General features: G+C 43.5%; 3 protein-coding genes and 1 long non-coding RNA gene across 6 annotated transcripts; 1 reads left to right on the top strand and 3 right to left on the bottom strand.

Moving 5' to 3' along the window:
• Positions 1-5,079: 5,079 nt before the first annotated feature.
• On the top strand, positions 5,080-15,522 carry LOC136531787 (uncharacterized). Of its 3 annotated transcripts, none has more exons than XR_010778096.1 (22): positions 5,080-5,492; positions 7,181-7,435; positions 7,533-7,657; positions 7,745-7,789; positions 8,025-8,106; positions 8,359-8,427; positions 8,541-8,711; positions 8,794-8,859; positions 9,611-9,679; positions 9,778-9,846; positions 10,096-10,151; positions 10,340-10,606; positions 11,108-11,241; positions 11,720-11,814; positions 11,917-11,961; positions 12,032-12,091; positions 13,903-14,004; positions 14,102-14,153; positions 14,229-14,281; positions 14,410-14,518; positions 14,767-14,818; positions 14,932-15,010. XR_010778096.1 is itself a non-coding variant. In XM_066524434.1 (22 exons), exons 1-22 carry the CDS (start codon positions 5,277-5,279, stop codon positions 15,007-15,009), a joined length of 2,217 nt encoding a protein of 738 aa, XP_066380531.1. In that variant the 5' UTR covers positions 5,080-5,276; the 3' UTR covers positions 15,010-15,522. The 3 variants fall into 3 exon arrangements, 2 of the variants coding, with proteins under 2 accessions (XP_066380531.1, XP_066380530.1); XM_066524434.1 differs by having other exon boundaries at positions 9,778-9,837; positions 14,410-14,474; positions 14,932-15,522; XM_066524433.1 differs by having other exon boundaries at positions 14,410-14,474; positions 14,932-15,522.
• A 1,642-nt stretch (positions 15,523-17,164) lies between these two features.
• Positions 17,165-20,118, bottom strand: LOC136531789 (DNA excision repair protein ERCC-1-like). Its single transcript, XM_066524436.1, has 9 exons — positions 19,790-20,118; positions 19,634-19,703; positions 19,419-19,522; positions 18,988-19,087; positions 18,807-18,883; positions 18,353-18,452; positions 17,988-18,063; positions 17,750-17,817; positions 17,165-17,623 (listed from the first exon to the last, which is right to left on the bottom strand). Exons 1-9 carry the CDS (start codon positions 20,059-20,061, stop codon positions 17,330-17,332), a joined length of 1,161 nt encoding a protein of 386 aa, XP_066380533.1. The 5' UTR covers positions 20,062-20,118; the 3' UTR covers positions 17,165-17,329.
• Positions 20,119-28,337: 8,219 nt separating this feature from the next.
• Positions 28,338-28,916, bottom strand: LOC136531786 (uncharacterized). Its single transcript, XR_010778095.1, has 3 exons — positions 28,612-28,916; positions 28,462-28,525; positions 28,338-28,376 (listed from the first exon to the last, which is right to left on the bottom strand). It is a non-coding gene; the product is annotated as an uncharacterized lncRNA (long non-coding RNA).
• A 27,792-nt stretch (positions 28,917-56,708) lies between these two features.
• On the bottom strand, positions 56,709-58,539 carry LOC136531788 (AAA-ATPase At2g46620-like). The gene has a single exon (XM_066524435.1). The coding sequence runs from the start codon at positions 58,364-58,366 to the stop codon at positions 56,795-56,797; it is 1,572 nt and encodes a 523-aa protein (XP_066380532.1). The 5' UTR covers positions 58,367-58,539; the 3' UTR covers positions 56,709-56,794.
• Positions 58,540-60,000: the final 1,461 nt, after the last annotated feature.

Below are 60,000 nucleotides of genomic sequence, written 5' to 3'. Positions count from 1 at the left end.
CCAGCAATGATACGAATCAGCCAACCGAATAGGCTAGGTTGGTAAAATTACACCGTAGGGTAGCTATAGCGGATATGATAGGTAAAATTATTTCTCTATTCGCTCTCCTAAATGAGTTGGGAGTTGATGAAGCTACACACATACACTTTTTTTTTTGTTTCATGGGCTCACAGTCTCAGGAGCTGTTGCTGCAATGGACAAAATGTGGAGAGACTTGTAGCAGTGGGAAGCTGTGCCAAAAAAGGTCTTATTTGGAGAATCCTTAAAACACGTGTTCTAATGCACGAATTGTTTGGCTTTTTTTCATTATATTCAAACTGACGGCTCAACCGTTTACGCGTACAGATCAAGTCATCAGGATATTTACTATGTGGTGCATATATAAATATTGTACCTGTATAATATGTGTCGATCTGCTGCTTTCTGCTGAATTCTTTTGGTGAAATTTCGGCGGTACCAAAAGAAGGAAATAAATTGCATGCGCGACGGGCCCACCACGCCCGCATGCGCTCCCCAGCGCGATGGACACCACGTGTGTGTGTGTGTTGGGGGGGGGGGGGAATCAAGCGCGGAGAAGTAGGAGCCGCGGCCAAGCACGAGCCGCAAACTTTGGGCGTGTTTGGCTGGGCTCCCGCCCGCGCAGGAGCTGGAGCCGGAGGAGGAAAAAAAAACAAACTTCTTTGGCTCCGGCGCTGTCAGTGAGAGAGTAAAGGATGAGAGAGAAAAACAGCTCTGATGAACGGTGTCACCACAGGAGATGAACAGGGAAGGAGTCAGAGGAGCCGGAGCCGCTCGAAACCCAGCCAAACGTGCTCTTTGTGTGGGCGTGTGCCTGATATAGCAATTCCTCCTTGAGCTTTTGGTGCTGTTTGGTTACGTAATCGCTACAGCAATGTAAATGGAATGTTTCCCCCGCCGGAATGGGAAGGAAATAGTTGATTAGTGATTTTGTTTGGTTCGACACCGGATCCTGTCTGGAGCGCCTACCACCCACTGAGCAGTGGTAACGATTACCTTTCGATTTGCATGGCCCCCGGACCCGGGCGATTACATTGCACCTGATTACACCCGAGCAAACCAAACAAATTCAATGGAATCAGATTGCCCTGTGAATGGATACCGTCGCAAAAGTACCGAACCAAACAGCACCTTTGATGTTGTTTCCTCGCCACGTGTCAAAGAACCAGGCTAGGGGCGCATGGCCAGTTCGGTGCGCCCATCGCCCATGCAATTTATTTCCCAAAAGAACGACCGTATATCTCTTGACGTCTGGTGAAATGTCCAGCTGGCTAACTTAAAAGCAAAATGATAGCATGTATTGTGGCGGAAGCGACGACATGTCCCACCGCCCGGTCATATATATCACGCAACGTACAAAACTTCCTTCAAGGATGTGCGTTCAAAGGAAAAGGAAAAGGAAAAGGAGCACGTACTCCATAGTTTGGTACAAAAGTTCTTATTATGTTGTGCAGAAGAACTTTCTGTGGTTATTAAGAAATATGTTGATAAACCGTAGTGCTCGTGTACTCATTTCACATTCCCTTCGCTTAAACGAAACGCATGCTGTGTGATCGATCTTGTTCCGATTTTCCCGGTACCTCCCGATTCCACATCTGCCGTTGGACGAAACGAAAGCCCCCACATCTGCGGGTCAATCCCACCAACCAGCCCACTGCCCACTGCCCACTGCCCACCGGCCGGCTGGCTCCCTTCCGCACACCCCACGTAGAGTAAAGGGATTTTGGATCCTGCTACTAAAATTAAATTTAGGAGATCCTGCTACTAAAATTAAATTTAGGAGGTGTGTCGAAAGTATATTATATTGGATATTCGGATATTAATAAAAAAATAAATTATATAATTCGTCAGAACTCCACGAGATGAATTTTTTAAGCCTAATTAATCCATTATTAGCATATGTTTACTGTAACAAAACATTGTCAAATCATGTATTAATTAGGCTCAAAAGATTCGTCTCTCAAATTAGTCACAAACTATGTAATTAATCTATATTTAATACTCTATATATGTGTCAAATATTCGATAGGACAGCGAGTAAAATTTAAGCCACGTTTGGTTCGGCCGAATTGGTGCCGCCAAATACACTTTAGCTATACTGTAGCTACACTGTTGTTTTATTTTTATTTGGTAATAATTGTCCAATCGTTAACTAATTAGGCTCAAAACGTTCGTCTCGCAAAGTACAACCAAATTGTGCAATTAGTTTTTAATTTCGTCAACATTTAGTACTACATACATGTACCGCAAGTTTGATATGACGAAGAAACATAGTGTTAAAGTCATAGAATTTGGTGAAACTAAACCGGCCCTTACGAGAGCCAGCCTACGCAATTATTCCCCGCACCCACGCAAAGGCCTCGGGCCTCGGGCCCCAGGCCCCCCTCCCCGCACATGGGCGCGCTCCCCTCCACGGGAACAGGTAGGGAGGGAGCCCATCGCCGTCGCCGCCCGGGGCGCGGCGCGAGCGGAGCGGCGACCCCACGCCACACGGGGGCCCCGTCCCGTCATCCCGGGCGCCACACCGCGACCGTCCGCGTGCACGCCCAGCGGCGCCGCACGGCGGTCACAGCAGCGCCGAAAGGCTCCTTTGGTTCCAGGGGCCCTGGGCCAGGGGAGCGGGCACGACCGCGGTTCGGCAGCGGGGGCACCGAGCCACGAGGGCGTCGCGTCGTGCGTGCGAGACCCGCCCGCCTCGGCTGGCTCCGTCCGCCTCGTGTTCGTACGCGCGTACGTCCTCGACCGTGGTACTGGTACCCGGCCGCCGCCCGCGGCTTTATCCTAGCAGTCTAGCCGCAGCCGCCCGTCCGCTTGGCAGGTTGCAGCGCGGGCCGAACAGAAACGCGCGCCCGCGGGGACCGGGACTGCTGCGCCTGCGCGTGCAGATTCTCTCTGCCAGATGGGTGAGCGTGAGCGTGAGCGTGAGCGCGGCCGTGTCTCTGTTGTCTGTTGACCCGGTGGAATGGTGGATGGATGGCTACATGTTGCCGTTGCAGCTGTACTTAAACAAACTGCTGGTCCTGTTAGGGTATTGTTTAGGTGAAGCGTCTAGTCTAGCGATCGTATGTGTGTAACTGGTTTTGTTTATTCTTTTTGATTAACAGAGTGCGTAGCTGTTTTATACAAGGCGTTCCTGTTTGTTCGATGAAGTTGCCAAGATATTCCATAAAAGAAGGACTTTTTAGAATATTTTTTAATAATAAAATATATTAAGCCATTTTAGGTTTGTCCGAAGTTAAGTTTCTCTAATTTTGACTAAGCTTGTGGAAAATATATCAACTTATACAATACTCCCTTCGTTCCTTAATATAAGCAATATAGTTTTTAGCACCAATATTAACGCACGGCTTGGGGAAGGATGTGAAACCGAGGAAAAAAAGAAAAATCAGGTCATCTTCTCTCTCCCAATCAGATTGCTCCATAAATCTAAGGGATTGGTTGGGGCATGTGCTATGTACGGTGGAAAGGTTTCCAAATTAATCGGCATGGGAGCTGATACGTACCTATATTTTAGAATTTTCTTTAGAAATCTATATGGCTTATATTAAGGAACGGATGGAGTACTAAATAAATGTCCCATCATGGTATTGCAAATTTGCATCTATTTACAGGAAATAGCACTTAGCATAAAGAAAGAGAATTGAAAAATCATTATCACCATTGATAGGACCATAGAACTTTGACAGTATTTTAGTTGTTTGTAAATGAAAATGTGAACTTTTGGGGTGTTGGGGGGGGGGGGGGGGGGGGGGGGGTTTCAAGCTATAAAAATTACCTACCTCCTCATCTCTAAAACATAGATCAAACTGTTTCAAGGTACTCCTTATCTGACTGTTTAATTCACAATCACTATTTAATGTACCATCAATTTTGTGATATCAAAGCACTGAGGAAATATATATTTTGCTTATTTAGGCCTTGTTTAGTTCCTCCCCAAAAGTTTACGCCCTATATCATTAAATGTTTGGACACATGCATGGAGTATTAAATATAGACTAAAAAATAATTAATTGCACAAATTACGACTACTTTATGAGACGGATCTTTTAAGCCTAATTAGTCCATGATTTGACAATAAATGCTACAGTACACACATGTGCTAATGATGGATTAATTAGGCTTAATAAATTCGTCTTACGTTTTACTGATGGATTCTATAATTTATTTTTTTATTAGTATCCAAACACCCCATGCGACACCCAATGTCAACCCCCCCCCCCCCCCCCCCAAAAAAAAAAAAACTTTCTAAACAAGGCCTCGTGGTGCTTAATACGGCATAGTGCTAAATACGGCAGGATTTAGGGGAGTCCATCTCAAGAACTACTTTTGCATTGTAGCATGAGCCGACGAAGCTTAAAAAGCTCTCTTTACTAGCGCACTTGACTCCAATTCATTTTACAAGGGATCGGAACCGCTAATAAGGAGGGCCATATTACCCCTTTATTCTGAATGGTAGCACTTTTGTTTCTCCTATGTTAAGCTTGTCTAACTTTGACCAAGTTTTAGATAAATATATTAACATCATAAGTTCAAATAAATACACTATCAACATATACATCATAGAAAATTTAATGAAAAGAATAATTAGATTAACTATATAATATATTCTTATAATATATCTATTTATGTGTTAATATATTCTTTTTATAAATCTAATTGAATCTATTTTTATTTAAAACTTAAATCTAAAGTTACATTTTTTTACGGAGGTAATATCTCGAAATTCTCGTTTATATACATAAAAACATTCGCTGACAAGTCGTACAACTCCTTTCCGCAGACAATCCCATGCTATGACCAGCATCGGGAGGCGGAGATCTACGGGGCAGTCGGCGTCTCGGCGACACGCGCCTCCCTTGAAGGCACCCGCCTTTTGCCCCACTGCTAACGGGACCCAGCAGTACGAGGGCCCACTTGTCATTGTGCCATACTCTCTGTACCAGCACATCGCCGCAGGTCGGTCCCGCACCGCACCTCTTCCCTCGCCCCCGCCACGTCACCGCCGAAATAATTAATTTCAGTCCCTTTACGACCTCGTTTCCCAAGCGTCCTTCCGTTCGCTATCTCCTCTTCTTCCTCCCTCCTCCCCTCCCCTCTCCCCCTCTCTCTTCTCTCTCTCTCGCCGTCCACGCGCGACAACGCGAGACACTGGTCAACGCCCGGGTGGCAGGCGGCTCCGGTGGGGGTGTGAGTCTAGCTCCGTCGGTTGCGCCGGAAGAACGCGGCGGGCTGCTGCCTTCGGCCCTCGGGTTCCCATCATGGGGAGGAACGGTAGCGTGAAGCGCGGGGCGTCTTCGGGCGCCGCGGGTGCTGCCGCGGGGCCGCCGTCCTTCTCTGTGAATCCCGCCGACTACCGGTTGATGGAGGAGGTGGGGTACGGTGCGCACGCCGTCGTGTACCGCGCGATCTTCCTGCCGACCAAGGGTGTTGTGGCGGTCAAGTGCCTGGATCTCGATCAGCTCAATAACAACATCGTGAGCTCCTGTGACACCTTCTCCCTCATGTAATTCGCTGGGTTTTCCTCGGTGCTCTGGCTGCGGGTGCCATCTGCTGTTTGATCTAGCGAGAGATCCGTTGGTCGATTGCAGTGGATTTACTCTTGATTTGGTGGCTTGGAAATCGGGGCTGAATTTTGATCCGTGTAACGCACTACCAGATCAATTCGGACTGTGCTTTGGCATCAAGTAGATACGACATCGCATTTAGGCCCAGTTCGGCTTACCTCGTATTTGGCTTGATCAGCATTTTTTTTTCCCGGCTAGAATAGTATTTTTCTCACACAACATTTTAGCTTTTTTTGGGGCAGTTATTATTTTGCATGGTATATTGTGGGCGTGGGCGCTTGAGATGGAGAGTTCAAATATTTTCTCGGGGGTCTTTTACTTAGTGTGACTGGAAGGTGCCGGGTTTGAGTCGCGGTCTCCTTGCATTGCACAGGCGATAATACCCTTTCCCAGACCCTGCATAGAGCGCGCATAGAGCGGGAGCTCTCTACACTGGTACGCCCTTTAGTCCTTTACTTAGTGTGCTTGTCACCTTGGGAGCTTTCAACTAAAAACTGCTGAAGAGTTCTATGCCAGTTTAGCAGTCCTATAGATAGACCACAGAGAACTTGCATTTTAAAAAAAAAATATTATAAATAATCATTATCTTTTTGCAGAGGTGATTCGCCGTTTGTTCTTTTATCATTCTACTAGATTGTTTCTTTAATTTCTGGTATTTTATATTGCACATGGCATCATTTTCTGCACTGCACAAATTTAAGATTGTATATTTGGACAGTGATTCTATTATCTTTTGACCGTGTACATTTTATTGATACGATGAGCTGTTGATGATAAGCTAGCATGATATTAGGCATAGATTGTTCTACTTGATATCTCAGATCAGTGCTCATTGTTGAGGCTGTGTCCCTACTCCCTAAGTACTAGTTTGATGCTTGTTTAAGCACAGACTTTCTAGTTTTGTTCCACCCAAGCTTTCATATTTTGGGTTGGTAGCAGATCGCATTGGTTCAACTCATCCTAAATAGTATGAGAGTACTGTACATTTGGGGCACAATAGACGTCTAGTAACATAATTTCAAAATCCAAAACTTGTAAAATGTCTGTCTAAAAGCACCTTTTTATGCTATCGCCTTCTATTTTTAGCTATTAGTTCACTGGAATATTAGATGGACTTGTTCCTTTTACTAATACTGACTGTGCTTTCTTCTCAACACTCCATTCACTGGTGAGCTGGCAGGCAATTGCTTCTTTGCCAATGGAAGCCAGTCACTTTATGGTCTCACGCAGATCATTATCTGCCAATAATGCGTCACAATTCTCCTTGTTATCCACCTTTTGTGGCTGTTGCTATTCTTATTCATCTCTAGCAACTTGCAGGTAGTTCATTTTTTGGCATTTTTGCATTTGTTTTTGAAACTTCCGCTATGGTATGTGGTAATATAATCGTAACATAGCTTTGAAGTGGCATCCTCCTCGCCCTCTAATCCACTGTAAAGCAGAAACACTATCAAGGTTTTGGAATGCCAAAGTTGTGCAAACTTTTCTAAGGCTGAATGAGTGGCATGTCTTCACTGCTTGGTGTCAATTGACACTTTATTTTTCCTTATGAAAGGCATAAATGAATTTTGTTCTTACCACTGTTACATTATTTGTAGGATGAAATACAAAGGGAGGCTCAAATAATGAGCTTGATAGATCATCCTAATGTCATCAGGGCTTACTGCTCTTTTGTTGTGGAGCACAGCCTTTGGGTGATAATGCCGTTCATGACAGAGGGTTCTTGTTTACACTTAATGAAGATCTCATACCAGGAAGGTTTTGATGAGCCGGTCATTGGCTCCATTTTAAAGGAAACTCTTAAGGCTTTGGATTACCTTCACCGGCAGGGTCAAATACATCGTGATGTCAAGGTTAGCATTAGTAGAATATTTTTGGGTAGAAAGTGTAGTCATTTGATGTATTTGTTAGTCATTGTTGTTTATTTTTGCTCAATTCGGCACTGTACAGGCTGGTAATATCCTTATCGATGGTGCTGGGGTAGTGAAGCTTGGAGACTTTGGTGTTTCTGCTTGTATGTTTGATAGAGGTGATAGGCAAAGATCTAGGAATACATTTGTAGGAACACCATGCTGGTAACTTCTTAACCAAATTTCTATAAATATATTTGTATAACTAGATCATATTTTTACATGTTTTTCTTTTTCGAATTTTCTATGTAGGATGGCTCCAGAAGTGCTCCAACCTGGCACTGGATATAATTTCAAGTATGTTAGCTGTGTATATATCTGTAATTTATTTCCACGTAAGACATGCCAGGATTTATCCTAGGAATTGACATTAATGCCTAAAGATTACCTTTCTCCGTGAATTGCTTTATATATGGCCTTCCTCTTGCATCTAAACAGATCTAGTGTTACTTTTTTCATGGCTGTTTGTTCGGCCTTTTGTATGTCAATCGGTAGACACTATTAATTCACACCCATTCTCATTTTTGCACAGAGCTGACATATGGTCATTTGGAATCACTGCTCTTGAACTAGCACATGGCCATGCTCCATTTTCGAAATACCCCCCTATGAAGGTAATGCTTTGGCCTGCGCATTTGGTTCTGATTTTTTATTGTTGTGCTAATAGATGTTGTAATGAATATTCCAAATACCCCGCGACATGTAGCAAATTGCAGTAAGTCTTCAATTATTACCACTTACCTGTTAACCCTGTATGACCCAGCCCATAATCTAACTGGTGGTAGATGGTCTCATGGGATCATCTAGTTATTCCCTACCTAACAACACAGGCACCCCTATATATTAAACTTGTACTTTGGTTGTAGGTTCTTCTCATGACCCTCCAGAATGCACCACCTGGTCTTGATTATGAACGTGACAGAAGATTCTCAAAGGTAGTACCTGTCCTTTCAGTTGATTATCTGTTATGAACCATTTATGTGGTTAGCTGCAGTAGGTTGTGTTCTATTGTTTACCTATCTAAGTAGGCATTTTCAGTTGTGACCAGTCATTTAAAGAGATGGTTGCAATGTGCTTGGTCAAAGATCAAACAAAGAGACCAACAGCTGAAAAGTTGCTAAAGCATTCATTTTTCAAAAATGCAAAGCCTCCAGAGTTGACTATTAAGAGTATCTTATCTGGTTTACCTCCTCTCTGGGACCGTGTAAAGGCTCTCCAGGTATGCTGCCTTATTTAATGTTATCATGAAATACCCCTCCCTGATCATGGAAAATGTAGCTGAATTTTCCGTGTACCTCCAGCTTAAAGATGCAGCACAATTGGCTTTGAAGAAAATGCCTTCTTCTGAACAGGAGGCCCTCTCCCTGGTTTGTGACATACCCTTCCTCATTTTTATATTCTGTTTGGTACTCTTCTTAATATTCCGAGTTCCTTTTCTATTTTTAATCATCATCATTACAGTACTGCTCTGGCTACATTAGAGTTACGAGTTGAAAGTTCACCTTTGTTTAGTGTGCATGTGTTCTTTTGGTAAACAGGATTCATCAGTTCTGCATTGTTAACATACCATGTGAAGTCAGATCTTGCATGAAGTTAATTGTATACATGGCACCTTTCGACTGTGATAGTTTTGGTTGAACATGTATTATGATTAATTGGTAATGTTTATGAAAAGTTATTAACTGTATGATAGACAGCAATAGTCCAACAATTTCAGTACCATATAACAAAATATTTGCTGATATACTACCTGTCTATGATATACTTCCAAATAATTTGTTAACAAGTTGACTGTTAAGCATTGAAAAGGCTAACAACATAAGAATAATACATGTATGTCATGTCTAAATGGTAGGCATTCACTGTGCTAGGAACATTGGGGTATGGATACATCTCAGAAACCTTTTGAAGTTCCTTTTCTCATGTATTGTTCACTTATCTGGTTCAGTCTCCATACAAATGTGTAATGCTGAGTATTTGCCCCTACATGGTACATGCTATTCTGTAAATAGTCACGTGTCACATATATTAGCAGCATTCCTTTTGTTGTAGAATTTGGGTAAATGCCATGGCTATTTTAATAGCCTTCTTATCATAAAATTGCATGGATTCATACAGAGTGAATATCAACGCGGTGTTAGTGCATGGAACTTTGATATCGAGGATCTCAAGGCTCAAGCATCATTGGTAATACTTCTACACTGGTTCCCTTTTCCAATATAGACCTCATTTTCATTTGACTTTCCATCCACTCACAATTATCATTAAACTGGCTAAATTTACAGATTCATGATGACGAGCCACCGGAAATAAAAGAAGACGAGGACATTGCAAGAAACATTGAGGTTGAAAAGGTCTAGTAGATTATTATTTTTTTCTATGGAAGTTATTTGATTATTATCTTTAGAAAGCTTGAACATTATTTCCAAAAGAAATATTTACAAAATATGTTGCAGAGTTGGCATGTGCTCATCTTTGCAATAGAACTCTTGAGTTTCTTAATGTTGATTACTTACCTTGTTTCAAAGTCGTAATTTTGTTATGTTGAAGCAAAATGCAATTGAATATCTGTATATAACTGTCACTTTTTGGTCCTTCAACAGGATTTATCTTCACGGAACCATTTGGGAAAGTCATCTTCAAATGAATGCAACTCCAGGTAAAGCCAAATAATTTTTAGCATCTTCTAGTGACTGACATTTTAATAGCTCTAGAAGTTCAGCTTCTATCCTGTGGATTTAAGTAGGATGCTATCGATATGGAATGATCAGTATTCTTGACAGTTGATATTATATTGTTTTAAACTATAGTGTTTGTGGTGAAATGTATTGTTTTGATATATTTCAGGCAGCGAGCCTTTGCCAGCACTTTAAATTCGGATGGAAACAGCCCCACCACAAACGAAGCTTTTGATTTTGATTTTGATTTTAGCGATGCTGACACTACAAGAAGGGCTGATGGATATGAAAGCAACATAAGAGAGAATGATTCATTGCCCTCTACATCAAAGCGAGATCCAGAGTCGAATCATTGGACAAATGACGGTGGGCAGAGACAACTGACTTCTGGTGGGAGCAATAGCTCAGCAGCTGAAAGGGGCTATGGTTTTGAGAGGTGTACTATCTATTCAAGTTTTTTGTTTTTATAAGAGCGTTTTAGGTTTCTATTTTTGTTCTGTAACGTATGATCTGCAGTGACTGAATGGAGTGACTTTTAAATGAAAATGCTTCGCGATTTTATTTTATTCTGATTTGTCATTATTGTTCTATTATAATGTATGTTTTTTAGGTAAATTCTAGTATATTTTGTAAATTTAGCCTATAATTTTATGAATGTGCATCAGATAAAGTGGAGAATCTCAGTTAATTTGTTTACATTCTCACTAATTATTGCTGCCAGAATTTCCTGAATTAACTGTTTATCTTGGTGTAGCAGTTCCTTTTTTATTAAATCTTGTTATGGTAGTAAAGTGCTTATTTGTAGACCAGGCATATGCTTCTTAATGTATATAATGGTTATTATTGCATTTTTATTTCCAAAGAAACTTTGGGCATGGTTAATGGACTGTCATTATTTAGTTATGCTGAGTGCTTATTACTGTTTGGTGTATGACAGGGATGCAGCTGTGCAAATGATATCTGACAAACAAAGAAGTGAGATGAGAAAAACAGCAAGCCTTAGTGGTCCACTTTCACTGCCAACTCGTGCTTCTGCAAATAGTTTGTCAGCTCCTATTCGATCTTCAGGAGGTATGAGTGTCCACCTAATTATCACTGCAAATTTTCATTGGTTTAACTACTAGTGTACATAGAAAATATGCGCTGGCAGTCTGGCACTGCTGTAGGTTTTCTATATTTATGTCTTGTCCAGCCCATTAGAGCGACGCAATGGTGCATCCCCAGGCCATGCTAGGGCAGGCACAATATTCATGTGTGGTACTGCATGGTACAGTTCATGGCAACCCTAGGATATGCTTTGTTGGTTAGAAACAAGATAAATTTGAATTGTTTCCTTAATTCTATATATTAATTCTTAAGAGTATAGTTTCCCCTTTATGTATGAGGACAGGATTGTTTCTTTTTTAATTAAGCGATAAATAGATTTAGAGTTCCTACCTCCGTGCCCATGTGGTCACCTGCTTTGGTACTAAATTATGCCCATGGCAATATATCTGCTGTTTGTATTTGTTGTGCCGTTTAGACATTAACCTTCTTTTGCTCATTCTAGGTTATGTAGATTCATCAGGTGACAAGTCCAAGCGAAGTGTAGTAGAGATTAAAGGCCGCTTTTCAGTAACATCTGAGAATGTCGATCTTGCAAAGGTAAGTGAACTGGGTGGATATACAATTGAACTTAACATTACTCTTTTCTTAAATTGAGTAGAAAATTTTCAGGAGTCAATTTTATAAATCTTTACTTTGCAGGTTCAGGAAGGTCCACTTAGTAGTCTCTCCCGGAAATCACCAGAGGTGAGGTTGCTGCCATTTAGATCATGGTTATCGCAGTCATGAATTCGTGGTTAACTCTTGGTTTTCTCAGGGTTCACTGCTAAGAAAATCTGCCAGCACTGGTGATTGTTTGGTTAATCCTAAGCTTATGGTATAACCCTTTCTTTTCCATGATTGTGTTTGTTCTAATTTCCCCAGAAAATTGCAATAAATATTTTTTTTTGTGGAGAAAAGAAAATTGCATACATCCATTGCAGCATTTGAGTTTTTGAGATGGGAAACGAGCCCTAAAAATATCGAATTGAAGACATTAAATCTCAGACCTACTAATTATTGCCCTTCTACCATTTCTTTAGATCAATTTGCAAATTGATTATTGCTCAATAGTACCTCATATTAATTGATGGATACTTGAAGGGCATTTGCTGGTTCTCAGACATCTGATGGGAAACTTCCCATCAGAACCTCCAACCTGTTCGTCGCAACATGGATCGACAATTACTGCAATATCCGAAAATATATTCTGCAGCATTTGAAACTGCAATGAAAATACACAAAAAGTAGCAATACCCTATAAAGAATTAAACTGATTAATATCACCTGCTGTCTAAAGTGGGCTAAAAATCATGAGTTTGGGACCTAGCATGTTTCAGAAGAAGTAACAAAGGCTAAGATGAATCATCTTTCCACGTTAGAACACAAACATTTGGCAGTAGCAGTTGCAATGTAACAAAACCAAAGTTGCAACATATAAAAAACACAAAAAAATAGATTCTGTTGCAACATAAGAACACATCACACACAAAAAAATGGATCTATTGTCGTCAATGATGATTTGGAAACTTCGTAGACAAAATATTGATGTTGCAACTGTTGTTCAAAATTGTCATACTGAGTCTGAAAGTTGCAAAAAAAAAAAAAATCTACCACAACATCCGAAAGATACAATCGTCACAAAAAATCATCAAATTGTGTAAAAAAAAATCTATCATATAGCGTCTTCCTCACCATACCAGGAATGATCCTCCATTGATACCTCACAGGCACAGCTGATGGGCGCTGTTACACGCTGGTCAAGCTCATGCTAGGACAGATTGCTCCGTTCACCATATATGATGTTCAGCAGTGGCTGGGATAGGGAGGCACTTGCATCACCATTTTCATGGTGGGGGCGGAGGGAACTGGGAGTAATCAATGAAGAGCGTGGGGGATGTTGAAGGAGGCTGATAGCAGCCAAGGCGAGGCTGAAAGGCATGGTCAGATGAGACCAGAAATGGATCGATCTTTGCCTTGGCGCAGGTAGAGAGAGAGGGAGATTGAGGGAGGGAGCACATGCTACTGCAGCAGGTATTGGACCAATTTGTTGTACAAAAGATGGTTGACTGGCGTGCGAGTGCTGCAGGAGAAAACGAAGGGGAATAATGTGTCATCCAGATGGACCTGACCAAAGAAATAGAATGAAATCAAAGAAAAGCCATAGAAAAAGAAAAAAAATATGACAAAGTATTTACATCACAGCTGTTCACTTCACCGTTTCATCGTAGCTGACACAGTTAATGAGGAACCTGACACAGTGAAATAGATAAGGATGGAGACACCGATTTTTTTGAAGCCAGTGTGGGTGTGGAAAGCGTCTGTTATTTTATTGGCATAGGATGCTCAGGTTGCAGCATTTCCGATACTTAATAGCTCTAACATTGTTGAGTCACTTCAGTCTACGTTAACTATTGTTTTATTGCTTTCATCGGAAACTGTTTGTTCCTTATAGTTATGTTTTATAAGCCAATAAACTATTTACTAACCGTTTAGATGCATGAGATCTGTGGGGTTTTTTTTTCGTGGGATATTTGTGACTACAGCATGTTGACCATACATTAAATAAGAGTCTGCATATTTTCTATGAATTTTGTCGAACTCGATATGACATTATCAATTTTTACAACAAAAATTTTGATATTGCAGTGTAACGCTAATCAGCTGAAGGAACTCTGCAATAGTTCAGTATCATCTTCAGTATTAATTCCCCACCTTAACAACCTTGTGCAACAGACCATGTTTCAGCAGGTCTGGAGGGATCTTTTGATGTCATCCTTCATTTCTGTTTTAAGAATTAAATCATTTGATAAAAAAATTGATTAACAATTCTCTCTCTTTACTTTAGGATCTAATCATGAACCTACTTAGTAACTTGCAACAGAATGAGAAAGTTGACGGTGAGTGTTTTTTCCTTTGTTGAAGTTGGAGTTGTTTGTTTCATTGCCTGTTAGATAAAACTCTCTTTCCTTCAGGAACACAGTCTGGAATATCTTCTCAAGTTCGAACGATGGAGAATGATAAAGTGGTACGCATCAACCTAGCTTATGATTTCAAGTGTTGACGAATGAGTTTCCAGTCATCAGTCAGTGATTCCTTCAATCAATATTTTGTTCACTATTGTTCACTGTCAATTAAAAGGTGTTTTCTGTACAGGCTGATACAGCTAACTCTGAGAAGGAACGGTCATTACTTGTTAATATTTCAGAATTACAGTCTAGGTATGCCCACTTATGCACAAGTGATGTTACATAAAATTCCAATGGTAAATATCTCAGGAACAGTTATGGCAACTTTACAACCCCATATCACATTTAATTTTTTGTTATGGCACCACTTCTATTTTGTTTTGGCAACCGCAGTTGAGTAGCTGATCTTAGGAACATAATTTCACTATCAAATTGAATCAATTCTTTTAGTATGTTATTTTGAACATGCATATTGTTTGCAAAGACCACTTGTATTTATTGCTAGAATCACCAAAAGTTATTTACCTCTTTTTTTCCTTTGCAGGATGATAACATTGACTGATGAACTAATTGCAGCTAAGCTAAAACATGTTCAGGTCAGTACCATTGTCTCATTTTACTATTTTTTTTTATATCAATCGTTACCGAAAAAAAATGGTGACATGGTGGCATTTGGATTCTGATTCTTGTTTCCCTATGGTATTTTCAGTTGCAGCAAGAGCTAAATGCATTGTACTGCCGAGAAGAAATTGAGGATTTTAGGGATGAGGATAACGAAGAAACATAATTGAGGATCCATGCCGTATAAATTACCTGCCTCTCCCTGAGACGTATGAATTACCTGCCTCTCGCTGAGGTTACGGGAGAACAAGAGAAGGAAAACGGGAGAAGGAAAGTTGTGGTGCCGCAAATATTTGATGGATCTAGAGACTAGCTGTGGTTCTATGGAATTTGTTCTTCGAAGGTTGTGACCCTGGCCTGCTGCCATCAGTGTGTATAACCGTCTTTCTTTTAGTTACCTTTTTTTTCATTAGTTCGAGGTGTTTTTTTAGTGACCACAAGATTGAGGCGTGGTCATGCTGCTATTTCGGCCAATTGGAAGTAGCTGTGATTATGTAGTCCGTAGGCTACCGGATGGATATGTATGCAGAACTGCAGAAGACTGCATAATAAATTGTATTTTATCCAGCAATAGGATGTATATTAAATATTGGCGCATTCGAAGATATTGTATGATATAGGGCTAATTCGCAAACATCCAAACAGAGTTGTTTGCATATATCAAATAAAGTATGCGTTTACTCAATTTGCCACTGTCACCGTGTTACGTACTAGATTGTTTTACTGGCATTACAACCTGTTACAGCTCTGGGTAAATCTTGTCTATAATTGATCTACAGTATTTGTTTTAACATTGGAAATCGAGCACATGAAGTGATTTTTCTCTTTTTATTTCTCACTTTCTTTTCTTTTCCTCCTTTTTACTCAAGCTCGAAAGGATGATATGGCCACTCATTGGGGTGGCAATCGCCGGCTGCTCTAACTAACGAAATTAGATCTCCGGCCATTATTTTCAGACATGAGACTGCTTAGGTAAAGAAGATTATGTTACGAAGGTTCTAGGTGTGAGCTAGGGTACCGAGGATAACAGTCACATCAATAGTATCAAACCCTTCAAGTGCAACCAAATACTAAAGATTCCTCGCTTAGCTTATAAACCGTACTTTTTCAACCAACAAATATTATTTTTCTCTCATAATAAATCAACCAACAGTACTTTCAGCCATGACTTATCAGTCAAGCGAACAGGGCATATATTTGGGGAAGCAACAACTATACATCAACAAAGTTCTACAACTTTCCCTTAAAAAATGTGCAGCCCCCCCCCCCCCCCCCCCCCCCCCGGCTCCTTTTATCTGTATTTGGGATTCTAAATGTTCCAACAAAGTCAGTGTTTTTGCTTGGTTCTTATGGATAGGCTAAATACAAGCAACGTTCTCAAAAGGAAAAAACACAAGCTCGAAGGCAACAACTACAATTATTACCCTGTTCGTTTGATTGTATCAACCATGCTTATCAGCTATGATACAGTGTTTTTCTCTCACAACAAAACAACATCAGCCGGCTTATAAGCCACAGAAACGATCAAGCGAACAAGGTGTATGTCCTATGTAATAACAATGTTGAAGAGACGGCTTTCCACGTGTTCTTTAGCTGTTCTTGGAGATTCCTAGGTATTCATTGGAACCTTACAAGTGATTTTTTCTAAATGATGATGCAAGCAAAGCCGAAACCCCTTCTTCATCGAGATCTTCATCATTGGCTCCTGGCATATCTGGAAGCAGAGAAATAACTTCATCTTCGACAGAGGAAGTCCCTCCTTTATCTCTTGGAAAACCTCCTTTTAGCGCCTCCTTACTTTGTACAGTTTTTTTCTCTTTTTGAAAATTAATAAAAATCTCTTACGGTGGGGGTCTCTCCTGCTTTATTTTCGGGGTAAAAAAAAAGGATAACAGTCATGATGTCAAGTTATTTCGTCCATGATTGGTGGTTTGGTATAAATTATGATATGTTTTTTTTTGGAATGAAAAAAAAACTGTTGGTAGAATGTTACAAAACTATTAAACTAGATTTTCAATGCTCAATTTTTTAGATATTGTTAGGACTTAAGGTTCAAGATGCTCTGACCCCTCTTCAGCCTAAAAAACAAATATGACGCGAGTAGCTGCCTCGCACGCCGCGGGAAATACTGGTGCCGCACGCGCAAATCGGCGGCCTAATCACTTCGGCAAGGGTTCGGCAAGCCCGCGACGTTCGGCCTCGTGAAGGGCAGACGAATCACGATCCGAGGTAGCTGCGTGCCCTTGCATTCATTTTACTTGCACAAAATTTTTGCATCGCCTTGTCATTTCTTCTCACAAGAGGAAGCAAAAGGATTTGTTACGTGCTAGAACATTTTCCATGTTTCTGAAGTTCTGAGGGTCAATAGTTACAAGGGGGGACATACATAGGAAAATTTCTGCAAGTACAGCAGCAACAACAAGAAGCAACTAACAGGAAGGCACAAACTAGCATTTCTCCAGTACCGTTAACATCCTACTGCTAATCTAGTCTCTCGCCCTGTCAGCTTCCATGGTTGAGCTGCTAGTACTTTCACCGGCCTCGTTTGCTCTGCGGATCTTCTCTGAATACTTAGCAAAGGCAGCGGTAAGGGCTGACCTTACATCAGAGCCTTTCTTCTTCTTCGACGCATCTGACTTTTCTACCGCATCTTGCAAACTGTCATCTGTAGAAGGTTGACCTTTTGCTTTCTCTCGGTCAGGGGTATCGGGTACTACAAGGTTTGGTCGGGCTGAAACCCGTTTGAATGGCTCATGAAAGGTGTCATCGAGTCGCTTTACCTACAACAGTTGAACATATATACACACATATTAAGCCAGGGAAACAGGGTTCGGCAGAAAAAAAAACTCAAAATCCAGTTTGCGGTTTCTGTCAAAGGGATAACCAGTGTGTGCACGTTGTAGTACCTTCCGCTCACCAATTCCTGGGCATCGAGCCAGCTCCTCCATAGAAGCATTCATGATTGTGAGAGTGACTGCAGATACATGAAGAACAATAACATTTATATGATGCATATTTATTTGCTGGATTTCTTGTGTTAATGCTACTGCCATATTGAAGTGCCAAAACAGAACATATTGCCAGACAAGTATACTTATGGAGGAAGTTGTAAGGCTTACAGGTCAGGGCGATTCTTTGTCCAACTTACCCCAAAAGATGAACCAAGTGTGACAACATCTGTTTTATTAACATGCCGAATGGATGTAAGCGCGTGTGTCAACTGCAATTATCCAAAATTATACGTAAAAACATAAACAAGGCACTGAGACTTTAATAGTTGATAAAATATTTCACTACCATCAACCCAAAAGGGCAGAACAGAGAGAGCTGTATTGAAACCATTCGCAATGACAATGCTAGAAACATGGTTTGAAATAGAGAGAGCGCCACAGGGGTATATTTCTTGCAAATCGTAATAGCGCTATTTAATACCAGTTTTTCTGATCAACCAATGACATAGATCATTAAATTATCTTATTCCTGAGAGGGTTCCCAGGAAGCATATATACCCGTGATAGATAGTCGTTATCCATGTGCTCACGAATAATGTCAGCTGGCTTGTTTTCATATACTTTAATAGTCTCCAAGTACCGACCACATTCCTCCAGGCTACAAGAGAGAACAGTTTGTTCAGACAACTTACTCTTCAATCTTTATAACCACATTTACATCATCAATTCATCATGCAATTGTTACGGAACTTCTCTGATTTGTGTGATGGAGGACCATTTAATTCTTTTCTAGAAAAAACAAAGACAAATATGTGCAATTATTTTAGTTGAATATTAGATGATAAATAAGATTCGTTTGGATGCAATAAAAAAAGACCCAGCACAAGGTGATCCCAGAACTATATTCATATTTATGTAGAACTGATATAACAATACAGGACGGTTCACAAAGAACAGGACCAAAAAAACATTTACTGAATCCAAGCACATTAGAGTTACTATGGGAAAATACCTCCAACCGCACAAGAGGGTGCAGTCATGAAGCAGCGCTGTTCTTGTAATTTCATGCAAAGGCTTGATTACATCTTCCTATGAACAGTGAAAAAGCTAGATTTTTAAGTTGAGAGTTGAGATGCTTCAAAGTGAATTTACTATGGCAAAGCAAGTACGTTGGTCAAGTGACTGAAACTTACAACATCAACATGGCACAAGATGACACGCAGCCTGAAATTCTTCTGCAGCTCTCTTATCCGATAGTACAAGTAGTCTGGATGTAGAAGATGGTACCTGATACTGCATCCATAACAACAGAAACAGAACAGTAAAAATCACAGAACAACAACGGTGCCTCAACAAACACACTCTGCGGCACCATTTTGTCCTAACACTAATCAACATTGAAAATCGCTACAATACAGCACAGCACAGCACAGCACAGCACAGAGAAGTAAAACCAGAGAATTTTTTCTCACAACAAAAGAATACCTCATGGCACTGTCTAATAATATACAGGCAGGAAAATGATGCCTCCTGGTAGATGCACATTCAACCAATCTACACAAGTCCAATTCAGAATTTCTAAAGACTGGCACTGAAGACACGATAAGACGCAGAGAGTGCTAACCTTAAGTACAAGGCACATGATGACTGCCCAAGCACGTAGTCCGGCACGACTTCTGCGAACGTCCACCTAGCATTCCTGATGTGCTTCAGCAGAGGGTTCCCTCTCTGACGAACAAGAATGAACAAAAGACACGAAATTTGCTATAGAATAAGGGGACAGGAACCTGAAAACAAGAAGTCAAAAGTGTCATGGTGCCAGAAATCACACCCCAGTACCTGCCTATGACTGACTAGAATGGCGTTCTTGCTCTGGGGCGTCGACGCTGAGGGGCTAGCCTGAGGCGGCCTGCGCCAGGAAACCCAACACGTCAGAGTCGAGGCCGGCGTCGCAGGTATTGAGAAGAGGAAGAGAGGGAGGACAGTATAAGGTACCTCGGGGTGGTGGTGGTGGGCTGGGGAGGCGGCGGCGGAGGGGAGTAGAACTCGGAGGACTTGAGGAAGGAGAAAGCCTGCGAGAATGATCCCGAGGACGACGACGAGGATGAAGCGGCGGCGGAGCTGGCTAGAGGAGGGTTGTAGGAGGCCGGCTTCGTGGAAGAGGAGGAGGTGCCGGTGCCGAAGACCTCCTGATAGGACGGGATCTTGATGAGGTTCTTACCGGGCTGCCCCTCCGGCGGCGCCTGCTGCTCTCTTCCTCCTTCCATGGCAGCGCGGGAGACCGAGAGGCGTCGCCGTACGCGGACGGCCGGGCGGGGAGTAGCGACACGCGAGTCTGACCGTCGCTGCCTGCACGGAACCTGTGTGGGCCGGGCCGCCCGGGGATGTGAGAGTAACAGTTACGGAGGGGAGGCTTTGCTGGCTCTGTCTTTTTGGGCCGGGACCATGGGCTTCATTTGGACTAATTAGGATGGATCATCGAATCGTCGTAGCGTGTGTGATTTGGCCTTCGCCCGTCCTTACACGCTCTTGTGATTTTGCCTCCAATTGTATGGAAGTCACACACGTGGACACGTAGACCAAAGCTTCTGAAGGTGTGAAAGGGCCTTTGGTCCCTTGGTAGGACACTCTAGTGTTGCACATTTTTTTTCTGGTTTTTTCTAGAAAAACTCACAATCTCTTCTTTGCGTGTGTACGGACAAGCATGTGGTGTGGATGTAGAATATGTGAGTTGTGTGTGTCCAAGTTGTACTCGATAAAAAAAGCGCCAGTTTGAAAATGAAATTTGTGTAATTGGATAAGGAAAAAGTCTACTTAACCCCCCACCTTTCATACTTGGTTTACTTCACCCCCAAACTATGAAACCGTCTGTTTTACCCCCTGAACTTTCCAAAACCGTCTATTTTACCCCTGGATGGTTTTTGACAGCGGTTTGCTACAGTAACATCATGTTTACTACAGTAACGGTGGGTTTGCTGCAGTGCCGGTGGGTTTGATTTTTCTTTTTTTTTATTTATTTTCGGTGAATTTTTGAAAAATCATAGTAAATCATAGAAAAATCATAAAATGAAAAATCTAATTTTATTGGACTCCACATGAGTAGATCTACACAATGAATATATAATACGGTATGCTTTAGTACAAATTTTTTTTGTAGCTTTAGATTAATTAAAAAATCCAATTTTATCTGTAATTAATTAGAATTTATCTATAACTAAGTTATGCATAGTCCAATAAGTACGAAAATTTTACTATAGTTCAAGCATACAATAATTAGCGTACCATAAAAATTTCACCACAATTGGACCATAGAAGCTGCAGCTATAAATTATTCTAATTAATTACAGACAAAATTAGATTTTCCAATTAATCTAATGCTACAGTAAAAATTTTGTACTAAAGCATACCGTATTATATATTCACTATGTAGATCTACTCACGTGGAGTCCAACAAAATTAGTTTTTTTATTTTATGATTTTTCTATGATTTACTATGATTTTTCAAAGTTTCACCAAAAATAAAAAGGAAATCCAAATGCATCAGTACTGCAGCAACCCTACTGTTACTGTAGCAAACCCGCTGTTACTGTAGCAAAAACCTCTGTCAAAACCCGCCCAGGGGGTAAAATAGCCGGTTTTGGAAAGTTCAGGGGGTAAAACAGACGGTTTCATAGTTGGGGGTGAAGTAGACCAAGTATGAAAGGTGAGGGGTTAAGTAGACTTTTTCCAATTGGATAATCGTTCACCCGATGGGATTGCAATCGAGTAATTGGATTTCTATTGCAAAGACTTGTCTCATTTGAAAATAAAATTTGCTGAATTATATTTGCAATCAAGTAATTGATCATTTCAGTTTATTTGACGTGGCCTTGTTCACTTGTCTTATGAGCCGTACTATTTCAACGAACGATCAGTATTTTTCTCTCACAACAAATCAGCGAACAGTATTTTCAGCCATGGCTTCTCAGCGAAGCGAACAAGACCACAGTTACGATAGATGTTGTATATGTCCCTTCACATTTTTGAATCAATCGTTTTTTGCCATATTATGGCAACTACATGTTTCTATGCGTCATGCTTTTGTACCTTTATTATTGTTTCTGGGTGAGAATTTAGGCTAGACGATTTGGTTCGGGTGAGAATTTACCCTGTGTTCTTGATGTCCCGCCTCTATTGTGTTAGGAGCTAGCTCTGCTGCTGCATTTAGCATGGGGCAGACGAGAGCAGGAGCATGATTTTCAGAGCCGCCAAAAACTGGTGAAACCATTTTAGGTCCTAAATTTCAGATGGAGTTGTTTTTTTACCGCTTGTTAGATTTCCCTATAGCATCAAGTCCTCACCGTCAAAACCTGATGGCTCTGAAGCTGCAAATTTCACTATTAATTGTTTGTTTTATGTAACTTTAATGTGCAAATGAATCATGGGCAGTGTTTCACTATTAAGCTGCAAACTTCAGTGCTTCTAAATGCGTAAGTTCTTACATGAACCCTGTAAGAGGTCGATCTTTTTACAAGATTGGGATCGACATGGCCACGACCGCGAGCGAGGTGCAGTTCGATCGAGTACCTACACTCCTGTAGGCAGAGGAGCATCATCACCACGCCCAAGGAGGTTGCCAATGGACTGCGATCTGGTCAAGGGTCACGACCGATAGTGCCTATTTGAAGATCCAACCGACCTTTTCTCCTTCCCCAAAGTGAGTGATTAAGGTGCAGTGGCATTATTTTGTCATATTTAAAACCTTGGATGCCTAGATGACGAAGTAATAAACAATATTGCATTGCCCTGTTGTCTGTATTTATTTGTGGTATGGCTCATGCACCCAATGATTTCTCCTCTATGCCTCTCCTCCCATCTCCTATCTTTGCTCCCTGTGAACAAAGTATGCATTACATGAACAGTTTTAGTGTTCCATTCCAAATTAAGAGGATCTTATGATTTAAGTCCTTGTCATGAACTCATGATTACTTGGTCGGAGAAATTGTGGTTGGGCTCACTGTATTGTTGGTATTGATCTATTTCTACACGATAATTGAAATATCCATCATTCTTTCATACGTCAAGTTGTTATAAGGCCTGCTAGCAGACCAATAAAGAATAGAGCCATTTCTATTTCCCCGCTTTTAATTGAAAACTCCCATTTTCTGAAAGACCTATACTATACATTTCTTTGCCATGAATAAGCCTTTTTTTATTGGGTGATAAAAGAATTCACTGATTGAACTCAGCCGACATGTTGTGCCTATCCATGATAAATATGCTATTTCTATATCCAACTTAGGAGTATGTCATTTTAGGCCAACAATGCAAATACAACTTCAGTTTGCCATCTCCTTCATATATGCTAGTATTACTCAACACCTGCTTTGGTGCTTCTGCATTTGCCTCCTGTTATATGAAACGGTATACATGCATGTGCTGCTACTATTTGATTAATTTATGCCTGATTTTATGTCCACCTTCACCATGCATATGCTTCAGAACTACGATTATTCACGCTGCTGTTTTCAGGCATTTTTTTTTCATGAGCCGACTTTTGATAACTAAATGCTTCATACAGCCCCGACGACTACAATGGTTTTGTTGGCAGGAGACCTCATAGAAGTTGAGAACTGAGCAAAGGCCATGGCCGTCACTAAATTCTCGCCATTTGGAGTGTCTGAACCACGACGGAGCACGACTGGTAAAATGCAGCCGTGGTTAGCGCCAAAGGAAATGCTCATCAATGACAAGCATCTCCAGGTACCATGCCCTTTGCTCCTCCCTTGATCTGGTAATTTGTCATGTACTCCAGACACAGTGGTTTGGTTTGGCCAAACTATTGTATGAAGTAGAATACCAAAGGATAACTGAGTCGAAATTCGGATTTTGTTGATCATACTTAGTCGGGTCACTAAAATTATTCTACACATGCTGGTCACGGTAGGTTCATTAAAATGGTTCTCTTTTGCATATTATTAGTTTTTTAATTTGCTATTTAGTGTAAAACATATGTGCTACCTAATGTGCATGCATTACTACCTCCAGTTCCGATTTACGGATTTCTATGCATTTTACTATTTATCTAACCAGGGGATCCACACTAAGCAAGACTACTCTCGCACCTCATGCATGGAGGAGTGCTATTGCAAAGAAACAAGGCAACCCTCCAGATGTTCAGATTCAAACCGTATTGCATGCAAGTCTAACAAGGGTTATTTTTCTTTTCTTTTCTTTTGACATGTTTAGAAGTTTATCTTCATGCTGAAATCTCTGGCTATAGAGTGCTCACTGTATACGGCTATATCCTGTTGGAGCATGGATCCCCCGCTCCGCTACTTTTGTTCCGCATTTTCGCTTGCAGTCCATTTGCAGTTTGCAGCACGGCGCAACGCGGCAACGGAGGCTGCCGGGCCGGGGCTGCAAGAGCAAAAAGTTAGGTGGCATCATGGGCGGCGCGTGGGCGTGGGCCGCCGGGACCCTTCTTCTTGACTGAGATACAGGCAGCTATGCAGAGGCGTCATCGGCTCATCGCAATTTTTTTTATCTCTCTTCCAACAGTTTGAGGCTGTTAGCTTCTCTTATAATTCGTATTTTTCAGCTTGTTTTTTTCAACCATAACAATATTTTTTTTACAATAAATTAATTAGAACAGTGTTTCATCTCGTTTTTTCAGCAAAACGAATGGGACATTAATACGATGCTCTCCCTCAATCGAGTACTCCTACAGGCAGATAGTCAAAGCCATGAGACCGTACGGCTGGTAACAGCAAGGCTGGCCGTTTGCACCGGGTGGTTAATGCAAGCTAGCGCGTTATTGTATACTAGCACAGGGCGCGCGCCCTTGCGCGCGTGGGTAAGTACAACGTAGTGATATATATATAGGAAACATATGTGTAGATGGGATGAAGGAATCTAACTACGTTTTTTTTATCTGAAGGCTCGTATCATTAAGAAGATATGGTACTATTGGCAATAATCGATGAAGCAACACGATTTACAGCGAAGGCTTGTGTGGCGTGCTGTGATACATAGGATCAATACGTGTATAGCAGATGTAGCACAAATCGTAGAGGAATTTGTAAACATATTGAAAATGTAGTGGGCCAAATATATTAGAAATAGATTACAACGATTCTTCGAAGGCATGCACTTAGTGACCTAGCACGGAACAAAAAAAAGAAGTATCTAAGTAGAAAGACATGGTTTTAGTGGCATAGTACAGACCAAAGAAAAGTAGCATTTAAGCAGGTGTATTTATAGTTCTGGAGATGAACGACATACTAATACATAGCTGTTGACCAGGTAGGAGTCGTTTCCTGAGGAGCCCTTGTCACATACAAACTGGACATAGTGTGTTGGGCATCAAAGTCTTTGAGCCAACAGGAGTCACTTCCATGTTGCAAAATGATGTAGTAGTGCTAAGCTTCTGCATTTTATAGCATTTAAAAAACGAATAGGAGTGTAGTCAGTACAGTATGTAGCTGTAAGTATGTTGACAAAAGAAGTCTCAGGGACAATAAAAGGTTTTGGATAAACCAAAGAATGATTAGCTAGTTCCTTTGTCGATCATAGAAATAACAGTGATAAAGTCTTTTTTTTCTGTACAATTTGTGGAAAATACGTTAGGAGAGAAAAAAAAAAGAAATTGATAACAACGATCGTAGCCGATATAGAATGGAAATAGTCGAATGTCAACTGCTGTTGTTACGATCTTATTTATTCGTTGGAATATCAAGCATGGATATTCGCCTGTCGTGCGAATATGGAAAAGCCAGTAATGGTCACTACAATGGAATGGCATGATACACACTGTACTTGTTATTGCAGTATCCATAAAAATAAGAAGCATTTTGGAGCTTTGCTGCTCACCTGTGGATTCAGGGCACTGGGCACGCAACCAATTCCCCCTTCAATTTGGAAAGAAAACACCAAACCTGACTGGATCAGAAAAAAAACAGATGTAGATATGTGTCGAGTAAGGAGAAGGTAAAAATACAGAACATACTGCACTCACTCTAAAGACTGCATGAGAAAGCAAACAGAACAGGCACTTCGGTACCCAAAAAAATCAATAATTCAAATGTGAAAAAACAAAACGCCTCAGATGGCAGCTTCAATCAGTTTGTGGACTGAGAGGTTGATCCTTAATCAGTCTGTGGATTGAGAGGCTGATCCTTTTTTTCCATTATCACAGAGACTTACAATGGGTATGCAGATCACACTTAGATTGATAGCAACAAAACTCTAAAAACACAAGCAGCTAGTGCATTCAATCTCGTAGGTAATCCAAATACAAAATCAAATGAAATGGTATTATCTTGTCAATTTAGGTATTTATTGGAAATTATATGATGTTGATCATTTGTAATAGTCCTAAAAAGGACTTTTGTGATATAATATTGGAAGGACTATTATTTTGGGAAAAAAATGTTGGTTTAACGTAGAAACACTTTTATGGTTAAAAGGAGGACTCAATTTCAAAGCGCAATCTGAAACATGTCTTAAAAAATTGTGTAGCCATTATTATTTTTATCCATAGAACCGTAAATGAAAACTGAGTAAGGATCTTGACCAGTAAACATAGTTGTTGCACTTGATTGTATTAAGCTGCAGGCATTGCTTCGACTGATGAGCCGAATGGCAGAACACTAATAAGCCTGTGAAGGTAACTGTATTAGACTATTAGTGAATCTATCTCACAAATCTAATCTGAACTCAAAATATTAGGGTACTATGAAAATGTTACCAAGTTGAAAGCAACAGGCTGGAATCATGTACCATCATGAAGGGAGAAATCTAAGTGAACTAAACCTGAGCAGTTAACAGAAAACGGAATTACCCATCCAAATGGAAATTGGCTGCAGAGTTGATACTAAGGAAAAGCAATGTCATATTTCAGATAGCAAAGTGCATAGCTATAGTTCAGACGAAGCTAATACATAGCCTTAGCTCAGAAATGCATTAAAAATTGAAGTACCCTGATATTTGCAGTTTCAGCAAGTAATAATTGCCTTGCTAGGAAGCCCAATTGCCTTTACCATTGTGAGGACCACTGCAGGCAGCAGCGGCACTCGGCCCTTGCCCCGGTGGCGTTGATCCTTGAGTTTGTTGCAATCGAACACGTATATCGCAGCAGGGAAATAGAGGCTGTGATAACGGATTGAGGAGAAAATAAAATACTGACAAATAGGTCATGAATATACAAGGGTGTGGTTTATTACCTGAAGGGTTGGATATGTAGTAGGCATACTCTCTTGGGTCTGGAAGATGTGCACCACTGAGCAGGCATGGGCACCGTTCCTTCCATTAAGGGGCAAATAATATCACCCTACACATATGACATATTAGACAAAAATAGGAATAGAAGAGTTTCGATCGTTCAAGTTTACCTTTCTAAAACGATGCATAGAGGAAGGTAAAAGAGAGTTATTTCAAGGTTACAGTGGCTTGAACTAATGATTGTAAGATGTATGGCATATGCACATGTAGAAGATGATCTGCACTCTGCAAATCGATCGCACAAAAAAGCTGATATGCGGACTATGTCTTTGAGCATTTAGAGCTTGGATTTGTAAAACTATAGTGGCGGGCCGCGCCCCTGGGCAAGAACGATCTTGAATATACTTAAGAAAATAGCATGTCAGTAGGTTCAAGCATGGCTATGCATATATTACAGATGATATGTACCGATGAGGATAGGCCAAAAGAACATATTTATGATCAATACATAGCCTTAGCTCAGAAATGCATTAAAAATTGAAGTACCCTGATATTTGCAGTGTCAGCAAGTAATAATTACCTTGCTAGGAAGCCCAACTGCCTTTACCATTGTGAGGACCACTGCAGGCAGCAGCGGCACTCGGCCCTTGCCCCGGTGGCGTTGATCCTTGAGTTTGCTGCAATCAAACACGTATATCGCAGCAGGGAAATAGAGGCTGTGATAACGGATTGAGGAGAAAATAAAATACTGACAAATAGGTCCTGAATACACAAGGGTGTGGTTTATTACCTGAAGGATTGGATATGTAGTAGCCATACTCTCTTGGGTCTGAAAGATGTGCACCACTGAGCAGGCATGGGCACCGTTCCTTCCATTAAGGGGCAAATAATATCACCCTGCACATATGACATATTAGACAAAAATAGGAATCGAAGAGTTTCAATCGTTCAAGTTTACCTTTCTAAAACGATGCATAGAGGAAGGTAAAAGAGAGTTATTTCAAGGTTACAGTGGCTTGAACTAATGATTGTAAGATGTATGGCATATGCACACGTAGAAGATGATCTGCACTCTGCAAATCGATCGCACAAAAAAGCTGATATGTGGACTATGTCTTTGAGCATTTAGAGCTTGGATTTGTAAAACTATAGTGGCGGGCCGCGCCCCCGTGCAAAAACGATCTTGAATATACTTAAGAAAATAGCATGTCAGTAGGTTCAAGCATGGCTATGCATATATTACAGATGATATGTACCGATGAGGATAGGCCAAAAGAACATATTTATGATCAAGAGACAGACAATAAAGACCAAGCAATATGAGATTGTTTTGCGACCAATTGACTGGACCGATCTCATTCGGAGTATGTACAATGGTTTCCTGCAGAAAAGAGGTAAATTAATTTGGTGGGTTTCAATATGGTGGGATAAGTGGGGAGCAAAAAACAGAAGTTGTATGGAGTTACATTTTTGTTGACTGCGTTGTCACCAAAGAGTTGTCTGCGAAATTTTCCTGGTCCTGCTGGTGAGCTGGTCATCCAACAGGGGAAAAACAATCATAATGGGAAACAACTAATGAGGATGCAAAACTCATTTCCACTATAGGAATGTGTAACCTCTTTTTTCTGCAATGTAACAGCAGGAAGAGAACTGAAGAGGTTTTTTTGTCTGACATGGCAATTTCCATTACTTGGTAACTATCATCATGTACCATGCTGAAAAAAAATCAATTCCTAAGTAGGGCCATGGCCCTTTATGGCGTACATGTAGCTCCGCCACTAAACAATACAAATCTACTTTAGTGTGAAATGTACTTCGATTCAGATATTTTTGAACTATATGCGGTGGCATGGATAGAAGGAACCATTATATATACACGTAGTCTGTTGGCACCAACAATACAAAATCTGATTTAGAGGAAGTCAACACAAAAAAAAACCCAAGTGGAAAAAGTACACCTATTTGAGCAGCGTAGCTAAAATGCGAAGGAAAACCTATAGTATGCAATGTAAGAATACAAAACCTGTTCATACCAACAATACAATTTGGAAAATACACCTCTTTGAGGAACCTATCAGAAATCTAAAGGAAATATAAAGGATGATTTGTATTGCGCAATAGATGAATGCATCTAAAATGTATGGCTTCAAAATTTCTAAGTACAAGATGAGGATTCACGGATACAAAGTACATAGGAAATAATTCTTAATAATTGTTTACGGCAGCTATTCCTAGCGCATGGCTCAGTTGTCATATGGTAAACTAAACTAATCGAAAGCCTAACGTTGAGCATTTGGTAAACACGTTTAACTGATTGTAAGATGCACTGAACTTATTGTAAGATGGAAAGGAAAGGAAAAGGAGGCCAACTGATTGTGCAACTAAGACAAGAGCATGCCCTTTTTTTGTGGTAATTGTTGTGCAAATTAATCTACCAGATACCAATGGCTTTTAGGTCTATCCAGAACACCTCAAAGCTAATTAGTGTTCATGGTCAACCAAGATGCTGTAACAACCTTATCGAAACTGCTTACCAAATCGAAATCACAGTAATTAACAAATCTGTACATGTTGTCTTGAAGATGCTGGACTCCCTCCCTTTGTACCTGTACAATCATAGATGAACCCTAAGAACGACAACAAGGAAGGCAGCTGAAATCAATCCCGAAAACAAAGACAGAAGCAGATCAGAAGAAGTAATAAGCATGTGACCAATCTGCAGCACGCATAGAGGTAGCTAGGGTTTCGGCAACCAGACGAGCACAAGTTCGTCGGTGGGAGAAGGCGTTGAGGAGCCCGCGCAGAGGATGAGGGAGAGGGAAGGGGCCGCCGGGCACCACCCGCGCCGGCCGAGAACCCACAGGGGGCGCCGCCACGCCGCGGCTGCCACTGCGCTTGCGCCTGCCGCCGTCTTGACTGGGAAGGGGAGAGAGAGAGGGGAAGGGGAGGGAGAAATAGAGGTAAGAGGTAGACGAGGGAATGCTGAGGAGGGGGTGGGTGGGTGAGGACGCCGCCGACGCCTCCCGCTCGCGCCGCCGCCCTATCCGCGCCCGCGTCGGAGAGAGTCGGGGAGAGCGAGAGAGCGTGAAGAGGAGAGAGAGGAGGGGGCGAGAAGCTGTATGGGGAAGCAGAAGCTAGGGTATATATTTGGTTCTATGGATTCAGAAGAGAAGCGGGAAAGCAGAGGAGAAGCGGGAGAAGCCAAGGAGAAGCGCGAGAAGACGCTCCTGGCGAAATCAGCTCCAAGCGATCTGGGCTGTTGGATGGAAGATCTGACGGAGGAGAACAAATTGGGTGATGTGGCTGGTTGTTTCGGGCAGAAGCTCCACGGGTACGATTGAGCAGATCTAGTCCATCGAAACCGAGATCCAACGGTAGGGAAAAATCTAGGTGACGTGGACGATGGTTCCTTCGGGAAACCACCTCTGGCTTGTTTGGGTAAACTAGTAGTATAATAAATAAGTAATAACGAAACACTAGAAATTTCATATCTTAGGCCTTATTTAAATCAAGGCGTAAAGTTTTGAGGTATCACATTAGGTGTCACGTAGAGATGTTCAGATACTAATAAAAAACAAATTGCAGAATTCGTCAGTAATCCACGAGACGAATTTATTAAGCCTAAGTAATCCATCATTAGCACATGTGTTATGGTATCACCATATTGTCAAATCATGGACTAATTAGGCTTAAAAGATTCGTCTCGTAAATTAGTCATAAACTATGCAATTAGTTATTTTTTAGTCTATATTTAATACTCCATGTATGTGTCTAAACATTTAATGGGATATAGAGTAAACTTTAGAGGAAGGACTAAACAAGGCCTTAGTCATTGTCTGGCAGCTAGGTTCATGGGCGTGCTGCATCTCTGTCCATGCCACCACATGGCCATGCTTCATGCTTGTCTTTGCGTTGCCCATAGTCCATAGATCGTCGTCGGTGCATGCGGTCTCATGTCAGCTGTCACCACCAGCGCGACGCCGACGCCGTCCATATCACTTGAGAGAGGAGACCCATGCCGAATATCGAAGGAGCCATGTGTTCCTCAAGTGCCGCGTGGGCCGGATTCTTGAGGGGATCATCCACCTGGGCGAGCCGAGCTGGTTCTGTTCCCGTTCCGGCAGGCGGTAGCTGAGGGCTCCACATATTATTAGCTTGGCTTAGGACTCCACAATGCATTGGTGTCTCTGGAGGTCTTCTTTGGACATGGCCAAACCACCTCAACCGATGTTGGACAAGCTTTTCTTCAATTGATGCTACCTCTAGGCGATCACGTATATCATCGTTCCGAACTCAATCCATTCTTGTGTGACCGTAAATCCATCGCAACATACGTATTTCTGCAACACTCAGTTGTTGAACATGTCGAATCTTTGTAGGCCAACATTCTGCTCCATACAACATAGCCGGTCTAATCGCCATTCTACAGAACTTGCCTTTTAGCTTTTGTGGTACTCTCTTGTCACAGAGAATGCCAGAAGCTTGTCGCCACTTGATCCATCCTGCTTTGATTCTATGGCTAACGTCCACATCAATATCTCCATCCCTCTGTAGCATCGATCCCAGATACCAGATATCGAAAGGTATCCTTCTTAATAACCTCATCAGCGAACAACATACACCAAGGGATATCCCCTTGTATGTTCCTGATAACCTCATCCATTACCAAGGCAAAGAGATACGGGCTTAAGACTGACCCTTGATGAAGTCCAATTTTAATCGGGAAGTAATCTGTGTTACCATCGTTTGTTCGAACACTAGTCACAACATTGTTGTACATGTCCTTGATGAGGGTCACGTACTTTGATGGGACTTTATGTTTGTCCAAAGACCACCATATAATATTTCTTGGTATCTTGTCATAAGCCTTCTCCAAGTCAATGAAAACCAAGTGAAGGTCCTTCTTCTGCTCTCTAAACCGCTACATAACCTGTCTTATTAAGAAGATTGCTTCTGTGGGTGACCTTCCGGGCATGAAACCAAATTGGTTTGTTGATATATGCGTCGTTCCTTGTAGGCGCTGCTCGATGACTCTCTCCTATAACTTCATAGTGTGGCTCATCAACTTAATTCCCCGATAATTAGTATAACTTTGGATATCTCCCTTGTTCTTGTAGATTGATACCAATATGCTTCTTCTCCACTCCTTAGGCATCTTGTTCAATTGAAAGATATTGTTGAACATCTTGGTTAGCCATACTATAGCTATATCCCTGAGACATCTCCACACCTTGATTGGAATACCATCAGGGCCCATCGTTTTGCCCCCTTTCATCTTTTTCAAGGCTTCTCTGACCTCCTATTCTTGAATCCTCCGCACAAAGTGCCTGTTAGTGTCATCAAACGAGTCGTCCAGCTGAACGGTGATGTTCTTGTTCTCACCATTGAACAATTTATCAAAATACTCTTGCCATCTATGTCTGATCTCATCCTCCTTCACCAAGAGCTACTCCCTCTCATCCTTTATACACTTGACTTGGTTGAAGTCCCTTGTCTTCCTATCGTGAGCCCTAACTATCCTATAAATGTCCTTCTCTTCTTCCCTCATACTCAAACATCAGTAAAGGTCCTCATAGGCCCGCCCCTTTGCCTCACTCACCGCTCATTTTGCAGTCTTCTTTGCCACCTTGTACTTCTCTATGTTGTTTGCACACCTGTCATGATATGAGCGCTTATAGCACTCCTTCTTTTCCTTAATAGCCTTTTGCACATCTTCATTCCACCACCAAGTGTCTTTCGAGTCGCATCCACTCCCTTTGGTCACTCCAAGCACCTATGAAGCAACCTTTCGAACGCATGTTGTCATCTTCTCCCACTACTGTTTGCATCGCCTTTATCATTCCAAGGGCCCTCTTCAATGACTTTTTCCTTAAAGACCTTTAATGGCTTCCCTTCTAAATTCCACCACTTCATTCTAGCAACCCTAGCTTGTTTGTTCCTACGAGCTTGCACTAGAAAGCGGAAGTCAGCCACCACCAGCTTGTGTTGAGCGACCACACATTCTCCAGGTATCACCTTGCAGTCCATGCATGTTCGTTTATCCCTCCTTGCAAGGACAAAGTCGATTTGACTAGAGTACTGGCCGCTACTAAAGGTCACTAAATGGGATTGTCTCTTACAGAAGAAAGTGTTAGCTATCATTAGATCAAAAGCTATGGAGAAGTCTAAGACTTTCTCTCCCTCCTAGTTCCTACTACCATATCCGAAACCCCCATGAACCACCTCGAAACCTGCACTTGATGTACCTACATGGCCATTAAGATCACCTCCTATAAAGAGCTTCTTACTACTAGGGACAGCTCTAACCAAGCGATCTAAGTCTTCCCAGAAAAGTCGCTTAGCACTCTCATGATGGCCTACTTGAGGGGCATACGCACTAATTATATTTAAGACCATATCACTAATGACAAGTTTAACTAAGATGATCCTATCCCCTTGCCTTCTCACCTCCACCACACCATCCTTGGTTGTGTTGGTCATCAAACACCAAAATCCAAAGTAAATGGGCCTAGGGTCTATTTTTCTTACAATCTCTCTATTTTTTCATGATTGATGACAACATGACCAAAGCAAGCAAATAATAAAAATTTTGGAATTTAAAAACTATTTACTTGCTAGGATGCAATGCAAAGGGCAAGGTTATATGATGCTTAAAAATACCATATGTAAACATGTTTGGAAACTTATCTTGCTCTTGCAAATGTCTATTTATAGCCCACAAGTGAGAACTAGACATTGGACCTGAGACCCAACTTTCTGCTAGTGACCGGACATAGATCACGTGTCGATCGGACGTGTCTAGTCCTACCGACCGTTGAAGTGCGCGCGTTGATTGGACTTTGGGCTAAGTCCAGTCTCACTTGATCGAATGCGTCCAGTCACGCTGGTGCCACTTTGGAACCTTTATGGACATGATTGGACGCTGCTTCATGGTGTGTCCGGTCATCCTATCGTCGCGTTTGGTCACACTGAGAGCGTTGCCGTTGACGATGAACAGTAAAGTCTGTGTGTCCGGTCACTGCCTCGCTCAACGTTCGGTCACTATTGCTGACGCCTACTGTTGCCAAGCAACTGATCGAACGCGTCCGGTCCTCATAGGGTTGTGTCTGGTCACCTCTACCGAGCTCGTTTATTCATGTTCTTGCGTCCGGCTTGGATCCCATCTTCGCGCTTGGAGTTTGCTTGATATCTTGGGTATTCTCTTGTGCTTCTTGGGTCTTGCTTATGGTGTTGATCATGGAATCATCATGTCGCCTTCGTCCAAGTCATGTCTTACACCCTATTGAACTACAAAACAATTACTTGTAAATTCATTAGTCCAATTTGGTTGTGTTGGTCATCAAACACCAAAATCCAAAATAAATAGGCCTAGGGTACATTTTCCTTACACTTACCAATCTGACATCCTCCTCAGGAGTGTAGTACACCCTTTGCCTTGAATCATCATCTATTGCTTCCACATCGATTATTACTCGATGATGACCGATGTTTGCTAGTGAAAGGTCCTAATATGGCTAGAGGGGGGGTGAATAGCCTATTAAAAAATCTACAAACCAACTAGAGAAATTTGATTAGTATGACAAATAGCGAAAAATGAACTTGCTCTAGCTCTACAAGGATTGCAAGCCACCTATCCAATAATTCTAGTTACTATGATCACTAGACACACAATTTACTAAGTCACTACTCACTACTCACTAAGAGCTCTCACACTTGCTACACTAAAGAGCTCCATTAGATGAACTTAAGCTACAAAGCAAGCTCTCAATTCTAGCTACACTAAAGAGCTTACTACAACTAGTTTGCGGGTATGTAAATGAGTAAGTAAGGTGATTATACCGCCGTATAGAGGAGTGAACCAATCACAAGATGAATACTAAATCAATCACCGGGAGAATACTAACGGGCAAGAGACAACTAATTTTTCTCCCGAGATTCACGTGCTTGTCGGCACGCTAGTCCCCGTTGTGTCGACCAACACTTGGTGGTTCGACGATAAAGAGGTGTTGCACAAACCTTGTCCACACAACTAGACACCGCAAGAACCTACCCACAAGTGAGGTAACTCAATGACACAAGCAATCCACTAGAGTTACCTTTCGGTGCTCCGCCGAAGAAGGCACAAGACCCCTCACAATCACCGTGATCAGAGCTAGAGACAATCACCAACCTCCTCTCGACGATCCTCGCTGCTCTAAGCCATCTAGGTGACGGCAACCACCAAGAGTAACAAGTGAACCCCACAATGAAACACGAACACCAAGTGCCTCTAGATGAAATCACTCAAGCAATACACTTGGATTCTCTCCCAATCTCACAAAGATGTTGAATCAATGATGGAGATGAGTGGGAGGGCTATGGCTAAGCTCATAAGGTTGCTATGTCAATGCAAATGGCCAAGAGAGTGAGCTAGAGTTAGCCAAATGATATTTAAAGACACCCCCCAACAATAGAGCCGTTGGCTCAATTATTGGGCTGACTGCGGGATGATCGGATACACCGGTCGTGTGCACCGAATGCGTTCGTGTGGTGACCAGACACGTTCGGTCACTGTGTCCGATCGCAGCCTGACTACCACGTGTCCCCTTTCAAATTGTTTAGCCATTCGAGCCCAATGGCTATTCGGTCCACAGCGACCAGACGCGTCCGGTGTGACCGACCAGACACAGAAGAGGCAGCATCCGGTCAAGTCTAGAGAGCTCCCATAGCTGCTCAACTATGTCCAGACGCGTCCGGTGTGACTGACCGGATGTAGGAGAGGCAGCGTTCGGTTGAGTCTAGAGAGCTCCTAGAGTCGCTCAACTATGACTAGATGCATCCAGTGTGGCCGACGCGGACACACCCCGGTGTCTGGTGCTCACTAGACCAACACTCGCACCCCACATCACCTCGACCGGACGCTAAACAGTGATTGCTCAGCGTTCGGTCACTGCTACGACCTAGAGTCTGGTCACCTCGTCAACTCTGTCGTGCCTGGCCAAAATACCGAACGCGTCCGGTATCTCTATCGGTCGCATTCGGTCATACCGGACACATCCGGTCCTCATGTTGGAAGCATCCGGGCACCCCGTGACCAGCGCATTCAACTCCTTTTCTTCACTAACTTCTTCTCCCTTGCAAATGTGCCAACACCACCAAGTGTATCACCTTGTGCATATGTGTTAGCATATTTTCACAAATGTTTTCAAGGGTGTTAGCACTCCACTATATCCTAAATGCGTATGCAATGAGTTAGAGCATCTAGTGGCACTTTGATAACCGCATTTCGATATGAGTTTCACCCCTCTTAATAGTACGGCTATCGATCCTAAATGTGATCACACTCACTAAATGTCTCGATCACCAAAACAAAAAAGCTCCTATCAAGTTTCACCTTTGCCTTGAGCTTTTTGTTTTTCTTTCTTATTTTCCAAGTTCAAGCATTTGATCATCACCATGCCATCACCATCATCATGTTATGATCTTTATTTACTTCATCACTTGGAGTAGTGCTACCTGTCTCAGAATTACTTTGATAAACTAGGTTAGCACTTAGGGTTTCATCAATTCACCAAAACTAAACTAGAGCTTTCAATCTCCCCCTTTTTGGTAATTGATGATAACCCTTTCTCAAAAATATGAATTGAAATTTATTTGAATCCATGTTGCTTGCCCAAGCATATTTACCATGTGTAAAAGGATGTGGACAAGTTTCATAAATCCCAAATGGTAACAATTGCTACCCCTACATATGTGCTAAGAGTTTGGATTGTAGCTTGCACATATGCTTAGATGGAAAATATAGGAGACAATGTCTACCAAATGATGCTAAGGTATAAGAGATGGACCTTTCAAGCGTGATACCAATTGGAGTGCACCAATATACCATCTTTAGCACCATTAGTAACTAGATATACACAAAAACTAGAATACCCCATAAGATCAACATTAGAAGCAAGGGTCTAGTTTCCATAAAATAAACATAAGTCTAGTTGCTTAACCTATACTTGCTAGTTTTTTATTTCATCATTCAAACCTACAACTAGCATACACCACACAAGCATGGATATTGAAATTTAAAACTTATGTCATGCAAGCAAATATATGAAATGCACATTCAAATGCAACATACAAGTTTATGAGCTTGCTCCCCCTACTTGTGTATAATTTTGATTGATCCCCTTACAATGTTATTTCATTTATTTGCTCCCCTATCTTACTATCTTTGTGAATTTTTCTCTCTCCTTTGTCAACAATTAGCACAAAAGGAGAGCTCAAATTTTAGATAGGTTGGGGTGAAACCATGTGAAGTGAGGATCATTTTCTCAATTTGGTTCAATCTAGATCACTTGTGAAAGATATTTAACTCAGATTGATCCAAGGACAAGCTTCTTCACACCTCAAAAAGAGGGTTATTATGCACCATGTTGAGTTAAACACTTATAGCTTATTTTCTAGATTAAGCACTAGGTTTATAAGCCCACAAACATGTCATATGCTACCACTAGATCATTTCAAGTATACAAGCAATAGTGGTACCATACAAGCATCAAATTCATTTGATTTTCATGAATGAACCTAAGACATGATAGGAATGACTAGATGCACTAAACAAGTCCTTAGCAATGGATGAATGACATGCCAATCAACTTTACCTTACTTTGCTCGAAGGAGAGGCATGTCATATAATGGAGGTGCATCAACACATATTTGAGAAGTCAAGTATGTTCAATTCATTCCTTAGCTTGCAAAACCTCTTCTCATCAAGTGGCTTGGTGAAGATATCAGCAAGTTGTCTTCGGTGCCCACACTTTCAATGCAAATGTCCCCTTTTTGTTGGTGATCTCTTATGAAATGGTGGCGGACATCAATGTGCTTTGTTCTTACATGTTGAACAAGATTGTTAGTTAACTTAATTGCACTCTCATTGTCACATAGCAATGGCACTTTCTTAAACTTGATTCCAAAGTCACTCAAAGTAGCCTTCATCCAAAGTAATTGAGCACAACAACTACCAGCCGAAATGTAATTTGCTTTGGCGGTTGAAAGTGCTACACTATTTTGCTTCTTTGATGACCAAGACACAAGTGATCTTTCCAATAGTTGACATGTGCTCGATGTGCTCTTTCTCTCAACTTTGCATCCCACATAATCAGAGTTCGAATATCCAATTAACTCAAATCTTGCTTCTTTGGGATACCACAATCCAACATTTTATGTATGCTTCAAGTACCTCAATATTCTCTTTGTTACCTTCAAATGATTTTCTCTTGGCGAGGCTTAAAATCTAGCACACATGCATACACTAAACATCACATCCGGCCTTGATGCAGTCACATAGAGTAGACTTCCAATCATAGACCGATATATCTTTTGATCCACTATGTTGCCACTAGCATAACTATCCAAGCTTCCATTTATTCCCATTGATGTACTAATAGCTTTAACATCATCCATTCCAAACTTCTTGAGCATGTCTTTGATGTACTTTTCTTGACTCACAAATATGCCATTCTTCATTTATTTGATTTGAAGACCAAGAAAGTAACTAAGCTCTCCAATCATGGACATCTCAAACTCACTTGCCATCATCTTGCCAAACTCCTCATAAAAATCTTAATTGGTTGACCCAAATATGATATCATCAACATAGATTTACAATGCAAACAAGTCATTTCCAAGCTTCTTGGTGAAGAGAGTGGTGTCAACATTTCCCATCTTGAATCCCTTAGAGAGTAGGAAATCCCTCAATCTCTCATACCATACTCTTGGTGCTTGTTTCAATCCATACAAAGTCTTTCTCAATTTGTAAACATGGTTGGGTTTCTTTTCATCTTCAAAGCTGGGAGGTTGCTCAACATACACAAGCTCATTGATGTACCTATTGAGAAATGCACTCTTCATATCCATTTGACACAACTTGATATTGTGGGCACAAGCATAGGCTAGCAAGATCCTAATTGCTTTCAATCTTGCAACTGGGGCATATGTTTCTCTAAAATCAAGATCTTCAACTTGAGTGTAACCTTAAGCCACTAATCTTGCTTTGTTCCTTATTACTATCCCATCTTGATCTTGCTTGTTCCGAAAGACCCACTTGGTTCTAATTACATTATGATCCATAGGCCTCTCAACTAACTCCCATACTTAATTTCTCTTAAAGTTGTTTAGCTCTTCATGCATAGCATTTATCCAATCAACATCCTTAAAAGCTTCATCTATCTTCTTAGGTTCAATGGATGACACAAATAAGAAATGTTCACAAAATGATGCCGATCTAGATCATGTTTGTATACCTCTAGAAATATCACCAATTATAGAGTCCAAAGGATGATCTCTTGCGACATTGGTTGGTTGGAGCACATGCACTTGATTGCTTGCATTTGATCGATCATTTGGTTGAGATGATGAACTAGCCACTTGTTGTTGATCTTGCACTTTGTCAACACTCACACTTGATTGACTTTGATCTTGAGAACCACTAGCTTGTACATTTGAGTTAGAGAGCACTTGATTCTTGTCATCTTCAACATCAATCACCTCTCTAGGTCTTATATCACTAATGTCCATGTTTTTCATTGCATTGACTAATTGAGTGCCTCTCACAACATCTAGATTCTCATCTTCCTATTGGGAACCATTTGTTTCATCAAATTCCACATCATGAACCTCCTCAAGAGTACCACTTGCCAAATTCCAAACTCTATATGCCTTGCTAGTAGTGGAGTAACCAAGCAAGAAACCTTCATCACATTTCTTTTCAAACTTGCTTAATCTAGTGCCTTTCTTCAATATGTAGCATTTACAACCAAAAACCCGAAAGTATGCTATGTTGGGCTTTCTTCCATTCAATAGCTCATAAGGTGTCTTTTCCATCATAGGGTGACAATAGAGTCGTTTGCTATAGTAGCAAGCCATATAGATTGCTTTGGCCCAAAATGAATGACTCACATTGTACTCACTCAATATTGATCTTGCTATGTCAATCAAAGTTCTATTCTTTCTTTCAACTAGGCCATTTGATTGTGGAGTGTACTTATCCAAAAATGGATGCCTAATTCCAAACTCATCACACAAATCTTCCACTCTTGAGTTCTTGAACTCACTACCGTTGTCACTTCTTACTTTCCAGATAGTTGTTTCAAACTCATTATGAATTCTCTTGATGAATGTCTTGAAGATTGCAAACACATCACTCTTATCAACATGAAAGAACACCCATGTGTATCTAGTGAAATCATCCATAATCACAAATCTATATTTGTTTCCACCAATGCTAGTGTATGTGGTTGGTCCAAACAAGTCTATGTGCACCAACTCAAATGCCTTAGATGTGCTCATCATGCTCTTCTTAGAATGTGTGTTACCAACTTGCTTTCCGGCTTGACATGCACTACATAGCTTATTTTTCTCAAATGTGACATCTTTCAAGCCTCTAACTAAGTCATGCTTGATCAACTTATTCAATTGTTTCATTCTAACATGATCAAGCCTTCTATGCCATAACCAACCCATGCTAGACTTAGTGAGCAAACATGTTGACAATTGAGCTTCTCTAGTATTGAAATCAACCAAGTATAGATTCTCATATTAAATCCTTTGAATATCAAGTTTGAGCTATCTACACTTATGATCTCTACATCATCCACACCAAATATGCACTTGAAACCAAGATCATACAATTGAGCTACCAATAATAGATTGAAGTTCAAGCTCTCTACTAGTAGCACATTGAAAATGCTCAAGTCATTGGATATTGCAATCTTACCAAGACCTTTGACCTTGCCTTTGCCATTGTCAATAAATATGATACTATCAATCCTATTGCTCTTATTTTCATTGATTGAATTAACCATTCTTGGATCACCAGCCATGTGTTGAGTGCACCCACTATCAAGCACCCAATGCCTTCCTCTAGCTTTATAATTAACCTACAAAAAAGATCAATTCTTTTTAGGTACCCAAACTTGCTTAGGTCCTTAAAGGTTAGTTACCAAGGTCTTTGGCACCCAAATGACCTTCTTCTTTGGGCCCACAATTGGTGTATCAATAAACTTAGCCTTCACACCATTGGCACCCTTAACAAGCATGTAACAATAATCAAATCTAATTGAGGATACATTAGGTTGCTTGTTCTTGTTAGTCTTGCAATATTGCTCTATATGCCCAACTTGCTTGCATCTATTGCAAAACCAACCATTGCCCTTTACAAAGCAAGCTTTGGGAGTGACAAAGGCCGCCTTGCCTTTCTTAGGGGTATAGCCTAGTCCCTCTTTGTTGAGAGAAAATCTTTGGCTACCCAAGCACTTTAGCAAGCGGGCATCGCCTATGGGCATGAGTGAGCTCATTCACCTCCATCTTGAGGGTCTCATTTTTCACCATTAATGAGGCATCAAAAGTGAAACCATCATTCAAAGGTGAAGTAGAAGTAGTAGTGATATAAGAAGGGTTAGTGGGAGCAACAACAATGGACTCATAAAAAGATTCATCAATAATATCACATGTTAGTCCCACATCACATGACACAATCGCTTGCTCCTTCTTCACATCCTCCATCTTGACTTGCTTGATGAGAGAGGAGTGAGCCTTTTTAAGCTTAGAGTGAGCTTTGCCAAGTTTCTCATGGGCTTCTATTAGCCTCTCATGAGTGTCACTTAGCTCATCAATGGATTGCTCAAGAAATTTGACTTTCTTGCTCAATCCTTTGCATTCCTTTCTCTTCATCTCAAAGCAAGTCTGCACTTGCTCACACATGTCTATGAGCTCCTTCTTGGTGTACTCCTCATCATCACTCCTACAAGCATCACTTTCATATTCAACATCATCACTCACATCATATTTTATCTTGGTAGGCTTTGCCATGAGGCATGACGATGGAGTGTCGAAGAAGGAGGGCTTGTTGTTGATGGCGATACTTGTTAGTGCTTTCTTGATAGATTTCTTGCCATCATCACTAGAGCCATCACTATCCAAAGAGCCATCATTATCCCATGTGACCACATAACCTCAACCCTTCTTCTTCTTTTGGAAGGTCATCCTCTTCTCCTTCTTCTCCTTCTTGACCTTCTTGTGCTTCTTCTTCTCATCCTCATCATTGTCACTATTGTAGGGACAATCTGCTACAACGTGATTGGGACTCTTGCAATTGTAGCATCTTCTCATATATTCTTTGCTCTTGATGTGATCTCTTCTCTTTCTTGCACCATAGCCCTTCTTCTTTATGAATTTGCCCATCTTGCACACAAAGAGAGCCATAGCTTCATCATCAATATCACTAAGATCATCATCATCGCTTGATTCTTTCTTGGACTTGCCCTTGTTCTTGGATAATGAGCTAGTATTGAATGCTACACTCTTTTTCTTCTTGTCTTCATCTTCCTTCTTGTCATCCTTGTCAACCCCCTCCCTTTTCACATGGTATGTCTCTTGTGTCATGACATCACCTAGTACTTGGTTATGGGTAATCTCCTTCAATCCTCCTCTTATGATAAGCAATCTCAACATTTCAATCTTAGAGGTAAGCACATCAAGAACCGCTGAGAGACATCATAATCATTGATCTTCTCTTCCAAGGCCTTAAGTCATTTTCAATCACTTGCAATTGATGGAACATCTCTAGAATGCTCTCATCTTCCTTCATCTTGAAGCTTATCAACTTGTCCTTGAGATGTACAACTTGGCACTCTTCACCGTTAATGTGCCCCATATGTTTTCTCCAATCTCTTCCACACCTCATTAGCTCTCTCACAAACCTTAATTTGCTCAAACATCTTGGAATCAATGGCATTGTATATGGTGTTAAGAGCCATTGTATTACATTGCTTGTTGGTCTTGTCTTGGTTGGTGAGATTGTTGGGATCAATGATAGCATAGTCACTCTTGGTCACATCACATACTTGATTATTGATTGAACCAAGATACATCCTCATCTTTCTCTTCTAATAATCATAGCATGTGCCATCAAAGAACGGTGGTTTGCCCCCCTCCCACATGGTTGAATACAACTTGAGCCATAATTTGACACCGAGGTTGTTAAGCCTTTAATCAAACGGTGACCACAGCTCTGATACCACTTAAAAGGTCCTAATATGACTAGAGGGGGGTGAATAGCCTATTAAAAAATCTATAAATCAACTAGAGCAATTTGATTAGTATGACAAATAGCGAAAAGCGAACTTGCTCTAGCTCTACAAGGGTTGCAAGCCACCTATCCAATAATTCTAGTTACTATGATCACTAGACATACAATTTACTAAGTCACTACTCACTAAGAGCTCCACTAGATGAACTTAAGCTACAAAGCAAGCTCTCAATTCTAGCTACACTAAAGAGCTTACTACAACTAGTTTACGGGTATGTAAATGAGTAAGTAAGGTGATTGTACCGCTGTGTAGAGGAGTGAACCAATCACAAGATGAATACTAAATCAATCACTGGGAGAATACCAACGGACAAAAGACAATCAAAATTTTCTCCTGAGGTTCACGTGCTTGCCAGCACGCTAGTCCCTATTGTGTTGACCAACATTTGGTGGTTCGATGGCAAAGAGGTGTTGCACGAACCTCGTCCACACAACTAGACACCGCAAGAACCTACCCACAAGTGAGGTAACTCAATGACATGAGCAATCCACTAGAGTTACCTTTCGGCACTCCGCCAGAGAAGGCACAAGACCCCTCACAATCACAGTGATCGGAGCCGAAGACAATCACTAACCTTCGCTCAATGATCCTCGCTGCTCCAAGCCATCCAGGTGGTGGCAACCACCAAGAGTAACAAGTGAATCCCACAGCGAAACATGAACACCAAGTGCCTCTAGATGCAATCACTCAAGCAATGCACTTGGATTCTCTCCCAATCTCATAAAGATGTTGAATCAATGATGGATATGAGTGGGAGGGCTTTGGCTAAGCTCACAAGGTTGCTATATCAATGCAAATGGCTAAGAGAGTGAGCTAAAGCCAACCAAGCAATATTTATAGACACCCCCAACAATAGAGCCGTTGGCTCAATTATTGGACTGACTACGGGATGACTGGACGCACCACTCATGTGCACCAAACACGTCCGATCGCTGCGTCTGATCATAGCCTGACCACCATGTGTCCCCTTTCAAATTGTTTAGCCATTCGTTCCCAATGGCTATCCGCTCCACAGCGATCGGATGCAGGAGAGGCAGCATCCGGTCGAGTCTAGAGAGCTTCTAGAGCCGCTCAACTACGATCAGACGCATCCGGTGTGACCGACCAGATGTAGGAGAGGCAGCATTCGGTCGAGTCCAGAGAGATCCCATAGCTGCTCAACTATGACCGGACGCGTCCGGTGTGGCCGACCAGACGCACCCCTATGTTCGGTCCTCACTAGACCAACACCCGGACCCCATGTCACCTCGACCGGACACTAAACAGTGATTGCTCAGCGTCCGGTTGCTGCTATGACTGAGAGTCCGGTCACCTCATGAACTCTGTCGCACTTGGCCAAAATACCGGATGCGTCTGGTATCTATATCAGACGCGTTTGGTCACCCCGTGACCTACGTATTCAACTCCTTTTCTTCACTAACTTCTTCTCACTTGCAAATGTGCCAACACCACCAAGTGTATCACCTTGTGCACATGTGTTAGTATATTTTCACAAATGTTTTCAAGGGTGTTAGCCTCCACTAGATCCTAAATGCGTATGCAATGAGTTAGAGCATCTAGTGGCCCTTTGATAACCGCATTTCGATATGAGTTTCACCCCTCTTAATAGTACGGCTATCGATCCTAAATGTGATCACACTCACTAAGTGTCTCGATCACCAAAACGAAAAGGCTCCTATCAAGTTTCATCTTTGCCTTGAGCCTTTTGTTTTTCTTTCTTCTTTTCCAAGTCTAAATATTTGATCATCACCATGCCATCACCATCATCATGTCATAATCTTCATTTGCTTCATCACTTGGAGTAGTGCTACCTGTCTCAGAATTACTTTGATAAACTAGGTTAGCACTTAGGGTTTCATTAATTCACCAAAACCAAACTAGAGCTTTCAGTTGGACTCGCTCCTAGAATCAGAGGCCAATGGGGAGCTATGTGTATTGCTAGGTGGTGGTGGTGGTCCCATGAAATGAGTATATGGCATAGGAAAGTGATGCGCTTGGTAGGCAGGATGCTGTGGGTGCAAGGATGGTCCGAAGGTTGAGATTGTAGCACCATCCACACCTTGAAGAAAGTTCATGAAACCACCTCTTGGACGATACTCCATTGTGATTGAGCAAGAAACAATAGTACAACAAGGTAGGAAAATGGATAAATCATGTTAGAAGTATGTAACAATAATAATAATTCTAGAAGATTAAATGTTTCATAAGCAATGGACAACATGATTCAGTACTACTACTGTAATTGTAGTTCAAGAAAAATAGCATCTTTCTCTACCAGTACTCACTAGAAAACAGCTATACATGATAAGAAAAGGTATGAGCCAAACAACTATACATGGTAAGAAAAAAACACCAATCATTAACAGCATGAGCTGCATGAGTATTCTACTACCTATGAATGTACTGTAGTTCAATAATAGACATTCTAATCACCAAAAAGTGTTGTTTTGTTCCATAAGTTTTAGGAACCATGAACAATAAAAAAATCATAGATTAGTTTGATCTTTGGACATCATATTACTGTAATCTAATCTCATATTTCTATCATGAATGAACTTACCCAAACTAAATAATTAATCAAACTCATCTGTCCAGCCAACATTTGGGGTTTCTTTGAATCTTCCAAAAAAAATTTAGAAAACAACCAGATCGACAATAACCCATTGCAATTCAGTGAAAGATAATAAATATTCATAGATTTTGATGGGGAATCACTCAAGTCAGGCAAGGAAACGAATGCATATATAACTAAAAATCACCTAGGGTTAGACACCAACGAACCTGCAGAGTTTGGCAATGAGTGGTGGCTAGACGAAGAGTCAGATCACAGGGATGTCGACATCTTGATGACTCTCCTTCGCAGCAGGAGAGGCATGGAGGACGAATCGATGGGTAGCAGCAGCGACGGCGGCGAAAAAGCAAGAAGGAAGCAGATGCGACTTCGGGGGAATAGAAATGAGCGCGTAGAGATTGGAGTTTCCCGCTTGTTGTGGTAGAAAACGCGTGAACCAGGAGTGGTCTCGAGGGTTGGAGCCGCTGTGTGCCGCTCCATCGCTGCAACGCTCACTCTGATTTCTTCCTCTGCTTTTCATCAGATGAGATCATCGCCTCTCCTATAGGATCCTCTAACACCTTGCAAGACTACCATCTCTGTGACATGGAACACTCGTTGCCTACGTGGTGGTTGGGGCAGCACGCTAGCTCACTGCGTTGGAGAAGCCCTGAGCTCTGCGCCAGGGAAATAGTCGATATCTGTGATGCATCTGTCACATCACGCCAGTCCAGGCCTAGGGTACTGTACGCATATCATCATCTATCAGGCATTGTTTAGTTTCTTCCTCTAAAGTTTACTTTATATCCTATCGAATATTTGGACACATGCATGGAGTATTAAATATAGACTAAAAAATAATTAATTGCATAGTTTGCGACTAATTTACGAGATGAATCTTTTAAGCCTATTTAGTCCATGATTTGGCATCGTGGTGCTACAGTAACACATGTGCTAATGACAGATTAATTAGGCTTAATAAATTCATCTCATGGATTACTGTCAGATTCTATAATTTGGTTTTTTTATTAGTATTCGAACACCCATACGACACCCCATGTAACACCCTAGTGACATCCTAAAACTTTACACCTTGGATATGCACCAGAACTGTTTGTATTACAGTCCATGCCAAAGCTTAATTGTCCTCATGAATGGCCATGGCCTTGATGCCCTGCCCTAATTCACCGTTGGCCTACCCTTTTGCTTTTGGCCAGGGAACAAGATGATGACGATTTGGCGAGCTAAGACTCAGGGGGGCATGAAAACCAATCACGCTATCGGACTGCTAATCGGGCCGCGCAGGCTAGACCATTTTGTGCTAGGGACGATCATGATGGGATCTGAGCTTCAGCTTCACACGGAAGGCCTTTTGTCTTGTGTGCACATCATGGCAATGGGTTCCCCAAAAGTCTAGCACTATGGAGCCTCTATGGGCCCTAGGCAGACCCAGATAAATTCCTCTTCATGCAGGAACTTATGGAGCTGAGACAACACCTTCTCCCAGCGTTGTTGCTTCTAGGAGATTTCAATCTAATCTACTGAGCCGAAGACAAAAATAATTCTCGCATCAATTTAACATTGCGATTTTTTTATTTTTAACACTTTTTGTACCTCTTCCTGCGAACATACCTACAACAAAATGATCGTTAGTTGTACCATACACACCTCTGACTTGTACATTTGTTATTAATCGATAACGAACCCGTGCAATTCTTGGTTGGTGGAGTAAAGCGGTGGTGGGTAGCCTGTCATTCTTCCAAACAGCCTGCAAACCCTGATGGGCAAGTGAATCTCGACCACGTGGAGGAAAATAATAGGGACATTACAGCAATACTCGTCTGACTCATCCCTAGTTATAGGACTCAAACAGTCCTAGAGCTCTGGAGCATCCCAAGGACACCAATGCACCTGAACATTTTGTAATTGAGTTAGGTTGTGATATAGTGTACATCGAATAAGTCACATGTATGATAGTAAAGAGAGCGTAACCTGATGCTGTGTCAGGACATCGAGACAGTCCATGTACTCCCTATACTTGCGCCTCGCATCTCCTCTAACTAACTCTGCTTGTGTCTAGATATACAGAGCTATATGCAGTGTATCCTGCCTGTTCCAATGTTGCATTGAACATGATAATGAATTAGCCATTAATAATTTCATCATATGTAACTTCCTCGAAGAATATAGTGAACCGAAGTACTTATAGGGAAACTAGTAACAAGGGGCCTCCTAACGGGCCATCGTTCTCAACACCAAACCTAGAGTAGGTAGGAGCAACCCCCAAGGTTCTCATACCCTAAGGTGCGATGGCAGACAATGCATAGCTGTCGATACGTCCATGCCAGGACTGTACTGCCCTAGCTATACGCCGCTATGTTAACCCACGACTGGCATAGTATGTCAAGAAAGATCTAGCTGATGGTGTTGTCCGAGACGTCTAGGAATAGGAAAGCACCAAGAAAGTGCCAGAGCCACACTCTAGCGAACCTGTCGATCTAAGCCTCAACAGCCTATGGGTCCAAATAATCAAAGCGCTCTATGATCCACGACGACGAAACATCGGAACTTTTCCTGAAATTCACCAAAGAAAATGAGATCCGATGGCTGCAGGAAAGCAATGCAAGTATTAAATAGGTTTGAATTGCTCACTTATTTTTCTTAGAAACCTCATTGTCCGGTGGAAGAAAGCCAGTGAACTGAGCCACCAGCTCCCTCCAGTGATTGTTGTCAACTATACCTATCACTGGAAGTCCCCCCAACCGAAGGCCAAAGATAGACTTCATGTCCTACATGGTCAAGGTCATCTCACCGCAAGGTAGGTGGAACATGTGGGTCTCAGGCCTCCACCTGTTATAAGAATAGAACGACTATTAGTTACCTCAAATTTGTTATAAAAATGTTTACGTACAATGAAGTCACTCGCACCTGTCTACAGCTGCAGTAAGTAGTGCTGGGTTAAGGGGTGAAAGACCATAGTTGACAACACGGACAAGCTCGAGGAAGCCGGCACGCCGTATGTATGATGCGTAACGCTCGTCCCACTGGTGCGTCCTGGTGTGCGTGTGGGGCCTCAAAGGAGGCAAGGGCATCTCTACGTCAATGTCAGTCAAGAAGTGTGCTCGGTGCGGGTTGTCGTACTCCACCTCAAGAAGAGGGTACAACTGGTGCTACGTGTGAGGGGCCATCCTGTTATAAATTGATAAATAAAGGGTTAGAGTATTCAAATTAACAATATTCAAATTAACATTATGTAGCATTGCAAAATTTAAACTACTTGTTATGCAATAGGAACACAATATGAAAGCACATGTATATATTCAAAGTAACATTAACAGACATATTAAACAACTTCACTAGGAAAATAAGCAGCTTCTATGTATGGACATGTTGCCCTCGTCTTCTATGCCTACTAGCATTATGACCAAGTTCTTTACAAACAGAGCAAAGATTCCTGCCATGGGTCTCGTTAAATTCTCCCCCTCCATACATGTGTTCGTCGTATCCTCTCGTAGCATAACCTAAACCCAAAGTCCTAACTAACAGTAACCTAAACCCTAACTACTTAACCAAACCTTAACTGTACTACAACACATGACCTAAACCCTAAAAACTACCTACCTAAATAAACAAATTCACTAACCTAACTATACTAAATCACTAACCTTAACTATCCTAAATCACTAACCCTAACTAAAATAACATTCATAATAACAAGAAATTGAGAGAGGGAGCTACCTTGACAAGCGGGGACCTTTTGGGGTCATCCAAGCCGAAGGAGATGGCCGCTGGTGGCCTCACCGACCAGCGACGCTGGCGAGGCGGCACTGGCGCTGGCACCTCAACACTGGCGAGGTGTAGGCGGTCGACGACGGCGGCGCCTGGCGGTCGGCTGCCTGACGGCAGTGACGGCCCCTGGCGATGGTGGCACTGGGTGGAGCCAATGGTGATGGCGCAGGCAGCGATGGCGTGCGCTAGGGTCGAGGGCGAGGGCGGGCGCAGTGGGGGCGTCGTGGGCTTTTACTGGCCCTTAACGCGCCACCAGCACTGGCGCGTCACAGCCACGCCAAGATGGGTGGCGCGTCAGACCTTGCCACGACGACGCCATGTCATCCTCCCACTGCGCCACCATGCATGGCGCGGCACAGACGTTTCGCCACGCCATGGCAATAGGCATGGCCAAAAGTGTTAGTTTTGGGGGAAAAATAAAACATTGTTAGATTTAAAATTAGTTTACAAAAATTGTTAAAAAATCAACATTGCTCAATAGTTTCAAAAACACCATGGATGATCTTGAGCTTGCACCAATTAATATCCAAGGGAAAAAGTTCACCTGGTGTAATGATCAACAAACGCCTACAATGACAAAGATAGACCACATGTTTGCCTCGATGGATTGCCTTGAAAATTTTCCAAGAACCTACTTATAAGCATTAGCATCACTCGGTTCAGACCACTGCCCTCTCTTCCTCCAGGGAGACGTGGCACTGCAATTCTATAAAGGTTTCAGATTCGAATCTTACTGGACGAACATGCCCGGATTTCTCGAGACGGTTCAAGAAGCATGGAACACAACGGTGGACACTCAGGACAACATTTTGCGCTTACACGTCAAACTTCTACGCACGGCCAAAGCCTTGAAGAACTAGAGATGAAAATAGTTGGGAAGCTATAAGATAACGTGGGCCATTCTAAATATAGTTTTGTCAAACCTAGAAAGGGCGCAAGAGTCGAGAGATCTAACATCAGAGGAGATCCAGTTCAAGAAATACGTCAAGACAAAGGCACTTGGGATAGCAGCGATGCCAAAAGCACGGGCTTGACAACATTCGAGGCTCACTTGGATTCGCAAAGGGGACACAAACTCACATTTTTTCCAGCTGCATGCCAATATGAGGAAGAAGAAAACTTATATTAGTGCACTCAATGGAGATTCAGGCCTAGTGGTCTCACAAGAAAATAAATCAAGGCTTGCACATTCTCACTTCTCAAATCTTTTAGGAGCAACTTCTACAAGAACAAGTGCCATCAACTGGAGTGAATTAGGATATGCTCCTCATGACCTCGAAGACTTGGATGCACCATTTACTAAACATGAATTAGAAACTATGGTGAAAGACATGCCGGCTGAAAAAGCACCGGGTCCGGATGGCTTCATAGGAATCTTCTATAAAAAATGTTGGTCAATTATTAAAGGAGATTTGTTTCAAGCTGTCATGAGCTTTAACAACCACCAGACCACAAGATTGAACTTAATCAACGAAGCAAACATCGTCCTGCTGCCCAAAACACAAGATGCAACATCACTTTCTAATTATAGACCCATAAGTCTCATCAATAGCGTTGCCAAAATCATCACAAAAATTTTAGCAAATAGACTGACACCCCACATGAACTCCCTAGTGTCAAATGCTCAAAATGCTTTCATCAAGAAGAGATGTATTCATGACAATTTTATCTACGCACAAAGCGTTATCCAACTTTTGCATAGAAAGAAAAGACCGGCCTTGTTTATTAAATTAGATATATCAAAGGCCTTCGACTCCATAGGTTGGAGTTTCCTTCTTGAGGTGCTGGGGCCTCTGGGTTTTAGCATAAAATGGAGAGACTAGATTGTAGCCCTTCTAGGAATGGCATCATCAAAAGTATTGATCAATGGGGAGCCGACGCAAGGTACCAAGCATGCTCGGGGGCTAAGGCAGGGGAATCTACTTTCTCCCCTCTTGTTCATCCTGGCTATCGATCTGCTTCAGCGTATCATCGACAAGGCCGCATAAAGAGGAATATTAAACCTGGTACTGCCCAAAGTAGTGACCTTGCGGTGCTCTCTGCACGCGGACGGTGCAGCCATTTTCGCTTACCCAACAAACACAGAGCTTGACAACCTACTCAGGTTACTGCATTTTTTGGGGATTGTTCAAAGCTCAAGATCAACATCTCCAAGACTGAAATATTTCCTATAAGATTGGACAACACAGCAGTTTCGCAGTTACTGCAAAATTTCCCTGGAAAGATATGTAGTTTCCCTAGTAGATACTTAGGCCTCCCTCTACAGCTGCGGAAACTGCATAAGATAGAGGTCCAACCTTTGATTGACAAAATAGGGGCAAGACTACCAGGCTGGAAAGGCAGGCTTTTATCCATAGTCGGGAGAGAGATGCTAGTAAAAACGGTGCTTTCATCTCAACCGATTTACCATATGACTGCTTTCCCTAAACACAAGTGGTTAATTAGAAGTATTGATCGTTTGAGGAGAAGCTTCCTATGGAGGGGAGAGACACCAGATAAGGTTTATGGTGGGCATTCCATCATCAACTGGTCGACGACGTGAAGACCAAAGGACAAAGGAGGTTTAGGGGTACTGGGCCTCAACCGCTTCTCAAGAGCTTTAAGACTACGTTGGTTATGGTACCAATGGAAACATCGGGATAGAGCATGGAACAAACTTGATCTTCCGGTGGATGGCCAAGACTGGAGCTTTTCACGGCATCGACAGTGGTGACATTAGGAGATGGTAGCATGGCCAAGTTCTGGATGTCATCATGTATTAATGGGCGAACATCGAAAGCTATTGCACCAATGTTGTTCAAGAAATCCAGAAGGAAAACCATAACAGTGAAAAGGCGCTTGAAAACAATAGATGGATATCGCACATCACTCTGTTAGTCACGCCACAGGAAATAAAGAAATATGCCAGCCTATGGGAAGAAGTGAACCAAATCCAGTTGCAAGATGATGTGGATGATAGCATTCGTTGGCGCTGGACTACAGATGGAGAGTATACAACCAAAAGTGCCTATGGCATCCAATTCATAGGCACATTTAGCAAGCTAAAACTCATTCCGATTTGGAAAGCAAAGATAGAGCCCAAATGCAGATTTTTTGCTTGGACGTTGCTGCATAAAAAAATCTTAACTACGAATAATTTAGCGAAACGAAACTGGCCGAACGACCCAATATGCAAGCTTTGTGGTATTGATCCGGAAACACCGACGCACCTTTGCAAGGACTACATATTCACAAAACAAGTTTGGACCATCATAAAGCGATGGCTAGGCCTCTCGGTGGTTGACAGTGTGGGTTTGACGGGATCCCTGCATACTTACTGGCATAAGTGTCGAGCAAAAATTGACAAAGATCAGCGAAGGAAGTTTGATGGAATTATCATCTATTTTTGGTGGAACATATGAAAGAAGCGCAATAGAAGAACTTTTCATAACAACGTTATGCAGATTGATCAAGTGGCGATGCTTTGCAAGGAAGATCTGATGCAATACCAGTTGGCAAATACATCTAATGTTGGATCACAACAAGAGCACTGTTGGGGGCGTTTCTGCAGTTGGGGCCTGTTTAGTTACCTCCTAAAATGCCAAATTTTTCAAGATTCCCCGTCACATCGAATCTTTGGACGCATGCATGAAGTATTAAATATAAATAAAAATAAAACTAATTACACAGTTTAGACGAAATCCACGAGACGAATCTTTTAAGCCTAATTAGACTATGATTAGACACTAATTGCCAAATAATAACGAAAACGCTACAGTGCTCATTTTGCCAAATTTTTTGGATCTAAACTGGGCCTTGGTTTGGTTCTGAGGGCCTGGACAGGGCTCCTTTTTGTTTCTTTGTTTTTACTATCATTGTTGTTAGAGGCCTTTTATATGTGTGCCATTATAAAAGATGGCAGCGACCTATGTATCACTAAAAAGTTCGAATGCACTTATATACCATGACATTTTTTTCCCTCCTAAGCCATTCCATCTGGTTTTTGTCGTTTACCAGTTTTAACACGTGGGTCCCGCCAATAAAAACGTCTAAACTGCCCTTCTCTCATAACCTCCTCGTCTGCCTCTTTCTCTCTCCGCCGGGTGGGCCAAGCTGTCAGCGACTCCCACGCCTTCTTCCTCCTCAAGAAGAGTAGCGCTAAGCTGAGGCCTGAGGATCTGGGCTTGCCATGCCAAGCTGGAAGAGCACGCGGCTTGCGGCTACCACCACCAGCCAGACCGCGTGGGGCCCATGGCCCGGGCAGTGGCAACGGCCGGCCTGGGCTGCCTGCTCGCGGCCAGGGGCGGCGGCGGCGGCCGGGGCTGGCCTGGTTCGCCCCGCCAGCAGCCGGGGGTGGCCGGACCGGCACCTCCACGCCCAGGGGTGCCTCGCCGAGGGGCTGCCGGGCCCGCTCGTCTCGCCGCGTTGGCCTGCGCCTGGCCACGCCAAAGCCCCGTGCACGGCCGCGCCTAGATGCGCCGGTCCTGCTGCGCCCGCGGTGGCTGCGACGGAGCTCGCTCACTCGCTCGTCGATGCCTACGCCAAGCTGGCTCGCGCTGGCGCCGCCGCGCAAGCCCTGTTCGATGAAATGCCGCACCAGGACGTCGTCGCCTGGACCTCAATCCTCACGGGGCTTGCGCGCGCCAATGCCCACGGCGCGGCCGTTCGGTTGTACCACGGCATGGTCGCCGTGGCGGTAGGAGCTCACGCATGCCGTTCGCGGTGGCCGGATCGCGTCCGGACCGGAGCTCGCCTGCTGCTGCGCTCTGCGTCCCTGTGCCTCCGGGAGCTCCTGCTGGTGCTCGTGGCCACTGCGCACTTCTCGACTCCGTCGGCACCGGCGCTGGCGACCTCCTCGGGCGGGTGTGGCTGCATGCGCGACCCCTCCCAGCCCACCATCGTGCTGGGGACGCTCGACGCCGGCCGGCACCAGAGGCCCCACCTCACAAGCGTGCCTGGCCACTAACCCGTCCGTGCGTGTGTTTTTTTTTTTTTTTTTTTGCGTAGTGTTCAGACCTAGGGTCCTAGGTCAGTTTGGATTTTTTATACAGCAGTTTGACACCGTAATATGCAAAAATAGACGGAACGACGTGAAAGACAGACAAAAAAAAAATATAGCGTAATGCAGAATAGGCTCGAATCTTTTATAATGGCAAACATGTAAAAGGCTCTTGTTAGGCTTCAGGTGGAGTTTCAGGTTGGTAGCTAGTCGGGTTCCTGGCCGAGTTGCCTTGGTGGCGATGAGCTTCGGCTCCAGTTGTGTGCTTGCAACTTTTTAATTTGTTTTTTTTTTGTCTAAAGAAAATCCGGCAAATCTCTTATCGCCTTTCTTTAAAAAAAAAAGTCTAGCACCGGAGAGTCCCTTCCCTTCCGTGCTCGCAAAAACTTTCGGACAGGAGAACGCCGCCGTAGCCTGGAATTGCTTCCGTTTCACGGCACAGACTCGCCGGGCCCGTATCCTTGACACGCACGACCGTGACTGACTGTACCTGTGGCTTTGTTGTGCTGAGTTCAGGTGTGAGGTGCGGTGCCGGAAATTATGCAGCCGCCGGCATGTAACTGCCCCTTGCCTTATCAGCAAGTTAATAGTGTTTTTCTCTCGCACCAAATCAGACAGCAGTATTTTCAGCTATGGACTTATAAGCCAATCCAACCGAAATGAACAAGCTGACGGTGTTCTTACGTTGAAATCTTGCGTTAGAATATATACTAGCAGTAGGACTACTGCATACGACGGCATCCTCATCTTCTTAAGTCAGTTCGTCAACACCGTATCATAGGAAAATGAAAAAAAAAGATCAATTATACACGCTGGGAGAAATCTGATATGAATTCGGATGGTAGGAGTAATGCGACCGCACCGATTGAAGGACGATGAGCAGGCATCCAGGCACCCATCCTGTGATTGTGAAGCAGAGGCCACGCCCACTGTCCTCCTCCTCCAAGGCTCCAACCCCCGTCCAGTTCATCTTGCAAAGCTGGAACAGCGATAGGACATCTGTGCTGTGCGGCGGCGGCTGATCCTTGCTCCACACCTTGGAACTAGCTGGGCTCTGCAGGTGCTGTGCTGTGCGGCGGCGGCTGATCCTTGCTCCACACCTTGTGAACCAAATCAGTGAACATTCCTCCAAACGGCACAGATAATAAGCTGTAGGAGTACGTGCAACAACAATAACAACATGCAGCAAACAAGTGCCTGGCAGGCACATCATTAGCTCGCGGAACCATGCCCCTAATCATCATCACCAGCCGCTTAGCCCAAACACTTTTTTTTTTAATAATGGATGTCTTTGCTTCATCGCATTGTTTGGCACCGCGTAATCGCGCGTGTCCGGCTATATTTTAAGCGCGAACCGGAATCGAAGCGGACGCGGGCTAACACCTGAAAGCGGTGTGATGGCGAGGTCGCAACCGCAGCCAGCCAGCCCGGTGCTTAATCAAATCGCAGTGGAGAATTTGGATGGTGGCAAAAGGAATCGGCGCCGATTGTCCCGAAGCTGCCGACGGCCGCGCTCCGGCCGCCCGGCCGGCGAGGGGGCCGGGACGGACCAGCGGCGGTGGTCCAGGTTAATGCGAGCTCGGTGACAGAGATTGGTACAAAGTGCAGACCACGATGTTTGGAAACTAATGGCGGATTGGGAGTTCCACACTTGGTACTGCCCGCTTGTCGTCGTGTGGACCGCTTGTACCAGCCAGATTACAGTTGACACTTGCCACGAGTCCACGACTATGGTCTATGGGTCGATGTAGTATGGTGTTTTATATATAGAACAATTGTTCAGTCAGTTCAAATTTAATCCAGATCTATGTTCTTTTGGGGTTAAAAAAACAAAGATCTTTGACTTTGTAACGAAATACTTTAACTACAATCAATCTAACAAATATGCTGTCCTGGTTGTTAGTCGTTGTTGAGAATTTGCTGTTCTACTGCACCTGAGTATATTTCGTAAGATGTCACCAAAATGTCAATTGGGCTCATGCCCGCAATTCAGATGTCACGTAGCATGCGAAATTGCGAATATGCCGTTACCTTTGAACATTCAGCTTCGACCAGCCCAAACCAACCAGCCAACAGTATTTTTCTTTCACAATAAACCAGCACCAGCCAGTTCAAACTAGTCAGAAACCAACCAGCGAACAGACCGATTGTGTGAGCTTGTTTACTGCCGCACAGTTGGATGCGTTTCAGATGAACACGGTTTCTGGATCTGGAGTAACAAGAAAGCCCCTACTGCTACAAGATTACTTACAATTACAATGTACAGCCCCGACGTTTCGAATAAACAAGAAATTTGTACTTAGAAATCATTATCAGAAGTGAAAACCGGAAAAGAAAAAGAACAAAGCCCGAATAACAAATCACCGGTCCTTCTCGGAGCTAACGTCGCTGCCCCGCCCGTTCGGCGACGCCGCGCTGTCGTCCACCGGCACGACGCCGGCGTCCTTGCGGCTCCTGTACTTGATCAGACCGTAGAGCTTTTTTATCTCCCTGATCGGCGCGTCCTTGGCGAAACCTCCCCCGCCCCCGCCCCGCGGCGAATGCTCCGCCGTGCTGGCCTCCTCCGACGCCGCAGCGCTCGCCCCGTCGAGGTGCCCGGACAATCTCGAGGTCAGCCTCGGCGGCCGCGCGGCGGTGCTGGTCCGCTGCGGCTGCGCTGACGACGGTGACGGCGCCACGTGCTGCAGCGCGCTGATGACGGTGCGGAGCGCGCGGCTCGGGGACCCGCGGTTGGCGAGCATGATCTCGCCGAGCTCGGCGGGGCTGAGGCGGGCGCCGGCGTGGAACCCCTCCTCCACCTGCGGGTACAGCTTGTGGTCCTTGAGCCCCAGGTAGTTGCTTGCCAGAGCCTTGAATCCCTCGAAGTCGCACATGGTGAAGTGGATGTGCACGTCGAGCCGCCCCGGCCGCAGCACGGCCGGGTCCACGCCGTCCTTGCCTCCGCTCATGGTGAACACCATCACGCGCTCCTCGCCGCAGCACGAGGAGAGCCCGTCCATGAAGCTGAGCACACGCGCAGTCCTCGCCGCCGCCGTCTCGCCGTCGCCGTTGCCGCTGCCACCGCGCAGGTAGCGGTCGAGGTCCTCCACGAGGATGAGCGACCGCGGGGTGGTGTCCAGAAGCAGGGCGCGGAGGTCGTCGCAGCCGCCGCGGGACAGGTCGATGTCGTAGACGTCGTATCCCAGGAACCTCGCCATCGCGGCGGCGAACGTGGACTTGCCCGTGCCGGGAGCGCCGTAGAGCAGGTAGCTCCTGCGCCAGACGCGGCCGAGGCGGTGGTAGTACGCGCGGCCCTTGAGGAAGCTCTCCAGGTCGGCGCGGACGCGGGCCTTGAGGTCCGGGTCCATGGCCACCGTGTCGAGCGTGGCCGGGTGGGTGAAGGGCGCGGACGTCCACCGCGGCGCGCAATCGCCGGTGGCGTTGGCGTAGAGCCGCAGCTCGCGGCGGCGCGCCTCCATCTCGTCGGCGACGGACTCGAGGTGCTGCAGGTAGGGCCGCAGCACGCGTGTGCGGTCGTGGCGGCGCACGCGCAGCACGAGGCGGCCGTCCCCGGCGTTGGTCCACGCGAGGCGCGCGCCCAGGAAGGCGTCCCGCGCGGTGTGGCCCGGCCCCAGCTGCAGCGCGAAGTCGTTGCTCTTGGCCGCCGACGACAGCACGCAGGCGGCGTCCGCGTCCTCGAGCGACGGCAGCGACGCCACGTACGCCGCCGCCTTCCGGAACAGCGGGTTCTCCGCGCCGCCGCCGTCCCCGGCGAGGCGCGGCACCTCATAGTACTGGTACGCCTGCGCCCACTCGTCCGCCCACCGCCACGCCCGCCGCAGCGCGTGCGCCGCCGACTTGTACGACAGCACCAGCCGCAGCGCCACCACCGCCAGCGCCCCGTAGACCAGGGCCCCGATCACCCCTCCGACGCCGCCGCCGTCCGGCCCCATCGCGGCGCGCGCCCCCGGCCTTCCCTTCCCTACTCCGTAGCGAACGGAACCCGCCGTTGGCAGTTGCTGCCTCCTGCTTTTGATCCGATCACGTCGGTTCGTCTGTTTCGGCGAGCGGAGTAGAGGGGAGAGGAGATCGGAATGTTGCTTTAAGGGCGCCCAGCCCCGAGACGGGGAAAGGGGAACTCGTCGTGCGGTCGCGGTCGCGGATCGGGTGCGGCGTGGGCACGTGGCGTGCGCGGGGTCAAAGAAGGCGGAGCAGCGGAAGGCCGCGGCCTGCAGAGGCGGGCGTAGTAGGCGTAGCCGAGGTGGATTCGTGTGGTTTCGTCGGTCGGCATCGGCTTTCCAGTGGTTTGGACTCGTTCGATCCGGCCGGCGCGAGTTCGTGTCCGGGTGCACCGGTGCAGGAGTGGTGGAGGCGTTCGGTGTGGTTGGACCAGCCGAACGGACAGGTCACGACTCACTGGTGGTGGTTGACGAGTTCCTGAACTTGCTACGTGCCAATGCCACAAAAATCTCGAGTGCCTTGCCGTCAATTTTTAGGACAGCGTTTGTGTGTAAGTAATTCGAGTTTATCTTCTCATCGGATCGGCGGTATTATTCCGATTTGAAACTTTGGTGCGAACTCCGGACTCGTGTGGATTGGACGTGCCGTGTGGTTAACAACTTGCTAGTGATCAGAAACGTGTCGTCTGGCATACATTGATACATACAGCCAAATACGGCAGAGCTAGCTGTTACCGGAGATTTGCCAGATTAAGAGCTGGGATACCAAATCATCATCGTTTAGAGGAGTATAATGGTTGCTTCGGCCTGATTCGATGCGATATATGATTCTAATTCTATCAGCAACACCGAATGGAAAAACTCCACACTTGCCCTAACAGTCCTTTTGGAAGGGCGTTTAAAGAAGATACGTACTTACTCCTACTGAACATACTGATTAGGACGCGTTCGTATGCCATGACCTGTCAACCTCCCGTCAAAAAACTTGAAAACAATCTTCGATCAAGTTTGCTTCCTCAACTGCCAGTTTGCCTGGTTTTCTTTGTGATGATCACGTCGTTCTCTGCTGGGCTCACATAGTATAGCGCGTATTATATTTGCAAAAAGAAATGTTAAACTTAAATCTCGGCGTCAAACTGCATGCTTGTTATTTTAGGAACATTTTTGTTCGACAACACACACTTGAGTGCATTTTTATGGCAACTGCTAAAAACAGCCATGGAATGGAATTAAGAAAAAGGAAGCGTTCTTCGAACTAGTATTTCCTCGCCCAGCCATCAGGCAGGCCCGGGTATATTCTTCCATTGCTCCACCTGAACCCTATCGCTGACTTGATTAGACCGTGGCAATGGGCACAGCACATCGGCTATAAATATCAAAAGAAATGCATTGCGTACAAGTGTGTTTCCTAGTCATGAACCAGCACTCCAGCAGGTTTCCTTTGAACATTTTTCTTCTTTTTTTTTAAAAAAAAGAAAACACTAGCTCAACGAGCCCAACAACAGTTCTTACCACCCATCCACTACGCCCAACTCGGAAGCCCCCAAAAGCAACGTGGTCAATATGCGTCGCATGCCACCTCAACTGAAAAGTCGCCGACGTGAGCTTGTCTCGGAGGAGACACAGCA

This window comes from Miscanthus floridulus, unplaced genomic scaffold (genome assembly GCF_019320115.1).
Source record: "Miscanthus floridulus cultivar M001 unplaced genomic scaffold, ASM1932011v1 fs_439_1_2, whole genome shotgun sequence".
Classification (NCBI taxonomy): domain Eukaryota; kingdom Viridiplantae; phylum Streptophyta; class Magnoliopsida; order Poales; family Poaceae; genus Miscanthus; species Miscanthus floridulus.
Note: the sequence above shows the minus strand (reverse complement) of the source record. Positions and strands in the feature narration are given on the sequence as shown.

Coding starts and splice junctions, on each gene's coding strand:
- LOC136531787 (XM_066524433.1), top strand. CDS start 5,277: ATGGGGAGGAACGGTAGCGTGAAGCGCGGGGCGTCTTCGGGCGCCGCG. Junction 8,860..9,610: donor AACAGGAGGCCCTCTCCCTG/GTTTGTGACATA, acceptor GGATTCATACAG/AGTGAATATCAACGCGGTGT. Junction 14,282..14,409: donor CGATGGAGAATGATAAAGTG/GTACGCATCAAC, acceptor TTTTCTGTACAG/GCTGATACAGCTAACTCTGA.
- LOC136531789 (XM_066524436.1), bottom strand. CDS start 20,061: ATGGAAGGAGGAAGAGAGCAGCAGGCGCCGCCGGAGGGGCAGCCCGGT. Junction 19,088..19,418: donor TCATGTGCCTTGTACTTAAG/GTTAGCACTCTC, acceptor TTATGGATGCAG/TATCAGGTACCATCTTCTAC. Junction 17,818..17,987: donor TGGTTCATCTTTTGGGGTAA/GTTGGACAAAGA, acceptor ATGTATCTGCAG/TCACTCTCACAATCATGAAT.
- LOC136531788 (XM_066524435.1), bottom strand. CDS start 58,366: ATGGGGCCGGACGGCGGCGGCGTCGGAGGGGTGATCGGGGCCCTGGTC.